The sequence below is a fragment of the Anas platyrhynchos genome, chromosome 12 (assembly GCF_047663525.1).
Source record: "Anas platyrhynchos isolate ZD024472 breed Pekin duck chromosome 12, IASCAAS_PekinDuck_T2T, whole genome shotgun sequence".
In the NCBI taxonomy this organism is placed as follows: domain Eukaryota; kingdom Metazoa; phylum Chordata; class Aves; order Anseriformes; family Anatidae; genus Anas; species Anas platyrhynchos.
Genome location: NC_092598.1, coordinates 3,555,060 through 3,623,235, shown reverse-complemented (window position 1 = coordinate 3,623,235; position 68,176 = coordinate 3,555,060). Strand labels below are relative to the sequence as shown.

General features: G+C 44.9%; 2 protein-coding genes and 1 long non-coding RNA gene across 6 annotated transcripts; 1 reads left to right on the top strand and 2 right to left on the bottom strand.

The window, feature by feature from the left end:
* Positions 1-23,704: 23,704 nt before the first annotated feature.
* COTL1 (coactosin like F-actin binding protein 1) lies at positions 23,705-44,969 on the bottom strand. Its single transcript, XM_027466911.3, has 4 exons — positions 44,654-44,969; positions 44,187-44,269; positions 34,735-34,892; positions 23,705-25,047 (listed from the first exon to the last, which is right to left on the bottom strand). The coding sequence occupies exons 1-4, from the start codon at positions 44,728-44,730 to the stop codon at positions 24,937-24,939; spliced, it is 429 nt and encodes a 142-aa protein (XP_027322712.1). The 5' UTR covers positions 44,731-44,969; the 3' UTR covers positions 23,705-24,936.
* A 1,135-nt stretch (positions 44,970-46,104) lies between these two features.
* LOC140003530 (uncharacterized) lies at positions 46,105-48,018 on the bottom strand. The gene is made up of 2 exons (XR_011812355.1): positions 46,739-48,018; positions 46,105-46,451 (listed from the first exon to the last, which is right to left on the bottom strand). It is a non-coding gene; the product is annotated as an uncharacterized lncRNA (long non-coding RNA).
* A 111-nt stretch (positions 48,019-48,129) lies between these two features.
* On the top strand, positions 48,130-65,275 carry KLHL36 (kelch like family member 36). Of its 4 annotated transcripts, none has more exons than XM_027466869.3 (5): positions 48,130-48,382; positions 49,146-49,224; positions 53,555-54,628; positions 55,488-55,645; positions 61,868-65,275. In XM_027466869.3, exons 1-5 carry the CDS (start codon positions 48,285-48,287, stop codon positions 62,421-62,423), a joined length of 1,965 nt encoding a protein of 654 aa, XP_027322670.2. In that variant the 5' UTR covers positions 48,130-48,284; the 3' UTR covers positions 62,424-65,275. The 4 variants fall into 4 exon arrangements, with proteins under 4 accessions (XP_027322670.2, XP_038041203.1, XP_071900081.1 ...); XM_038185275.2 differs by having other exon boundaries at positions 48,240-48,382; positions 49,143-49,224; XM_072043980.1 differs by lacking the exon at positions 48,130-48,382 and adding an exon at positions 48,455-48,706.
* The last annotated feature ends 2,901 nt before the right edge of the window (positions 65,276-68,176 follow it).

Genomic DNA, 68,176 nt, shown 5'->3' with positions numbered 1-68,176 from the left:
AAACATCTTGTGTTACCCACAAAGAGCTCCTTTTGCACCAGAGGGAATATTTTCCTCCCACTCGCTGCTTTCCCACTGATAAAGCCAGTGAGTGAAAAGAGACTGCTCAGGTCTGCTGAGCTCCAAAGCTGTCATCTGAAATTGGGAATTTTAATTCCATTTCTTCCACATCTTCTTGTCTTTTGTGTGTTAATGCAGTGAACTCAACGTATGTTGGAGTTCATGTAGAAGATATGAGTATGTCTCGTGCGATGGTAAAAGCAGTGAGCAATGCGTGTAGTGAGTGCCCTGTTATGCAGTTACCATAGAGACAGAAAATTAAAAGAACTGCGTTCCTTATCCCTTATCACTGGTCTAGAATTAAAACCAACACCTTTTCTACTCTTGTTGGCTTCTTTTTGTTTACATTGCATGAGAAAGGTGCTGATTTTCTGTCCGTATCCTCGAATTTAAGGTCTGTGAACCATCTGCTCCATGCGTATTCCTCTGAACTGCTCAAACCAGCAGTGCAGACTCAGCCCCGCCGTGCCTGGGGTTGGGCAGAGATCAGATCTCAGAGCTCCCTGTTTGGTTCCTTAATTTGTGCTCACACAATTTCCTGCTTAGAAGCAAAAAGGGACAAAGGAAGTCTTGGTGTTTCTTGTTCTAGGCTCAGCACAGTTGTTCCTTCCACAGCAGCAGCTGACTGTCCGGATATTGCTCTGACAGGCACTCGAGTTAATTTTTCACATCAATTCATCAATTCAGAAGGCTCGTTTGTAAGAGCAGTTTCAAAGTGTAATTTCAAGTGGCGAAAAATAATCAGATTGAAGAGGTTCTTTGAATTGTAAAAGCATTAGTTGACCTGATTTTGTGGCAGAAGCACGAAGCACTCCCGAGAGATCTAATTCTCTAGAAAAGCTCTTTACAAAGAAGGTGCAGGACGTCCGAATCAAAGCTCTGCACATGGTGCTGTTCCTTTGCTGTACTCTCGAAGGTTTGTAAAAGGATCCTGATAATTGTGAGTTTCTACAACTTCAAATTATGTTGTTAGACTGAGTTCAGGGATGAAGTGATGCGCTGTGGATGCTGTTGCGATGTGGTTTGGGGGCTGTAGCTTGGCCGCAGCCCGGCTGCACCCTCACTGCACAGTGCTGGAGAGCTCAGCGGAGGCCCTTTGGTTGTTAATTTCTCCTTGCAGTTTGGGGAAATTAGTGTCACAGTGACCAGTGCTAATAGATTCACTGAAAGGTCAGCAAGACGTATCATATGAGCAATGAAAATCAGTTCTAATCGAGGCTTCTCTATTGTTCTGGTTGGTTTGACTGAAATCTTGCCCAGATGGCAAGGGTCACCAAAGTGACTCGGGACATTCAGTGACTGGGGAGGAACCTTTCCCAAAATAGATTATATCCAGGAGATAAAAGTACATAAACCATGTGCCAGCATGACATGCCCTTTCCCTACCTTCAACACCTCCTCCCCAATTTTGACATCTACCCCGAATCTATTTTCTGCTCTATATTATCTTGCCACTAATTGCACAATAATTCTTCAATTACTCCAGACTGGAGAACAGGGAAATCCATCTGCTGGGTGTTCGTTATGACTCTTCCTGACCCAAATTTGTAAAAGCTCCTCGTTGTGCCTCCTTCCCATTCCTTTGGGGTGTTAACTCCTCAGTACCGACAGACCAACCTGAAGCACTGAGCGGCAGCAGTCTGCCTGGCTACCTCACAGCAATCAGTCGGCTTGTAGGAGGGACAGCATGTGAAGCAGCATCCTGAATCATGCTGTAATTTGCAGGCCATGATATTCGAGTTGTGAAATCAGAGAGATTTACTTACATATGCAAAGCCAGAAAGTGGTGATTCAGGAGCTGAGAGGAGTGTGAAGCTGATGGCTGGGGAAAGGAGAAGGGAAAGAAGAAATCAGCTGCCTGCAGAGAAACATAACCCCATGTAGTCCTGCATTAGACTTCTTGCCCACTTTGAGGGTATACAGGATCACCAGTTAGGTGCCATTCGTCATCAAGCAATGTCATTAAATACATCTTACAGTGATGGAGAGAAGACACTTCTTGGTGTCATAGCTTATAGATCAGGGCATACCTTTCCTTTTCCAGAAACTTGCATCAAGTCAGACTGGTGGGAGGGACATGCATGTGTTTGAGTTGTAGGAAGAGGCTTCTTCAAGCACCCTTACTGCTTTGGGGAGGAGAGCTTTCTATCCCAGAGGATGACTTCATCTGGGAATGAGCTGAGATCTCACACTAGAGGCTGCCTCTTTTTGTCCTGTCGGTGATAACCACAGCAAAATCAGGCTCAGGAGGACCCAGCTTCCAGTGGTAAAGGAGGGCAGGAGGGGGTGTCTATTTTTTAGTATTTGTACTCAACTTTATGAGTCTGCTGCCTTTCAGAATATAGTAATAAGCGCTTTTACATCTTCAAAGGGCTTTACAGATACAATCTCACTTCATCTCCTAGGGAGGGAAAAGAAGAAAATTATCAGGAACAGATAACTAAGTGATTTAATTTCATGGAAGAACTCAAAGCTTAAGGGGAATTAAAGACTTGATGTTAAGCTAAATCAAAACAATGGAAATGAGCTGTATCTTGGGTCTGTCCGAGGTTTGTAGCAAGGCAAAGTGAATTTCGCCACTCTGTAAATAAGGTCCAGGCGAGGATGCTCTTGTCAGGTAAAGGGGCAGAAGAGGGATGGGACAGAAAAACTAATCCTTCCATTGTGGCAGTGAGCTCATGGTTGTTTTGTCCTACTCTCACCCCTCCTGGATTCTTGTCTCCCTTATAATTACCCAGTCCTGGCCAGAGCCAGCCCTGGTGCAGCCCTTTGTGACTTGCCAATGCCACCATGCTGGGAATAAATGTCACATGAGGGACTAAATCAGAGCTAGGAGCTCCCAGATCCCAGAAAAATGCCCAGCTTACCAGTCAGCACTGTACATCTCACAAAGATCTTGGCTTATTTTGTTACATGGGATGCCAGTTGGATGAAAATATTTCTTTTTGGATGGTGGTTATAGAAGAACAGGAGGACATGAGGTCATAGAAAGCTAAAAACTTTGCAAGAGCCAAGAGCTGGTTTGAATGCACCCCTTTCTTTCAAGATCTTCAGCTATTCTCTGCATGCTTCGAAACGCTTTCTCAAGAGCTGGTTTTGAAGTGGCACAGCACAAGAAAACCATTCCTTCTTCAGTGTGCTGAATGCTGATTTACTGCTGGCAGGTTGTGGATTAAAACCACTCATTGTGGCCCCCTTTCACTAGGATGCTTTTCCTTGTCCTTTTTGAGTTTAATAACGTGTCAAATTAGGGTTAAATGCTGTTTCCTCAATTCTACTCTGGCTTTGATGCTATAGGAGACCTACCCAACACTGCCTTGCTGTGGTGCTGCCCAGATAGAGGAATGTCCCCGAGGCATTTTGTAAAGCTGATAATTAGGCAGAGTTAAAGCTGAGACAAGTGGAGGGAGAATGTAAACATCACAGGCATTATAGCCACTGCAGTACCCTGAACTGGCACCAGTTAAGGCATGGACGGGTTTGTATCTGCCTGGCCAGGACACCCCAGCTAGACTCCAGATAGGCTTTGAAAACCCAATTCAGGCAGTAGCGTGTGGATAAATTTTTAGTAGGTCAACTCCCAGATGCTAAACATCCGAGCAGTGTTTGGGTGAGAAACCTGCTTGAAGTCAGAGTCCGTATATGCTTGCTTTTTGTTCCTGTTCAAAATTCCTTTTGAATTAACTGGCTCTTAAAAATATTTTCTTCTATCTCAAAGCTCCATCCATCCTCATGGGATATGTCAGGGTCCTTTTAGAAAGAAACTTATATTTCACAGTCCCTGAGGCAAATAAAAGCCCTCTCAGCATGCATTAGTGCAGAGCACAGGCCTGGCCTTCCACCAGAGAGGTCTCACCTCGTTGCCCCAAGCCTGGACCCATTTATCTCCTTGCTGATACAGACACAAGGGAAGTCTAGACTCAGGTGCAAACTGGCAATAATTTCTGAGCCAAGCGAAGATTTATGTTGTAATGATGGTTCATTAGACAAAATTATGCCTCTAATGACATCTTTGAATAATTTTATTGTTTTCAGAGAATTAATTATGACTACATTCCTGGCTTGCGAAGCTTAAATAGGCAAATGCATCCACAGATCTTCTCCATTTCTTGAATTATAGGATTATATATTAATATTTTACCTCCATAAAGACATGTGGAAATTAACGTTCAATGGGTCTCTTAGAGGTGGTCATTGCAAAATACAGGACAACCCAAATGTGTAAACTGCACGCAGCTTGGGAAGGTTTTGAAAGTGTTGTGTCTGTGTAGTGATTAAACCACAAACTATTTAGTGATTCCCTGTAAAAAGACAAATAAAATAAAAATAAAAAATCCACTTCATTCCTAGACCTCTGTAAATCTCCAGGTATTTATTTGAATGTTTTCCTTTTTTACTTATGATCAGAAGAGTCGCTTAGAAAAGGGCTGGCTGGGAGGCAGAGAATTCGGGAATGCCCAGACCTGCCACACAGCCCATAAAAGTGATGTACTGTGAAACGCGGGGACCTAAATCTGCTTTTATGTGAGATGCTGAAATGAGTCTAAAAAGCTGTCATTACCACCATTTGTCTGACCTAGAGCTAAAGGCACATTCAGAAATGGATCAAACCATACTGAGCTTTGGAGGAATGTCAGACGGGAAGCGTTGCTTGGTTTGTATGCTATTCATTTCCCAAATGCTGGATAAATGAAAGGTTGAATGAGGAAAGAACAATAAGAGCGAAGAGCAGGCACCCAGCTAGCACATAATATCCACTGCTTTTGATAACATAATTATAACTGTGATGTTATAATTTTCTATCCTGTACAAGCAATGTCAGGAAACACAGATGACAACCTGGCATTCATTATACTGATATGAATTCATGTAAGAATTTTTAGATCCTAAAGCTTTTTTAGGCAGATTTTACACTGAAGTTTAACGGAATGACCCTGAAAATGATTGGACTCTTTGTAGGCATTTACTACACACACGTTTATGGAAAAGGTGCCTTTTTTCTTTTCCTTTTCCAGGTGAATTCCTTTAGTGATCCTGAGTTTTGGGGCCTGAGAAGTTAGGCCTGGGTGTGCTTCCCATCTCTGAATGGTCCCGTACCGGAACAAGTGGCTCTAATCTGCAAAAAGACTTTGCCAGATGTCCTATCAAAGAGGCTTTGTTGGATTGAAGTGGGACCAGAAGATTTTGGTGAGAATTTCTGCTGGGCCTCTCCCTGGTCTTTGCAATGACACACACGTGTTTATGCCCATAAGCACGTGTAATTGATGTAATTAATTGTATCCAGCATAAATTTACGTACATAATGCATATCCACATGTGTAATCTGGAAGAGATCAACACAGAGGCAGAATTATATCAGCCTAGTGTTTAAAGCTATTTTTGGAAATTATATGTTCTGCATGTAGATATTCTAAGTTGAAAGCACGACTCAGCCCGGTCTGCTCAGGCTGTGGCTTTGATTTTTCCTTGCTCCCAAGCACAATTACAAGGGAGTCTGTGGTAGCTGCGTAGAAATTGTTTGGATCCAGAACTTCCTCTTCTTGGCATGAGAGCCCTGCTGCAACTGTGCAGAAATTCCCTTAAAGCAGCAGAGGATTGGACAGAGCACAAGCCACTTCTGTCTTCTTTCTTCTTCCATCTGCCACCATTACCACAATCTCCCCTGGACACTTTTAAATGATACAGAAAAAAAATACCCAATCTGTCCTTTAGACTTCTAATTTTATTTAATGTGTTTTTCTTCTTTTTCTCCCAGTTCCTTTACATTCTTGTTTTCTCTTTTCCTTCTTCATTTCATTAAAATTCTGTTTTATGTTGAATAAAGTACCAACCTCTGTAACAGGCAATTTTGTTTAAAAAGAGATAGCACTTTTTTTTTTTTTTCCAGCTTCTTTCATGTAGGCAAAGGTTTTTTGAATTGTATTTGGTAATTATCTTGTCTTTGAGTCAATCAGTGCACTCTACTAATACAAATCATTTTCTAGCTAGGATAATTTATTGGTCAAAAGAAAATGCATGTTGGAACCAAATTAACATTAAAAAGTAACTCAGCTGGCCTAGTGGTTCTGAAAAGTTGGCAATAGAGAATTTGCTAGGAATGTCAATACTTGTTTTGTTATAATCCGAAGTTGTTTAAAATTTGAAATGAAAATCATACCTGCTTGAATTTGCAGCATAAGTAGAAAAGAAGTCCTGTTACAGTCCTTGTTAGTTCTGTTAAATCTCAGTGGGGTGTGTGAAAAGCTCTTTATTCTGCTGAATGGCCCAAGTCATGAAGTGCTGTGCAGGGCTTCGGACCCAGGGGTTTATCTGCGGGTATTTAGAGAGAGGGAGCAACCAGAAACTGGTATGTAAACCAAATTAAATGCTTGGCTGTATCTTAGTGGGGCTGCTTTTTGCTTCCTGTAGTTGTATATCAGACACATTACATTTCCTCTTCCAAAATATTTTCATTCCACAATGGAATGAATCTTGAGACCTTCAAATGTTTAGGAAAAGAATCTGAGGGAGAGACGGGAGAAATGGCTCTGGGTGAGTGCTCTTCTCCTTCAAGGTTCAGACCAGAAATGTAAGCCACACTGAACCTGCTCCACATCTTCCTGCAGGAAGTTCACATTTCAGCAATCATCTCTTTTCTTCCAAAACAGAATAGAGTTTTGCTGTTGACTTCAGTATGGCCAAGATTTCACTTCTAAATTGCCTTTAAATCTTTGGCACTTGGCAGCAGCTCACTTCTCTCGCAAATCCCTGAGGACAGGATTCAACAGTCCAATAAATCCAGCTTAAGGGCTCCTCGTGTCGGATCAGAAAAGTCATGACACAGAGCACTGATCCAAAGTAAGCAAACCCTCCTATTCAAATGTATTAAAAAATAATGACAAGCTTATGTTGGGCCAGAAGTCTCACTCCTAGATGAAGCATCTTCTGCCACAACTGCTCTAAGTGTTTTACTGTATCAGAATCTTCCTGACCTCGTCTAGGCTGTGGAAAATTAGCGTAAACATCGTGTTCTGACTGTAGCTAATTCAACAGAAATACAGCCATGTGCCGATGTCTGATCCACATCAAATGTGTAATCCTGGCAGATCAGCAGTGCCGAGGACTGGCATTAATGATCACTGAACCAGGGCGTCCATCCAGAAGCGTGGGAAGATGCCTGAAAAGGAAATGGTGCTTTTTTAGGGGCACTCAGCATAGTCACTTCTCCTGGACCTTGCAGCAGGGAACTGGGCATGGCTGCACAGGTGAATCCTTGTGAATAATTATTCGTTAAAGCACTGGAAGGATTGAAGAGTCTAACAAGATATCACCAGCCAAGAAAGTGGTTGTGAAACATCAGCTTAGTGGCTGGAGAGGAGAGCTATTTGTCTTCACTCCACCACGTGATGATTTCCTAAAATGGCCCCATGCTAACATTTGCTGGTAGCATAAAAGTCTACACAAATGACTGAAGCAGTCAGGCCTGAAATAGTTTAAATGCTTTCTCACAGCAAGGAGAAGCTTAGAAAATTGATGTGATCAATTTAATAAATTCCTGACCATTAGCATCTGATTTTAAGGAAGTAAATTATACTTTTATGTAAAGCACATAGCAGTTCTAATCTGAGTTCCTAGTGAGAAAAAGAATTGACCCCTAATTGTGAATTTGCTTGAGATTTTCTGGAGTTGTTTCGTGGCTCAGAGCCACAAAGGAAAACTTTTCTCTGTGAGATGTGTTACTGAACTTTTATTACCCGTTTTCATTAGGGCAGTTAGACTCAAGGAGTAACTTCATTGTGTGACACAGGAGCCAGGTGAACAGTTCCCACTAACTGGGGACGCGTCCTCGTGGTCCCTAGCCCATGCTGCTACACCCTCATGATGCCAAAAATGATAATGAAGACATTTCAGATCACATTCCCAATAGCCAGGACAATTCTGCAGCCTCTTCCAAAAGGCAGTGGATTGCTGTAAACAAGGGAGAGGCTTCCCAGAAGAAGGATTTTCACAGTGAGCTCAGTACATCACGGGCCGTGGATGACTTAGGCAGCTAATTGCAGTACTCCTGCAGGTCATTCCCAACAGAGGTAGCATAGGAGTTTGCAGGGTTTACAAAGCTGAAGGCTTTGATTGACATGTTTAGGGAGAGAGTCCTCTTTCTGAACTACTGTGTTATTTGTTTTTAACATATAATTTATTTATTTATTTATTTCAAGGAAAAATTATCTTCCCAGCAAACAGAATGAAAGTGTCTAAGGAAATCACTAGTTCAATTTCTTGGAGTCTGTAAAATTCACAGAGCTCCTGGAAGGGATGGGTTCCTGGCGCTAAAGTGAAATCAGAGAGGCAGAAGACAAGAGAACGATACCTGAGCATATAAAATGATCACAATCAAATGTTTTTTGTTTTGTTTTGTTTTTAAGGAAGTGACAACTGTGTATAAGCAATACAAATAGATGGGATTATGAGGGCAGAAAGATTACAGAAATGTTCTGCTATTAATATTCTAATCAGAAGGGAGGCTCTGCTGTGCTCAGTCATATAAACGCATAATAGAATCATAAAATCATAGAATAGGATGCAGCCCCTATCCTGGAGAAATTATATTGTAAAAAAAAAAAAAAAAAGAAAGACTTGGAAAGGCTGGGGAGGGACAGAGGAAGGGAGAAGGAGAGTAATGTGCCCCAAGCCAGACAATAGCTACGTGGCAGAGCCAAAAATAGAGTTGGAGCCTGCTTCTTCCCACACTGGTATGACGGGATCTCACTCCCTCCTTGCTTGATTGCTGTGAAATAAATCATTTGCAAAAATGAGACATGATACTCTCATACTTAGCTGCGAATCTATTCCATGGCAGAGGTTTTCAGTCATTTTTGAACCGTAGGTTTTCTATTAGATGTGTGGTCCCTATGTAGCGCATTTAAGCCCAATACCATCAGTTGGTATTGATTTTCTTAGTAGTGTTTCATGGATCCCTTAGAAGTAGTCCTTGAAATCCTGGTTGCTTGCAAATCGCAATATGAAAGCCTATCTCTTATAAGACTTTATACATTCTTGGTCTTCTTTCTGCATTCTTGGTCTTCTTGGATATTTACACTAAATACTAACAGCTGCATAAATACTGAGCCACTCCATTCCTTGTCAACTTCTTTTACCTAGAGTAAATGGAATAATTCAAACTTTAATGGTGAATGAAAACTGTGCAAGTGAATTAAAATAAACTTTTTGGAGTTCCAAACTCAGAAATGTAGAACCAAAATTGCATCCAAGCTGGTTCTAATTCCTTTGAAACCCAGAGCCACCAAGGCACACATATTACCAACAGATTTAGGGATCTCCAGACAAGTCTGTTCAACAGCAAAAACATTTACAGTTGTACCCAGGAATCAATATTTTAGAAATCTCCATGGAGATAATTGCTATGGCAATTCAACAATGCCTAGTATGGGAAACACAGTCATATTAATACCCCTAATGTGTTCAAAATGCCCCTTTTCCATTCTTGCAATGTGCTAGAAAAAAGAAAAAATATCGCGTGTGGGATTAGATTTCCAATTGCTAGCAGAATGCTCAGATGTTGACAGATGTTTCTTCCTGTTGGAAAGAAATGTAAACCAGAGTAGGAAATCTGAACTGATCAAAATTGAGCTCTTTTCAAAGTGAAAAATAGAACAATTACCGGATGCAAGGAGATAAATTTTCCTATGGGACAAAAATTCCCTGGAACGTGCTGTTCCTACAAAACCAAGCATGATCCCCAACCCTTCCCAGAATGTGTCAATTCAATTTAGCATTGAAGAAAACAAACAAACAAAAGAGATAAGATGAATTGATTGTATTTATTTCATATTATTTCTTGAAGAATTAACAATGAAATAAATGTCACTGTTTAAACAAAACAAAACAAAATTTCTACATCTCTTTATACACATACAAACATAATATTGAAATCAGCATGAAATGGTTTGATTGTGTTAAAAAAAATATTCTGCTTTGCTAGAAGCATCACAACTTTGTGTCTGTGTTTTCTTCCATTTTGGAACAAAGCAAGTTTGGAATTGCAGCTTTATAGAAATTGTGAGACGGGGAGGAAGCTCTGGAGGCCACGTGGTGCAGCCTTCTGTTTCGAGCAGAGCTAATTTCAGAGTTAGATCAGGTCTTTGAGGACTTTGCCCACTTGGATTTTGAAATTCTTCAAGAATGGAGATTCCACAGCCTCTCTGCATCCCTGTTACAATGCCTAACCACTCTCTTTGTGCGTATATATATATATATATACATATATATATATGTATACATATATATATATGTATATATGTATATTTTATTTTTTTTTCTTAGATTTTATCAGAACTTCCCTTTTTGTGACTTGTAGCTGTCTCCTCTCAAACCACACGCAGCATAGCATCGTTCTGGGAAGCTGAGCTGCAGAAGGATAAGCACGGTGGGTTTCTCCTGTCCAGGCCTCCTGCAATTCAGCTCCGTGCTTATGCCCCTGAGGCCAGCAAGACATAACTGCAGGGCTGGGCAATGCAGGATGTTGTGGTGATGAGGAAGCAAACTGTGTTGGTTTGCTTTTTGTCTGCTTTTGTCAAGTATCATCTGAAAAGGAACTGGCTAACATTTACCACACTGAAAAGACAAAAGGGCAGGGTGACAGAGAGACCAGCTCTGGCAGTTTCTCACTTGCCACATCCACGGTTTTGGGTTGCTGCCTGAATTCTCCCTGCCCAACACTTCTTCACTATCTTTACACCCGCTTGCACCAACATCTTTCGGGGTGTCAATCTTTATCTCAGCAGCAGTCTATATAGAGACACTGAAAACATCTTTTGGCTTCTGTAAAATTCAGAAAACTCTAAGCTAAGAAAGCACACCTACCCTCCTGCCAAGCCACCAGGTCGTTTTTGTGTGAGTGCAAAATGTTAGGCTCTGGGTTTCCTGCTCATCTGCAGCACTCTTTGCGCTGCTTTTTTAGCACTGGGTGGAACTGTAAAACACCGAAAAGCAGGGAATCCCCCAGTGTCTGAAGACAAAGGCACAGCTAAGGTGGTTTCCTGACTGCACCGGGAAAGGCGACTGCCTTACCCAGCAGCAGCCAGAGAAGGACCAAGCTCCCAGATTGTTCTTTTGCCAGTTGAAATGGGAGACAAAAGCACGTCATAAAGGGCAGGTGCAAGGTTTTGAAGCAAACTGCAGTTGCTGTAGTCACACTTGCAAGGAGAATTAAATATATATATATTTATATGTTGCTTGTCATGTCCTATGACACAAAACAATTTTCATTAAACTCAGTAAATGTGTGAGCTGCAGGGCTGGGAAACAGCAGTTGGAAGGGGCTTGCTTTATGGTGTGTAAGGCAGGACACCTGAGGAAGTATCCTGTAAACACTGATGTGTGTACACTAAGCAGCTTGCCTAATCTAAGCTTTCACCTTGCTGTGCACTTTTTAACACTAGTGATAATTTCACTAAACAAAAAAATAAGTTTTCTGAAGCCATGGCAGTGTTTAAAACTTCTCATCATTTGAAATATAGTTGAAATGAAATAGAATATCTGTCCTATTATCCTGTTATCTTGTGGGTGTATGGAGGCAGAAGATTAATGAATAAGCTGAAAAGACTTTTGGTTCCTGGTTTCTGGCAATTCAGGCTGTTGGACGGTACATGAGACCTGGCACATTTTTACTTTGTTGATTTTCCTGCTTGTGAAGTGACATGCAAAGCCTGAAGGTTTCCTCTCTAAAAGCCAGATTTCTCGTCTGCCAGGAGAGTGATGTTTCTCTTTGATATAAGTCACAGATGAAGAAAGAACAGAAGAACCAAGTCTCAGGAGAGCCCAGCGTGTGTGGCTGTCCACAGGTACACAGGCACAGAGGTGGGATGCTGATACCACTCATCGCCAGAAATACCTGAACAGAAAAACCTGTTGAAAGAGGTAATCAAAATGTTTCTCTCTGTCTTTTATGAAAATAAATTCTGAAGTCTGGAGGGAATGTGCTCAGCAATTAAAAGATGAAGGTAGTAAATAAATAAACAACCACCATCATGCCTTACACAAATAATTCTCCAAAGTACAGAACAAAAGCAAGTCCGTACCCATACAGACAGTCCAAACTGTGCGATGCACACACAGTTCAAGTGCTGGTTCAGTTAAAAATGGGATATGGAGCCAGAAAACACTAACCAGATCAACTGGAGAACTTGAGCAGGATTACCACTGCCCATGGCTGAGTGAAATGAAACCATCTGACTCTGCCAGCACAAGCCACAGCCTGCAGCCTGGGGACTTTTTTAGGATGCAGAAAGAAACTGAACTCTTGTGTCAGGTTGGCAGATTATGGTACAGACAGGCTCAGTCAAGAGGTAAGTATGTCTGGACACATGGGGGTACACCAGTAGAGAGGATTTTCTTTTAAATTGGAGCAGACAAAGCAGGTTCCTCTGTTACTTACCCATGCTGTTCCCTTCCAGACTAAGGAAGGCAGACAGTAGCTGTAGCACAAGCCCCAGACAAAATAAGATAAAAACACCCTCAGACAGATGTGAGTAAGTGCAAGGACATGCCAAGGTCAGTGGCAAGGATGTGGAATGGAATTATGGAAATCAGGATCCCCAGATGAGCCCCAGTGATTGCCATAATCACACATCACACACCACAGCCGCACCTCGGTCACTTGTGTTCTGGGCAGATAGTCTGGAGCCCTGTATCCTGCAGAAATGAGAAAGGGACTAGGATGATCAAAAAGGGTTTTTCCACATCAAACTTCTCTGATGCTGTTTCTTTTGAAAAGGACCATAGGATATTGCTTTATTTTCACCTTTGTAGAAATGAAAGGGTCTTAAAGAAATTCTTGTTAAATAGCCTCCTGCTGGGATTGAGTCACGGAGTTGGGTTATCTGAGCACTCCAGAGTGCTGAAAATAGAAGATAGAAAATGCTTCAACAAGGGAGAACATGCATGCCTGTTAATAAATGTTAATGTGAATTTTCCTGGCGTGTTGGACACACAGAGAACTGTGCCTAGGGAATTAATTTTCTCACTAGAAAATTTCTAGATAACTCCAGATAGTCCCTCTCAAGGCCTTTGGAAGATCTCTTCAAAACCAACCTTCCTGTCGTCCTCTTCTTCATCACCTTTGGTGATGCCTTTTGGGGTCAGTTATTTTTTTCTGAACCCATTTCTTTCCTGTCAGGCTGGCTTACAGGTAGCCATTGCTGTGTCTCCATTGTCTAAAACACTGAAGTCAGAGAAAAAATAATGTGTTAAGGTTCTGAATGTGTCCTCCGAGTTCAGCTACCCCTCTCTGTCAATCCAGGGGTAATCTGAAGGAAATAAAAAATAAACAGGAAAGTGATCCAGGCTGCAGACCTCTGGCACACTGTGATGTCTGGGTGGGAAGGAAGTAGGAGAATTCTGGATGTCTTCTCCTTTATCGTCAGGTAGCAAGGGAGTATGGAAAATACTGCTCTCCTGGAACTGCATCAAAATGTTGATTACAGCTATGAGGGAAATCACATTAGTGGAAATGAACCATTGTCAATCTGAAGTTGCTCCTCAAGTCAACATGAAGCCATTGCAGTGAGAGGAAGGCATAGACATGTAACCTCGGTGCAGTGATGAAGCTGTCTGAGTCGGAGCACTGCAACACATTCCTTTCAGTGATCGTTTCTTCCTGAGCTCATCAAGTAGAACATCTTGGCTCAGTGATCTTGCTGAGAAACACCATTTCCATTTAATAGATACCCAGCGTGGTGCCCAACCTCCAACCTTCTTTTTTTGTAGCACTCTCTGCTTGAAACCTGGTTCAGGACACCTGGCCTTGTGCTCTAGATTAATCTGATCTTGGGTTTAGCCAGCGTAGAGGGGAAGCTCTGAGCACCACAGATATAAGCTCGATGCACTGTGCGATTGATTTATTATGGCGAACCAAATGTACCTTCTGGTGTGAGTGGAGGTAGAAGAGAGATAATCTTACTTCTGAATCAAATTATCTTTCCTTTTCATACTTAATTAAGAACACAGTCTTGCTAGAGGCAGAAAAGCTTTGGCTTCAGTTTACTCAGACGCATTTTATCTGTCTGCCTGCCTGTCCAAACTTTTTACCCTTACAAGTTACAGAGTTATCTCTGTGTCTGATCCTATAAAAATTGGTGTCAAAATGCCTATTGATTTCAGCTGAGCTGGAGCCAGGAGATGCTGATCTTACCTGGACAGTGTTCCTTAACACATGTAGCTCCATAATAATTCATGTAGTTGAATCCAACATAAAATGGTAAATGAACAATAAAAAAAAAATCACATTTCTAAGTCTGTTTTTATCTTTTCCACTTAATCAAAAAGAACAGAAAAAAAAAGAACCAGACGAGCTGTAACAAAAGGTCTTTATTATTTCTTCTGTACTTTGCTGCTGAAATGAAGAGCATCATCTTTATCTCAGAAAGAGTGAGGGGGTAACACAGAACCCTGATACTTTTTATAAGACACTTTCTTTGGTGATGCTTTTACCACAGCACATTTGTAACTATTGGAGTACAATATGGATGAGAAGGCCTCATAAACTGAAAAAAGCTTCTTGTTCTTTTGAAGAGGATTGTAAGGTACAATCTCAGTGACAGGGGAACAAACAGAGCTTGTATCAGACGACACAAGGATAGGAGACATTGAGACAACTTTCTTGGGTGTAGGAATTGTGGAAGCATGTTAGTTACTCCCTGCAGTAACCTGTGGAGTACCTGTGGAGTAGCCTGACAGCACTGATAAGAGTTTGCCAGTTCTGGTCCTGGAAAATCCTGGAGGTCCCTGGATGGGTCTGAGTACTCTCAGCTCTCTCAGGTCTCTTCAGGGCTTCATGGAGGGGTTTCCTGAATCCATCTCCTACACCAGTTTAAGACCTGAACCAGGAACTCTCCGGTTCTTTCTGAACTGTTCAGTGATTTCTGAACTATGTCTGAATGTAAACCATGGATGCATCCTTGCCCTTGTCTTGAAATAGGTCAAATCTGGCTGTGGATTCACACACTGAATTTTGGGCCTATCTGTGATTTATACTGGTCTGTCGTGTTTGCAACATGAAAAGTAGTCTGTTTAATGAGAAAGTGGACTCTGTTCTTATTCCAGCTCCCATATGCCTGATTCAATCTAAACCACATTTCCCTCACAAAGAACCTTTCAAAAGCAAAGAATTTCAAAAATTACCGCTATGAATGGTCCAAGAACCTACATTGTAAAGGAGTCCCCAAATGATCTATTGCCATTGCGGGTTTGTTTGTTAGCTTGGGTTTCTTGGTCCAGCCATGGGTCAATTTTCACACACATACAAAAAGATCTTTTGTTGTCCTCGGTATGTGTGAGTCTTATGGAATCCTTTTGGAAAAGAAACCTCTTTAGTTTCAACGTGTAACATGCCAGAATCAGTTGCTTTGAAAACATCCTTGTCTCTAACATGTTTCTTATTAGGAAAATGTATTCCCAAACTAAAATTAGTGCCAGTTTTCAGGAAGGACTCAACTGTGTTCTTGCCTCGACATCTGTTGGTATAAATAACGTAGTAAAATGTGAATTCAGAGGAATATTTGTGTGTATTTGCAAAGATAACTCGTAACTGGGGAGCAGTTTTGAGAACCTTCTTGTAAATGGAGAGCTGTGTTCAGTTCAAAAACTAAACCCTTCATAGAGGAACAACATAATTGTTACTGGATCACAATAGCAGATCAATTTTACAAGCTGCAACCAAATAAAAGAGAGAAATTGCAGACTGGCCTGGCAGTGTCACCAGGGAGCAATCTTGGGAACAGTTAGGCTTGGAAAAGAAGTTTATGGAGAAAACTGGTTTGTTGTTGTGATTTACATTTCCAGTAAAACTTAACGCCGGGAGAACTTTGGCCTGTGTGGGGTGTTTGCAAGCTGGTGGATGCAGAATGTGGATGTTCTCTGCTAACCAGATTTTAAAACTCACCGAAAAATATCCTTGCGGAATGAAAGGCCGTAAGCTAAGCGTTACTGGGATATTAGGGATGGCTGCATTAATAGATCATTAATTAATCATCTTTGCCCTAACAGGTCTCTTTGGACGTTAGTGTTAGTTCTAATTGTTGTAATTTTGCACAGGATTTGCTATGCTAAATAGCTAATGAGCAGCCTCCTCCCCTCTCCTTGCATGCGCCTTAAGTGATCGGCAAGCAGCACTCGCGCTTCCTGCCAGTGGTGAGATTGACTTGTGGGGAGCAGTTTAAACGCTTCAATGGAAAAGACAGCCACTTAAACACACATTTCACTGCTTTTGCTTCAATTTTTAGAGCTTTGTGCCCTTCTGCCTTGTGTGAAGGGTCCTACTTTGTGGTGTCTGTAGCAGGAATAGAACCAGGGCCTCCCTCCTGGCTCCACAACCACTGTTTGGGGTTGCCTCTCTGTTTCATGTTCATGCTTTTCTCTGTTTCATGCTTTGTGTGTTCTTGATGTTTATTCAAGAGACTTTCAGTTTCTCTTCGTCTGCTGGGAGGAAAACTGGGTGATCTGCAAGCTGATCCAGAGGCAGTTGTTTGGGGTGGGAGCAATTGCCAGGAGGGCAGAGCAGGCAGCTGGGGGCCAGTGACCAGCTCCATCCCTCACTGTAATCCACCCGTATATTTCTGTTGGAGCTCTTTCCCAGCACATCATTCAGACTCTTTTTTTTTATATATATATTTTGGTCCAACATGCACTAAAACCAAACTTTCTTGGTGTCTTGCCTGGTTCAGATTTAAGAGGATGAACTTGTGCTGGTTTAATTTAATTCCACATCAGTTCTTAAATTCTTTTCCCCACTGGGATGCTTCAGCTTTTCTGGCTGTGCTGTAAGTAGCATTTGGCATAAGTCATAAACCCTTCTTCAGACAACTTACTCTATCAAAATGGTGCTGAAAGGAAAAAGAGCACTATTGTTAACAAAGGCTTGTGTATCTTTATCTGAGGCTGAGAACCTTACGGCTATGGGAGACAAGTTTGGTCTTTGGATCCAGCTGTGAGGCTTTAAGACACTACAGAGCTGTTTGCTCTGCCCCTTCACTCAGGCTAGAGTAAAGCTCTCTCGTTTATGCCTCTTGGCTTCAAATGTGTGAGAGTTCAGTGAAGATGCACTTTGAATCAGTTTTTGTATCACTGTACCTGAGAGAGTGAAGATGCTTGGAGTTTAAGTTCAGAATACATTATATCAATATAATACTATATGATATTAATTGATATAATATCACATGTTAATATAATACATGTCAATTATATATTATGCAGAAGTTCAGAGGACGTTATATCAAATCTAATCATCTGTACACAACAGGCAATTGTATTTGCCCTGTTTTATATCTGGTGTGTATCTGCCTATTTCGCTTTTATGTAGTTTGCTGCCCCACTACAGTGGGTTTGTTAATTGAATTAAATTGTTAGCTGAAGCTCCTCCATGGCCCAGCTTCATGAATCTTCTTGGAATATGCCTTCTCACTGCTTGCAATGAAATCACCAGCTGGGGCAAAAAATGTGCTCACTTTATGACTCACTCCTCTGTGCACTCGTGTAATAATCCTCAGATAAACTGATCAGGAGCTTGTACTGCTTAAAGACAGTGTTTATCTTTCCAAGCTCTTAAGGCATTAAGAATCAGTATGAGAGGAAAATGAAATGTTGGCAGAGAGTTTTCAGAAACAAACATGAACAGGAACATTGAGATGTTTGATGCAAGAAGGGCCAGCTAACAGATTTACGGATTCATCTGACATGTTCTAGCTTTTAAGTTAGCAAGATGAAGATAATAAATTCCCTATTATTTCTGATTTACAGCTCTGATATGAGATGTAGTACCCTGTACAGGTCATAATTGGGATTCTCTGTCAAATCACTCCACATTTTCATCAATGTTATCCCAGTAGCAGGGTGATTCTGGAAGCATAAAAATTCTCCATAAAGTTTGCCTAAGTGTGTTAGAAGGACAGTTCAGCTAGATGCAAGATGCTTCCTGGAAAACAGCTTAAAGGAAAAAGGAAGTGCTTATTTCTGTCTTTAAAGTTTTTTTGTGATTGTCTGAAAGGTTTTTCATTAACCCTGTAATTCCACCTGAACTGAAGGTGGCTGATAAAAGAAAAAAAAAAAAAATAAAGAAAAAGAGAGTCTAAACTTTTGCAAATAGAATATGGTATGACACCCAGCACAGGGATATTGAAAACAGCTGCTTTTCTGGGTAGTCAGTGAGTATTGATACATCGTCAAAAAATATCAAATCATTTAACTGCAAAATAGGGAAGTCACTGTTGATATTGAAGACTGTAGTGCTACACTTTATTCTTACTAGTTATTTTCAAACGCTTTTAGTAGTATGTGAATGACAGAATAGTTGATCACTTTATGACCAACTATTTTATGACAAATAATTGTGATTCTTTAAAACAAACCAGCATTTTTTGCTTAAATTTTTAGTTTAGCTTTGGTGGTTGTTTCTATTTTTATTCTTTTTATTTTTATTTTCATTTTTATTTTTCTTTCAGGATTTCTGCTCTCAAGAGTGATAAGAGCTTTAGTTTTCATTTTCGTTTGGAATACAGCAAAACTGAAACACCAAAATGTTGTGTTTAGTACACTTCTCATGTTCTCTGGTATGATGGCACACCCTTCATTGTCGCTTCCTACACAGAAGTGAGCTGGGAATTCAGAGCTCATCCCAGCACATTTTAAGCCTTTTCTAAGCCCTGTGTTGTGTTGCCTGACTTGGTACAACAGTTTCTTCAACAGTTTCCTCACCTTTCTTGGTGTGAGATAGCCATGACACCACTGGGGGAATGCAGCATTTGCATAGGGGCCATCTCTCCACAGCTCCTTTGCCCTCAGAGGCTCCGACTTCACCGAGGCCACCTCTGAGACCTGTTTGATTTCTGACTTTGGCAAAACGTTTCTTCCCATGAAAGCCAATGTCAGAATTAACTTCAGTGGGACGAGATCCAACCCTTATTATTTTTAAAACATGCCACTAATATACTGATTGGAGTCTTGCCCTGGGTGTTATAAAACCTTGCTTAAGCTGCTGAAGGATTCAGCTGCTGCCTTGAACAGCTGCATTGCTGTAATTTGCCAATAGGATGTATTACATCCTGATTACAGTTTCTGCTGAGTGATAGGCCAAAATTACAAGGCAGAAATGTGGCTAATCATGATAAAGGAGATAAGTCTATTCATCTACTGCCCGCATTTAATATTTGCAGAACAGATGCTGTTTGTTCCCCTTCAGCTGTATTTACATGGAAATGCGGTTTCATTCTGAAGATGTCTTAAGGTTAATGAAAAACCTTATTGGACTTTTTGATGGGGGGAGGAGGAAAGGTGAAATATCTTGGAAGGTTTCTCAGTTTCTCTTTGTTTCCCAGCACTGACAAACTCACACAAATCAATCATTCCTTGTGAGCAAAGTGAGCTGCTCCAGGCCAGGAACAGATGTCTGAAGAGACGGTGCTTTTAGCACATGGACTGCCTGCATCAGTGCAAATTACACTAGGAAAGACTGGACCCTACAAAGATTAAGATTAAGATGAGAGTGGTCACTCATTCCCACCGAGCAATACAGTTGTGTATTTATACATAAATATTTATACATATATACTTATATAAGCTGCAATTAAAGAATGTCTTTCAGTGCTTTGCTTGATTTGGCTATAAAGCTCAGCTGTAGGTTAGGATTGCAGTAGCACGTTGCCCCCATTATACACCCAAAAGTGAGGTTGTGGGGTGGAGGTCCCAAAAGCGAAATTTTGGGTGGAGATCTCACTGCATAGATCAATAGAGAGGCATTATATTCCACTCCCACGAGCCCGTGGGTCCAAACTGGGGAAATGGGGCAGGAACCCCCAGTGCCCTGCTCTCAGTGGCTGCCCGAGCATAGGGCATCTCGTGGGAGATGCAGCACCAGCAGCAAGCGGAAGAGCGGCCGCCGGGACAGGGTGAGAAAATGAGCTGCTGTCGTCACGCCTGGACAGAGCTTATAGCTCCTGTATTGACAGTGACTGAACAATGTGTCTTTCTGTGCTGTGTCGTGGGGGCCTGAACTGAGCTAGACTCATACTGTAACGCAGAAAACGTCTGGCAGCTCCCCTTCAACCCTCTGCAGCTCCTCCAGTTCCTAGATGCTAAATAACTGCGCCAATTCAAGCTGGAGAGATTAGATCGCCCCAGGGGTCCGCACAGCAGAGCCTACTTAACACCAGCCAGTAATCTGGCATTATGCACTCCTTGGGACAGCAGTCTATAAAAACACAGGCAGAGTGCACTGACAGTTTCCGCAGGCCAGTCTGTGTGGCCAGGGTTGCCTGGCTGAGCTCTTTCCTATTCTGCCCAACCTTCTCGGGGGTGAGAATGGGCTGTTTGCGTGTACAGCCAGCCGTGAGTCAGAGCAGCCTTGCTGTCACCCATGCTCAAACTTCACCCCTTTTCTACCTGATGGCTACCACGGTCTCCTAACCACCTCTGGGGGCTGCCCACTGACCCCATCCCTCTCCTCCCGCTGCCTGTGCTGCATAAAAGCCCCCCAAGCTGGGTTTGCTGAAACGAAGTCGTCTGCTGTGTCTGACCCTCTGTATTAATCGAGGAGATGCTGGAGGATATTTTGCTCGGCTCCGTTGCTCCCTCCCTGCTAAAAGTGGATGCTGCCTCGTTATCTGCTGTACTTGTAATGTGGTGGAATAGAAAATCCTTTGGCGATGCCAAATATAAAGCAGCCGTTGAACTGTTTCAATCTGTTCCTCGCCAGACACAGCCCCCAGCATGCTGTCGCTGCCGCTCATGCTCTCCCTTGCTGTGCTGGAGGCAGAGCAGAACCTCCCCGGCCCCAAGCCCTGGCATATGGCAAAGCCTGGAGCAAAAGCCCTGGCACAACACCGAGCTGCAGTGCAAGGGACACAACAGGCTCCCGTAACGTGGCTGGAAGCCTTTGTGCAGCAGTGGGTCTTTAAAGTCCAATGGCAGTGCTGATAAGGCAAAAATGGGCTTTGAATTCTAAATAGAGGCAAAACAGGATGCTTTACATTAAAAATGAAAAAGCAAATCCGTGTCTCACAGGGTCATTAGCATAACTTCCAGGATGCAGTGTTATCAGCACTGCTCTGATAAGGTGAGGAATGTATATATGACGAGGCTGACTCCCTGGGCTGTGCTGTGGGGTCCTGTAACACACAGGCTGCTATTTTTGCTTCTATTCCATAGTGAAAGGCCCTTTCCTAAACAAGGCTATTGTGCTCCAGGAACAATAGTACCGTCTGGCTTATACTAATCTTTACGAAACACTCTGAGACCTCCTGCTGAAAAGTCTTACAGAGCAAATAGGTATTATTGATTCCCGCTTTGCCTGCGCCACTCTGGGTGCAAAATGCACTCTGTAATACTGTCCCTAATACATCTGATCAGAGGATCAGCCATTTGCAGACATTCAGCAACACTAACATGCTGTGAAAGACGATATTGAAGAGGCCTGCAGTCTTAAAATAGAGACTTAAAATTTCCAGTTTATGTCGTGTTATTGTGATATGCCAAGCGTGAGATCCCAAATGCACCACAAATAATTGGTGGTAAGCTTTTACTCTTCATGTCCCAGTCTTTCTTCTGCTCAATTTTTGTCAATTGTTTCTTGCATTCTTAATCATTAACAAGGAAGGATAATGCATGCAAAGACTGTGGGGTAGATACTTTTCCAGCCAAGTGACAGCAGACCCCAGAGATAAGTTTTAGCCTGAAGAGCAGATTGTGAATGACACCAGGCGCCTACAGCCCCTGTGACTTGCTGAGCTGCTCCTATTACAAACACGAGAAGGCTTTGACTTACTACCAGTGAAGTCACTCTCTTGAGGAAAATAAAAACCATTTGGTAATGATGAAGTATAATCAACATTTAAAAAACAAAATCATTTAATTTCTAATTCAGATTATTCTTATAGGAGTCATGAGGAGAGAGAGAAGGAAATATCAAATTCTTGAAAGACATTTTTCTCCCCATACTCCAAAGCAGCCATCTGGGACATACATTCATCAGCTTGGGCTGGGGCTGGGTGTGTTTCCAAGACATTCTTTATGACAAAAGTAATCTTACTTTTGACCGAGAGTTTGATGAGCGTGGACTTGATTAACTTGGCCATTGCAGTGATGGAGGAATGGATCTGTTCAGACTTTTAGAACTGACCTCCAGTGAGGATGGAGACAGAGCAGCAGCAAATACATTTGTACATCTCACCTTGTCCCCATGAAGCTCTTCAGAGCATTTGTAAGATGGTATGGTTAGGTAGTTTACCTGAGAAGATGAAATTGAGGCTGAAAACAAAGCAAAACGAAAAATCACTAATTCTCAGTTATTGGTATCATTCATCAGGCTTGTTTTTTCCATAAGGATTTGTCCTCATGTCCTATTGAGAATGAGTAATTCCTTATCTTCCTCGTATTTCTCCTATGTATCTAATGTTGCTTATGCAATCGCTGTGCTAGCAACTGCACGCTTGACATTCCTGTGATCAAAATGGGACCACAATATGGGAAATGGAATGGCAGTACCTCACAGAGGCAATTCAAAGACAGAATATGGGATTTGTGTGGTCTGTGAACTGGACATGGGATGGTTATCTTGTACGAGTACTTTAAACACCCACTTCAAACCAGTGCAGAAGAGGAAGGCTCCCCTCCCAGCCGATCCAGCCACCAGGGGTGAGTTAGTCCTGGACATGGGCTGCAGCCGGCCCCGACAGCGGCTGTCACAGAGGGTATGGGACAGACATTTAGGAAGTCTTCAGAAAAATACTCTGTAGGAGGCTTATGCTGTCTGAGGAGAGCAAAGCAGCCAAAGCCAGGGTGAGGCCTTCACTTTTTTCATCCCTAGAGCCAGTTCACTGAAGGCAGCACAAGAGCCCCGTTTTGTCTTGCTGAGATGCCTCTGAGCGGCTGAGAGCTGTTTTGCCTCTGTGCTGAGCTCTTTCTTGAGCATTTCATCAAGCCCCAAACCAAAGCTGCTGCTGACAAATTTCTTGTGATGCTGCCACCAGGCATTGAGACCAGACCAAGGCCGGTGCCTCAGTCGCACCCCACAAGCTGTCACATGAAAGTTGATTGTGGTCACTGAACCGATAAGGCAAAGCCTCAGAGCATCTCAGGCTCTCTGCAGAGCTCTTCCCCTTTAGTTATGCCTGTCCTTACTGTCAGCCCTGTTAAAATAACCAGTATTTCACTCCTTTCAGGGCAAATTTTAATAAGGTTGGGCCCCAAATTGAAACACCCGTGTAAGTCTGTGCAGGAGACTTCCAAACTTCACTTCCGAAGTGATGCTCTTGCTCCCGAATCTGTTCCTGACCTCTCTACATTTATTTCGTGTGGGTGTGAAATTCTCTTTGACCTAATTGCAATTCCCACTTGGATTTTTGGTGCTCGAAATTTAGAGGTAGAGGTGCTGAACAAAAAGTGTGTCGGATGCACCGTGGTCACCTCTGCCTGTCAGAGCAGAGACGAGCAGACAAGGGCTGCAGGCAGCAAGATCATTTTACATTTAAGCCAGTGTTTAATTCTCCTAATAGCACCAAGATTGCAAGAGCTCAGAGCCTTACACCGAGGATTAACAGCCCTCCTAAATATAGCCTTGTTGTTGCAGGGAAGGTAAAAGAACAACAGAGTCTCTGAGAACTGTTCTTGAAAAACATTTATTTCTGTAATGGGTTTATAGCGCTGACTTCCAAGCCTCAGTACAACACAGTTTTCCCCCTATGCCTAGTTCAGGGGACAATTACCTTTGATGGAATAAAAGAAGCCCCCCAAACAACCAGTTTGGTACCGAACAAACTGTGCCCAGGTTCTCTCTGAGCCTCTGCTGTTGAATTTTCATCCCGAATGGGACAGAGCTGCTCTGCTCCATCCCTCAGTCACAGCTGCAAGGTGGTTCACTACCTGAAGGCCCCAAATAACGAAGATGTTGTGTTTTAACTGCAAAAATGGGGGTCATGGGCAGAGAAGGCTGCTAGGATTCAGCTGCTGCTATTCTTGCAGACATTTAAAAAGGAAATCTATGCGTTTCAGTTTCACCTCCTGAGCCCCAGCATTAGGAAAGTCAAATACAAACCCAGAGACCGATGTACACAAAATAGTGAACAAATGTCCAGACATTTCTAAGCCCCTCAGTTTACTGTGCCGTGACACCTCCAAAAAAACAACAAAACCCTCACATTCAGATCATGTTGGATCTTATTTTAAAAAGAGAGGGGTAGAGATGTAGCACATAGCATAGCAACTGTCAAGCAATGTTTAAGGCAATTTTATTCCCATTTATTAAGAGACGATTTTTGTTTGTTTGTTCACTTTGTGTTTTAAGCTGCTAGATAGCATCTGAGCTGGACATTTAAGCTTAGACAATTTAATCAAAGTTGGAGTGCACTCAAGTCGATCTGAGCCTAGATCAGCAAAAAATATTCTTCCCCAAAATATCAGTGAGAACAAATTAAAACAAAAAGAAAATAATGGATGTTCACAACTTCCCCAAAACTTTCTCCCCTCAGAGACCAGGTTGAGCCCAGCTAAACACACACACACATGCATGCAGACGAAGAAGGACACAATGGCAAGCTGCTACGAACACAGTGCTGAATATGGACCAAAGCAGAGTGAAACCTAAATTCCACAGATGCGAGAACATGGACAGAGTTATGAGTAAAAAAAAATGGGGGGAAAATCAGAACCCCAGAGAGGGATGTTTCATGAGATGGAATGGAAAACAGAAGTCCGCTGTATGCAAAGAAAGGGAATTCTTAGGTGCACACACAGAAAGCTGGGGATTTCAGTTGCCTCATCTCTCAGTTGTGTTAGTTTGTTGTGCCTTCCCTCTCCCTTCGAGATCCAGGTGATGGTGCCAGGAGGTTCCTGCATTTACTCAGTCTGTGCATCGTAATTTGCCCCCCCTGCTTTCTTCAGCTCATTCTTGATGTAATCCTCATCCAGCTCTTTGTGGTCACTGATCACAAATTCTTTGGCAAAGTTCTGAAAGAGATAAAGAAAAAGACTGTTTAAAAAGAGGATAGTTGTCCAAGTACTCATAGAAAGAGGACTTATCCTGGAGAAATTTCATGTCCACTATTACAGTCACCATCTGCAAGGCCTAATCCTGCCCTATGCAACAGCAATTCCTAGTGATAAATGCCCAGTCTGGGTTATGTCAAGTTTCCTAAGTAGTATGGAAATTAAAAAGCTCAAAACTGTGGACTTTCTAGAAGCCACAGACCTTCAGTATGGTTGTGGGCAAGTCACAGATCCTGTTGGTGCCCCTGTCCTTTTTCAGAGCTCTTCTAAAAAAAGCCAGTGCTACAGTACACTACAGTAGTGTACCCCACAGGCTGGTGGGAGGATGCTTTGATTAAAGACAGAGCAAGACGCAGACAGTACCAAGAGCAAATACATCTACTTCAGCAGATTTACTGACCCTTCTTTTGAGCTATCTAATTCACATCATGGCCAAAACCACAATGCTGCACTAGACAGGCTTTGTTAATGGGCTTCAGAATGCTCTGTGGTCTAATGATCGAAGTGCCCTTTAAGGACACGTTTATCAGCACACTTGTGTACTGCAGGGCAGCGATCTAGCTCTTGGAATGCTCTTTGCAACTGATGTGAGCTGGGCAAGCCCTAGGCAGCATGCTGTAATGTGAGGCTGGGGACAGAGAAAACCTTTCTTGAAACAGATTGCTGTGAATGGGATCACGCAGAGCCTTTAGGGCACTTGTCACCCCAGTGTCACTGCGGTCAAGGGTTTGCTCCTTCATGTCCCTCCCGCCTCACAGCAAGGGTGCCATGCATGCGCGTGCACACTCATTTAAGCAAACATGCACATTTGCTTCTTGCTTTAGCATTTTCCTTCACTTCCTAACCACAACTGAAACCATTTCATGCGTCTTTCCCTTCCCCCCAGCACACAGCATGAAAAACACAAGCACCCATCGCACTCTACATGGCCAGGCACCAACAGCTGATGACAAAACAAAGGGAAATCCCTGCAGCCCTGCTGTAGCATCTCAGGGAAGCAGCAGCACTGGGCTCTCTGGGCAGGGAGAGCCCTATAAGGTGGCAGAGGCTGCCTGGCAGAAGGAGGTGATGTGCTGGGAGATGCCATCATCTTGTCTGGGTCTCCCCAGAGCTGGAACAGCCCCAGCACAAACGTGGAGCAGGGATTTCTAATTGGTTTCAGACTCGGAGCCATGGAGAGCTCTTTATTTGGCAGCGTCTCAAGGGTCTCGGTTTGGGATCACAGTTGGGTAAAGGAGGGGGTGGGGAAGGATTCAGCTTGAAAGAGCCTCAGCACCTCTTTCATGCGGTGGAAAAAATGGAAGGGGGAGCAAAACGGCTCCCTCCCCCCCGCCAGTCTCCCAGGCTGCAGCTGATCCTGTTTCACACTGTAGGAAATCCTCACTACTGAAGAGTTGCTCCGGGGGAGGAAAAAAAAAAAAAGCTTATAGCAGCCAGGAGGAGCCTTGTCTGCTCTGCTTTCATCCGTGTTTGGCTCTGCTGGGGTGAGGACAGACGTTACAGGCACTCCTCCATGTCATCGCAGAGCTCAGGGAAAATGGGAAAATGTTTCTCCAAAAAAAAAAACCATATATATATATATATATATATATATATATATATATATATATATATATAGGATATATATATAAATATATATATAAAGGATATATATATATATCCTTTTTTGAAATTGGAAATAGAGGCAAACCCCTGAAAACATCAAATTTGGTCATGCTCACAAGTCTGGAGCATGTGTCTTCCTTCCAGCTCTCCCGTGTGAGATCTTTGCAAAGCTCAGCTCTTGCTGGGACTGAACCAATGACTGCCACCTATGTGGTGCTCACCGAGGTATGGGGCCCCAGGATTTTTGAGCTAAGCCTTTTCAGTTTCTTCTCTAACAGGTTTAAGAAAACTTTCACAACGCAGGAAACACAGGTTATTTGGGACTAGGTGACTTCAGTGCTAGTTTCTGACTTGGGTCAGTGACAATTGGGTCAGGCCCATAAAGTCATTTCTGAGAGGGATTCCACAAAAAATGTGCGTATTTTATAAATGCAGGGAGGGTTTCCTTCAATGCCCAGTCTGCAGAATCAAGCTGCTTCTGAAATTAAAACTGCAAGTCCAGTCACGTATTAATAGAGGGGAACTAAATTACATGTGCCACAAAGTAATTACAATTACTCAAATGTCTTCTCAACTAGACAGCTACCCAGATGCTTCCTGGGTGATGATCTGGGGGCAGCAGCCACTATTTCATGTCAACACCCCCGAGTCACCTTGCGAAGTCTGAATAATTTCCCCCTCGCAGTTGGCCAGATGGGTTACGTTCCCAGCCACTGTAAATATCCTCTTAGCTGACCGGGCCACCCCTCGGCCAGATTCGTACCCTCAGCGAGCAATCTGGGTCACTGCCATAAATAACTCCAGTTTATTCCTTTCTGGTGGCAGGTGCTGTCGGGGACTTCTTTGGTTCTTTGCACTGTTTCTCACGCACCACGATGTTTCGTCAAGCCTGGCCCCAAGGACAGGAGGTGCTTCAGGTGAGTTTGCTGCCTGGGATTCCTGATTGCAGTATCCTGCTTGACCTTTCCTCAGCCATAGCTCCTTCATCGCTCTGAACCGTCCAAGCTCTCTGGGGTTGAGCTTTGTGAAGACTTCAGGGCACAAATCATAAGATGAAGGGAGGAATATAAGTGTTTTAGAGACAGTTGAAAGCATCTGCTGCCTCCTGTGCCATCAGAGCAGGAAGGCAGGAGAGACTGTGGCTCTCAGATCAGGGGATCAAACACTTGTGATCAACAGCAGCACTTTGCAGTCAAGGGCCATCTTACCCAGAGTTCACTCTTTTCTTGTCCCTGCTGAAACTGCCAGAATATAAAACTACTCCCAGCTGATTTAATGGGGTCTGATGTTAGCTAAACCAGGCAACGGTCCGTATTTGGCATGACTGTCATCTGCAATTATAAATAACTGATCGTAGTGAAATGGCTCCTGCAAAGCACCAGGCAAGATCGGTGCTTCAAGTGGCTAACAGCGATGCCAACAGGCATCCGACTTCAGTCAGATTTCTGCTCTACCATCAGATTTTACTTATGACTTTTCTTTTTGGGGTGGGGAAAGTCCCCAGTTCCTCTTCTCTCACACACAGCATTATCTAGTGCCTTTCAAGTGAATTGCAGAAGCCTTACAGCTGCCTAAGGCACGGTGCATAACTGATGCTTGAGCCCTTACTTTGCTGACAAGCATCTTCATTTTACCTCCTCCACTTCCTTTTCTATTCTCCTCCCCCAACCCCCAAGCTTTTTACAACCACTGCAAGCCCTGCAAGTGAATTCTGCCCTTTGTATTCATACCAGAGCCACCAGCAGCCTACAGATAACAAAAACAATGATGCCATTTATCACTCCCATTTATCACACAACAGTAACTGGAGTCTTTGCTTTGCCTCTTCAGTCATTGAATGCGACGTAAAAAGTAAGGTTTACACATGGCTCTTCAATACACCTATCTAGCACACGCTTCACCCTGTGCCTGAGTAGAAAAGGGTCATAACTTTGTGATCCAGCCCTCTGTGTCAGCCCCCATCTGACACTATGGAGACAAAGGGCTCCAACCATGCAGGACAGGTCACAAAAACAGAGCCCGCATCTCTCCCTGGGAGGCATGAAATTTGTGCAGCCTTTCTCTTCCAGACAAGTTTATGGAGGAAAAGAAAAGGGTGGAGTAGATTTTCTGCCTATTCCAGGCTCTGAATGTTTAGCATATGGGGCCATAAAATTTCCCTAAGCTGGCCAAGGGAAAATCTGCCTGGTGCAGATACTGTACCAAAAAGGTCTACAGAGGCCCTTATAAATCCCAGCATGTGCAGGCCTCAAGCCAGAAGGAAAATCCTTATATCGTCTACAAGCACATGGGTTCTTAGCAGCTAGGGATGGGGCCAGGCAGTCGAGCAGCTTCTTGCTGTTTTTATTTATACTAGGCCTTGCAAGGGCCTCCACTGGTGTTCAAACAGATCCACTGTGCTTTTGGTCCCTACTCCCATCCACTGCAGACGAGATGACATCTCCCATTTTTCTTTTCCAGCATGATGTGAGTCCTAGAGCTGGGGCCACAGGGAAGAAAGGACACGTGCTCTGGCTGCAGCAAAGCTATGTACTAGCAGGGCTTCCCTAAGTGCAAGGAGAGCTCTAAAGTGACAAGTGCCTGCAGCAATACAGCACCACTGCCCTGTACTCTGGCTGCACCTAAACTGAGATCAGCTGGCAGAGTCTAAGTAAAACTCCTCTTTCCCACTAAACTCCCTGCCAATTTTTACACGCACCAGTTCCAGCCACTGGGAGAAGCCAGCCCTAACCTCTGGCAAACATATCTCACAGGAATGGGAACTGCATTTCAGCTGATCTGCAAATTCTTCCTATCTTGATGCATCCCACTGGGAAAGTCACAGGGCTGTGTTTCAGATGTGGGGTGATGGGAGGCTGCTTATCCTGGCCGAAAGATATGACTTATAAAGTTACCGCCCTCGCTAGAAAAGGAATAGGAGTTCTTAAATCAATATCCATTTGGTATGGTCATTACAGTAAACCAGAATAGGAAAAACTGTCAAAAAGTACAATTGTGTTTGCCTTCCCAGCAGAATCTCACTCCCTGTCCTGAGAAAAGCTGTCTTGAAGCCAGTATAGCCAGTAACACATGAGTTTGATTTTCTGACTGCTTCTGACAAATCTATGAAACCTCTTTCTGTTTGGGCCATTGTACTAACATGAGAAAATCAGTGTACATACATGGAGTTACATATGTTGTATCTGCCCCAAGACCAGGGACAGTAATCCCATAAATTGGTCCTTATGAAGGAGCAGCACCAGTGCAGTGTGGAATCCAAGGGGAAAGAGAAAGATCAACAAAAAAATCTGACCATGAGCTCCAAAGCACGAACTCAGTAAACTTGTTGACATCACTAAAGTCAGGCAAATTCCTCACCAAAAATAATAATGAATAAAATGCCACAAATATTTGCCTACAGTAACGGAGCTGTTTTACCCTGAATAAGATTTGGCAAATAATAGAGCACATGATTTTGTGGGGGCAGGAGTGCTGAAGAAAACAGAGAAGAGCCAAAATTCATGGAAAATAAGACAAATGGGCAAGGGTTGGTTAGTTCCTTTGCTGAGACAGCTCTGCAGGGGAATTCAGTCCATCAAGAACTGAATTCCTCTACACAGCCTAATGAGGGGTTAAAGTCTCCTGGTAGGAAATGCTGTCATGAAGGAAACAAGTTCTCAGATGGGAAGCAGCAATCGGAGGGAAACAAAGTCCTGCTTTCAGTTCTTCAGCATTTACATCAACAACAGACCCTGGTAGCACTGATTGCCTCCCCCTGGGAGTGCCTGCGTTTGTCCTTCATCAAAGAAAAGCACCATAACCTCATCCTCCTGCCTCTCCTCAAAGCGAATGGGGCTGCTTAGTGTGAGGCCTGACTCTCCTGTACTTAAACCCCACAGCTGCCAGGTTGGACCTCGCAGGAATTTTTATGGCTGAATTGAACCTCACGCAACCGGCTGTTGATAACCACACTGAGCAGCTTACAACAGCCTTGGTTTCTGGGCTCCGGCTGACCTATCTGTGTCTCCTGGGTTTCTGGGATAAAGGAGGTCAAAACAACAGCCCTCAGAGCTGAGAGAGTCTCCTGGATAGATTTGTACTAATGCTGAATGAGCCACAACTTGTGCATATAAAGAAGGCAAAAGGCAGAGCCATGCTTACTGCCAGGGGCATAAAAGAGGAGTTTAAGACCAGCTTTGGATGATTTCTTTTACAGCCAAGTGAAAAATATGCCCAAAGCCTTTCTATTCAGCTGGTATCTACTGGCAGCTGCGTCGGGCCTTGGCATGACAGCAAGTGGCTCACAGAGATCAAATCACAGCTGTGCAGAGGGCACAAGGGCTGTGGGGTTGGCTGCACGTGTGGTTTACTGCAAGCCTCCACCAGCTCACCCCTGTGCGCAAGACAGGACCTGCTACTGCCAATGGCAAAACTGATGAAGCCTAAGTCATCCTTGACTTACGGTTTCATAAAATAAGTTCCTCAGCTGTAAGTGTAGACAATTTTAGATCTAGGTTTAGACTGTACCCCAGAAATGACCTCCGAAACATCTTAAACCATGGGCTGTAAAGCATGGGATGTTGTATGCTTCTGCTCCCAGCACTAGGCCTGTACTTGGCCTAGGCAGAAACTCAGTGGAGAAAAGATACTGCATCACCTTACTCCATGGTTCCGCTTACACAGGAAAGCCTCCACACATCAATACCTAGCAATACCCTTAAGAAGTTATAGATAAATACTTTTCTCCATCCTGCCCTTACTTTCAACCTGCTCTCAGCTGAACTGCTTGGGCCAAGTCTCGGGCTTGTCCCAAGACTTCCAGCTGAGGTGAAGAGGAAAGGATGGAAAATAAAAAGCTGTGAAAAAAGGTTGCTGAATGTTCCTTAAATGCAAAATGCATTTTTTTTCTCTGCATTCCAAAATAAATGCAGTAAATGAATAACCCACTTTCCAACAACATTAAAGAGGTAATAAGGATAGTCCCAAATAAGAAAGACCTGATTCTCAACTAGTACAGAACAGGGGAACTGTACCTGATGAGATGTGTCCCTATAATTTTACAGTCATTACAGCTAAAAATCAATTGTCCTTTCTTCCTGAGAGGTTTGCTGTCCCCCTCCTCCAATGACTAGCTGCATTGCTTCCCAGCCACCTCCCCATAGATTTCACAGCATTCCCCCTCCAAGGGATGAAGACAAAAGCAAGGGCAACCCAGTTCTTCTCCATGCTTTATAACATTTCATCCTTTTGTTCAAAAGCCCATAATCTACTCTTCAATAGTTAATATCCCTTACATTTTCCTTACGGCAGGTGCTTCTGGGGGAAAGTTAATAATCACCATGTGTGAACGCTCTGTATTGTACAGATGCAACATGGTGGGTTTTGCTTGCTAGGCAGTATTGAAGTGTCTCAGTGGAAGAACAATGTCTGTTGGCATTTGTTCAGGTTTCAGCAGAGCTCAACCGTAGCTCATCAATGCGTCTACAACGTATCAGAGAATATAAAGCAGATCTCCTCTCACACAGGAGCTTTGGTCTTGTATAGGGAGCCACAGTTGGCTTCTGCAAATATTACAAGATAGTGAGCATCCTTCAAGTTTCATGGAGGGCTTCTCAGTCTGAAGAACTGTTGTTCTATAATCCCAACCAATCTCTTCCATAGATCATGAAAATCAAAGTCATTACCACTGTATAAATAAGTTTCTTTGTACCACACTTCCTTTGAAAGACAGCCATGTTGCACAGAGTAAGTGCACCTACGGGTCATGCACATAGCTGAAACTGCAGAGAGCCAAATTGTGTGCAAAATCTAGTTTCTCTTCAAGATTTAAAAACAAACAAACACAAATCTTACTTTAGGGTACTGCTTATTCCAAAAGATGAACAAGCACTGAGTCAGACTGGTAGTTTATCATCACAGCAAACAAACTATTTTTCTTTGTATAACCCACATCTCAAATAATCCCTGTAAAAATCAGAAACAAGGATGACTGGAAATATACTTTGGAAGATGAAGGTCAAGTGAACTAGTAAGAGAGAAATAGCTCTGGGATAAATTCCCTCAACTAAACTGCAGGACTTTCCTGTCTTCCTTTATTTTGGCTACCTGTAAGGTCACATGCATTAGAAAAAAGACAGTAGTACTACTTTTATCCCACTCCACTGCAAGGGTTCCGTTGTTGCATGTATGGATAGCTATCTTAGTCACTATGTACTAGGATTACGTCATACATCCTTTTCCCCCTTTACATTGGTTTTAAACAGCCAGCCACTAACTTAATTTGCATGAAAAGACTGCCAAAGAAATACAAGTTACTATCTAGCCTCTCTTTGTCCACAGCATCTTGGCAATAGTACGTTTGTCCTACTATACATCTCTACAGTGATAAAAAGTGAATTAAAAATGTCTTCAAAGTAGAACTGGCTCTACCTGTGTCACAGGCTGATCTGTGGAGTTTCTGCATGGCTATCCAACAATATCCAAACAAGATATGCTATATTCTTTCATGGTCTTATAAGATGCTCACAAAGACATCTGTATAAATAGCCTTAATTTCTCTATAACGAAGAAACTTTCCTATGGAGAGGTCACTGTTGACCTTACATTCAGAAACACTTTAGAATGGGTTATAGACACGGTTGCTGAATAAGAGTGTACAACCACATATTGTTTTTATATTTTAGATTAATTGGAATATGAAAGCTTTTAAGTAACAGCCAGGAATGGTTAATGTTCCACCAGATTATTAACTTGCACAGGCTACTAATCAAACATGAAACAAGTGGAATTGCAAATAATATGTAGCAGACCTAAGAGACAGATCTTAGAACAGCAGTTGGGAATGCTATTCAGCTCCACAGGAATAAACTGTCTAAACATATTTTAAAAAATCTTGGTCTTAGTGACTCTTACATGAGTCATTCATTAGTACCCTATAATTTCATCCCCAGTTGCAATAACACAGTTTCATCTGCCTCACATGAACAGAGACTTGCTTTTCTGTCTCTCAGGTATCATCATGGGAGTCTCTGTTCAGAATGGCCCCCGCAGCATAGTTGCCATTTTGAAAGACTTTTGTTATATTCCTTATGCTTCTTACCTAAAATATCTTCTGTATCATACAAACTATCAGTGTGTGTGTGGGGGGAGGCCTTCATTCTCATCCTCCATATTGTCCTGTTGCAAGATTCCCAACACAGCAAAAGACCATTTCTCACGCATTGAAAAGCTGGCCCTAGGTTTCACCGGAAGAGCTAACCTTGTTCTAAAAACATCTCCAGAGTAAACATGTTAAACATTAGCATCTTCTCTGTCTTGTCAGCAATTCTTTGTACCCTTCCACAATTCGTGTCTCTCATGGCAGTTGTTTGTTTTCCCTTGCTTTGACCAAGCTTGGAGCCCAACAGAGCGAGGACAGCTCAGCAAGCCCTAGGAGGGCTCAGCAGAGTTAAATGACGTGCTTGGGACAGACAAATTCGGGGGAAGCTCTTCCAAGGTGTGCACTAAGCACATTTATCTTTTTTGCTGATACGCCCAAGGCCAAACAGAAGACCATTCAAATCTAGTTAGCTATTAAAAGCTGTTAGTTAATTGGTACTGATAAGGACTTCAGACTCCATTTGATTTTCTCCATGAATACATTGTGCAGAGACAAAAGGCATCGAGAGAAAAGTTCACACATGGGCGTGGATTTTTCTATTTAATTTTACCTGCTTAATTTAATAGTGCCTTGTTCCCTACCACTCAATGTTATATTATTCTCATATCAAGGAAGCAGATTGGAAACATCTTAATGATGACATGGAGCAGAGTTCATATTCTCTTCTCATGAAATAGTTAAGGAAACCTTAAGCTCAAAGGTGCTTCTTTATGTTTGAGTGCTCAAAAGGCAGATATTACGTCCTCCTAGTAAGAAGACAGGCACTAGGAAACTGTCTTCTTTTTAAAAGATTAACCACTAAGATGAGGAATGATCCAGTCCTTCTTCCTCTCTCACCTTCTACCGACATTCATAGAGCTAAAAGCAATGAGAATTGGTGTTTAGAAGCAGAAGGAAATGGTTACCTGTACTACTTCTTTGACCAGAGTCTTGTCGGTTCCAGTTTTGGCTCTCTGCAGGCCACTGACATCCTCTCCAATCCAAGTGATGAGGGCAAACTTGACTCGCTTGCTCATGGCATCGCCAGTGGTGAATCGGACAAAGCCAAACAATCGAACGTCATCTGGAGGGACAGAGCAATAGGGGTAAAGTGATTAACAACAGAAACATCCCTGCCACACCGTTTTCTGGGGTAAGACTGTTGCTCCCAAATTAAAGACCAAGTCAAGGCACTAATACTTCATTACGACAGCATTATTTTAGACTAACAGGGCAATACAGAGGCTCTGCTTAATTGTCCTTTACTGGCAAGGTACATGTTGCTAGTCTTAGGTCTTCATGAGGTGCTCTGAGGGACTGGGAGAATGCTGGTTCTGCCAGCAGGCCCATGCCACTCTAGTGCACTGCTAGAAAGTCTGGAAATGGCTCAAATACAATCAACAGGCAGTTCAGGAGCACAGAGCTAACCCCAGTTACACATTCAGCCCAGGATTAAGCCAAGTTACACATTCAGCCAGATTACCGATCTGCATTCAGGTCACTGGTCAAGGGAAGAAAGTGATTTCCCAGCCTTCCTCCTACTGGATAGCAGGTTTAGGATCACATTTTGTAAAATATACCCAGAAACTGGCCATGGTGCAGATCTGACCCTTTCCCACCTTCCCTTCAGCAATATTTCTTCCTCACTTGTAGCATGAGCTTACATGAAGGAGAGGAGGAGAGAAGAAGGAGTGAAAGGAAATCTGCAACTGTTCCCCCAGATGTGCTTTTCTACTCCTTCCTAAGCCCCATAGAGAAAGACCTTGGATTTTAAAACTGTTCTGATCTTAGCTTCAAAGCTGGTTTCTGCTATATCAGGCCAGACTAGGCTTATTTAGTCTGGCCATATGTGTAAAAACCTTGTAAACTCCTTGTCTCGGGGACTTTGTTCTTTCACTGCAGGGTGACTCATCATCCGAGGCAGTCGGACGCCTTCATGATCACTGGCACTTGGAAATTGTGTGATACCATCCTCTCATATCCCCAGCCCCGGTGGCAAGCAGGATGCTGGAGCCTTCAACCAGGATTGTGCAAAAACAGCAGAACAGATGGACAGTTGTGCAATAGTGGAATATACCTAATCATCTGTTATAGGCCGCTCAAGACCTTTTTAATGAAATGAGATGACTCAAAATAGAAGAGCAAGCTTGCTGATTGGAAAGAATCATGTTAATTTTGGTTATGCTTGTTGTGACCAGTTCAGCATGTTGCCTGGCTCCTCGCTGTCTTGACTACTGCTGGGTGAGAACACAGTCTCCAGGTGTAGCAATGTCTGCCAACATCCCTTGCCTTGGGTCCAGCCCCTGGAGCTACAGAGAATGAGGAAAAGCAGCTCTAAATTGTGGATCCCTAGAAAATATGCTGCTAGAAATCAATACCAAAAAAAAAAATAAAATAAAAAAGGCCAAAAATGAAATGTTCTTATGTTCTTTAAAAGCTCATATGTCTCTGAGATTCTTAAACACTGTGTTTTGCCAAGGTTTCAGTAAAGACAACTTCCTTTAATGAAAGATGTCAAGGTTTAATGTTTAAAAATAAACCAAACCACCTGTGTTCTTCCTATTTTGCTCTCTAGATATTTTTTGCTACTGACAGGGGACTACTGGGGAAAACTGAAAAATGTATGTAGGGGTCTGTAAGCCTGGAAGAATGTTTAAAACAAACTCCTCTAAAGATTTCAGATTTGAAAGAAAGAAAGAGATCTTATTCAAAAGATAAAAATCCACATGGATTTTCTGAAGGAGAATAAGAGCCAGGTGTATTGACAGCACAGGCAAACAAAACTTCTCGCTCGTACCCTATTACCGGCAAGTAGAAGAAACCCACGGTGAGACTCCCGTTCCTGACAGTAAATCCTCTTGCTAAGATTGATTAGAACAATAAATGAACCGACAGCCAGGAAATACCAAGGTGAAGAGAGACAGTAAATCCCCAAACGTTACTATTAACAGTTCTGTGGAAAAAAACCTTGCTTTCCCAGATCTGATGCTAAAGGAGGCCACGTTTTGCTAAGAATTGTACTGGGGTTCCTATGGGAACCCAGTGCTGGAAGGCACTTTAAGGTCATCAAGTCCTGGCCCCTACAATGCTGTAACTGTGTCACAGCCCTTTTCATGGACTGATCACCTTCCACCTTGACGATGTAGGGTCTTGATCCCTGCTCCTTCTTCCAAAGACTATCACAAATTCTGAGGGCTGCTTTGAAGGATGCCCCTTTGTAGTAAACATAATGCAAAAATATAATGAATGTGAAGAATCCCAAGCTTTTCTGCAGTGTTTTCTCAAATCAACACATAAAGGAGTTTGAAAGGATTTATCTGCCAGCATGAACTTCACTTTGAGGTGAGCCCACAGATGGCTGGAAGCAGGTTTCTCTTCCCAGCAGAACCATTTGAGTGCTTTCCCGTCCTGCCTGAAAGCAGCCTGATCTACAGCAGCTCTGAGAGCCAAGCCCAGCAATTCCCATGGGCTTTTGCCCATTAGATCACCTAGTGCCCGGTGACTGAGCAACTCTTACCTCATCTTATGAAGTCCCACAAAGTTTAATGAGCAACTGAAGGTTAGATATGGGGCTGAGTCACCGTCTTTGGCAGAATCTACCTGGGGCAGGTCTACCTGGAGGGGTTTCAGAATGAGTCCAAAGCTTGCTCAGAGTGGTAGCAGAATCAAAACGCCAGTTCTTTTATACCGCCAGCTTTCCTCTTTCAAAGCTGATCAGCTCTGCCCTGCCACATCACCTCACTATGCTGCAAGTCCTTGATGCGATCAGTGCCAACTCTGCAGGAAACCCCAAGGCGTCAATATTCTTCCTTCTGCCCCCAACCCTTTCAGAAAGAAAACCCATCACTTACACTGGTTTGGGGAATTTGCTTGGCGTGGGGGGGTTGTCCAACAAATCATAGGGAGACAGCAGATTTCCTCTGCAAGAGGAAATCCTGCCTCGCTCTACACAACCAGCTTCCTTGTCACTAAGCCATGGGTTTCAGGGCAGAGAGAATCAATTAATAATATTAATAGAGCTGGGAAACAGCAGCTTTATTTGAGAAGATCTCACAAGTTACAAACAGCAGAAATTAACCTTAATTCCTACTAATATCACTATTCCCTTAAGTGTTGTAGAGCAAGGCAATAGGGCTATGCAAACAATGAAAAGTACAATGAATGCCTTAATGAACATCGCTTAGTATTTTTCTCCAAAGCTCTTACTTATCAGTAGGCAGGATTTCCCAAATATACTGATTAAGCTGCCCGTGGCTGTCAACAAAGCTTGATGCTGAGCTGCAGAGATTTCCTTGATGGAATTTCTTATTTTTTTCATCCACTCAAACCCTTTGTTTCAGCTGTGCTAAAAAATTTCCCATCGGATTAAAATGCACTGACTCATCAGTAAAAGAAATTAGCTGCGAGAAAGAAACACACCATCAAATTTTCACGGTTCTTTGTCTTTGGGCTCTGAACAACCAAGCCAGAGACGTGCCAAGATAAGGCCACTGCTCTCAGCATCACCTGCCTGCTAAGTCAAGGTCAGATACAGCAAGGTAGCTCATAGCAAGGTCTGCTTTTGTGGTCTCCCCAGCACTGAATTACCGATAGCGTATGACAGCTTTCGTGAAGGATTTATTGTGTTTGTTTCAATTGTATTCATTTTAGATTCATTTGCCAGTTTTCCACCTCTTCAGTCACCCGTTCAGCCACGTGGCTAAAAGCACAGACAAAACCATCCCTACCTCTCAGCACGCTGTTATTTCCTTCTCTGATGCTGTAGGGAAGCCTGTGCACCTCTGATGATGCCCTGCACCATGCAGACATGTCATTAAGGCATCTAGGACAAAGATGTAACCTTTGACCACAGGACCGTAACCACGGGGGCTGTAGCTGGGGCAGTCACCCATCTCCCTCTCTGCCATTTCAGCGCAGAATTGACCCGATGAGTTGCTCCCACCAAAAATAATGAGAATACTCCCTAAAACCAACTCCCGTTCATTGCTAGGGACATCCCCAGCCCCAGCTGGCGGCCAGGAGCTGGCTGGCAGACACGTGCCATGCAGGCTCACGATGTGCAGAGAGCACAGGGAGGGCAGCATGGCAGGGACACGCTGCAGACAAAGCCAGTTTCAACTTCCCACAGCCACCACCGGCCCCAGGTCTTCCTTTAAATAGATATTAAGGGAAAGCAGGCAAGGCGAACATTAAGGAGGAAAAACAAACCCAGTAGGAGACTGACTTACAAAGCCCATTTTAGCAACTTAAGATGCTGCCAAGTACAGATAAGCACCTATCTCATTATATGGCCTTGCGCATTTTTACAAATCTTTCCTACAACCTAAGGTGCCAAAGTAATCTTGGTGATCTGTCTCTCAAGTCTTAGCTCCTAAATTTTATATACAGGTCTGGGTTTACTGGGCAATTTCCATGAGCCCCAAAGATCTTACATTTGTATTAGAAGCTCATTCTTTTCAGTTTTCTTCCCAATATTTTATGTCAAGTAGGAATGATTTTATAGGGTATTTATTTCAGACCAAAGATGTTCAGCTCTTCCTCATGCTGAATGCACTGGGTGTTTTTGGTCTGATCCTTGCAGACACATGAATAACTATCCCGTTTCATGCTGTCACTGCAATTATTTATCTGGACTGAGGCTTTCCCAATAGAAGGCTCATTATTTCTTTTGTCAGAGATGCGTTGAGAAACAACTGTTCACATGCAGCATGGGGAGGAAGCAGTCTTCCAGCCTCTCTGCTACGTCTTGACAGCACGTGCATGGAAAAATAAATAAATAAATAAATAAAAATAAAATGAACTACAGCCAGAGACAATGCAATGCTCTGCTGCTTTGTAATCTGGAAACTGAACCCAGCTGTCCAGTGCAGTCAGGTATTACGGATACACACGAAAGTTTAGGCGGATGTTTTTGACTGCTGAGTTACTCTGATATCTCAGTCGAATGTACTCTTCTCAGCAGCAGCATCACCAGCCCAATTATGAGACTTAGAAAACAACAACAAAACCCAAGAGCCTTGACATCCTTCCGTACAATAACCTTCAACTCTTATCTGTGTTTCTGGCTTCAAATCCACCAGCTCAGCTTTTTGCTTAAGAGCATGCTCACGGCATGTACCACCAAACACCAAATTAAAGCTACGCCTGGAGCCGGGCCATCCGCAGAGGCAAGAGCTGTAACCATGAAGTCAAATGGATCAAAAGCCTTGAATTAAGCCCTTGTTTAAGGCAGAGGTAATCTGCGCTGTTAAGCCCAACCAAAACAGTCCTTAGCCAGAAGACACAGGGGGTGTCTACTCTGTGTTTAATGACCCTGACACAGTTAAAATGTCCTCAACTTACGGTCTCCAGTCTCTCTGGGTCAGACAAAGGCCAGAGCAGTCACGCAGGGTGGTCATTACATGGGGCTGGAAGGGGAAGTGACATCGGCGGCCTCCTTCTAATCTCCTAACAAGGACTTCACTATGTCAGTGGTTTAAACCAACCTGATGACTTTGTTTTGGAATAGGCTGGAGAAGAGGTGTTCAAACATCTGGGATGGCCTTTGGAAGGCAGAGAAGAGTGCTGCCTGAGGGTATAGCAGTGCTGCAGCCTCCCAGCCCAAATATCTCTGTGCTGAGGCTGGGCACAGCCCTTGGCATGACACTGATGTGCCAAAGTCCAGGGTTCAGGCTGTGTTTGCAGCACAGGTATAGTCCCAGGACCCTGAACAGAAGGGCACTGAAAATGCTTCCCTTACCACACGCAGTCACAGTCTCCAAACAATGGAATAAGGAAGGGAGACTTTAATTACCCAGTTCCTTAAGCTCTTCTGCTCATACACAAAGCTGGCCAAAAAGATTAGGAAGAAAAAGCCCTGAGCCCAGGATGCGTGACGTGGTTCTGATGCATGACACACACCTGGGAATGGAGCAGGATGGGCAAGGAAACCTGCACAGGACAGACCAGGTATGGCAGCAGTTCCCAGCTCAGGGCATGCACCTTACTGCATCTCGCCCTGTCCTGTGCTCGTTGGGCTGCAGCCCATGGAGCCTTGCTGCAGGTTCACAGAGTTGGCTTCTAACGTGGTCTTTTCAAACTGCTACTTCCATTAAAAGAAGCAATTTTAGGTAATTTCTTACTTCACCCTTTGTCCTCAACCACTTTTGCTCCCTGAGAAGGTTTACAGAATTGGTAATGGGCTGGGCCACAGACTGCATGAAAAGGGTTATGTACGGGGGAAATCAAACTCAAAACACACCTCTGCTACCAACAGCCCCCTGCAGCCCGTCCCAGCCTCTGTCACTGCACAAGATGGATATCCACCACAGGCAAATGCCTTCCCAGCTGGTACAAAAGCCCTTCTTGGTCTCCGAGCCACAACAATTAGCACACGCTGACACCGCCTGCTCTGTAATTTAATGCCCCAGAGGGAAGCAATATGTACAGCACGCCAAAGGTGCTTTTAATAAGAATGCTTATTAGAGAAAGCAGGGGACACAGCTGTTTGCCACTCAGAACAGCCCCGAAATGGATGGTGCAGTGAGTGGAGCAGAGCAAGCCCTGGCTGAGGGGCTCGGTGCCGCTCTGCACGCTGAGGTTTTCCATTCCAGCTTGCGCTCTCACCTTCAACCACCAAATTATGCTCAGCTTCTACCAGAGGCAGCTGCAGCACACTGTGGCTTTCAGGGCAGTGTTTTTCACAAAACAGGAATTTGAAACAAGGAAGGAAGTTTATTCTGACGTCGTTTTTTTTTTTCTTTAACCTTTAATCACATTTTCTGAAGCTGTTTGCATTGATAGCAGCCCTTGTTCCCTCCAGCAAAATGTAGAAGGAGATGAGATAGGACCAGGAGGGAAGTGATGTAGCAATAGGGAGGAATAATATTTAGTAGCTCTTCCCATCTCTTCCTACTCCTTTTACTGACTCTGTTTCAGCAGAAATATTCCAAGCAGCTCTACTTCATTTGGCACCTTTCTTCCAGATGGGAAGCAAAGCTGCAACTGCTGGCATGAGCCTTGGGTTTTGACCATGGCTAGTGGTCCAAGTGAAGGGCAGCTGCACGGATGGAGGCACCAAAACTTGTGTCTCCTCCTTCCTCAACCACTGCCCTTAATTCGTGGGTGGGGTAAGATCCTTTCTGGCACTCAACCGGGAGCCTGATACCTGAATTTCCCTGCTCCTCCAAGCCTCAAGCAGCCGGGCTCCAGAGGAAGGTTTGGATATAACCTCTTGCCTCTGGTCTGCCAAGGAGCAGCCCGTGCCAGGTGCATGAGGAAAGAGAGAAAGGAAGAGAACCAAGCAGCTATGAGGGACTTGGCTCCACATCAAAGGCTAATAGGTTACTTCTACCCCACTGATGCCCCTTATTTAACTCTTCCCTTTCCACGCTTATGCCTCAAACATGCGGAATTTCCTTTTTTGCTGTAAAAATGCTTCAGTACTCAGGCCAGCTTGCCCCTCTGTTGATATAAAAAAAGTTTCCTTAAACTCTTGTCTGCTTTAATACCCTATTTTATTAGGGTTTGACACATGCAAGCATTGGCAAGAAAACAAAACTGGCCATATTCCAAAGTGCAATATGTGCCTTCAAATAGCTGTTAGACGCATCCTACCCAACCCAACCAGTGACTGCTCTCTGCTCCTTATCCACTCGACAGAAGTATTCCATCTGCTGCAGAAGGGACAGGAACTGTTCCTGAAGAGGGTACTGCTCCAGAACAAACATTAAATATCAGTTCAGACAGAATAAGAGATGTGCTCCTTAAAAACAAGGAGAAAAAGTAAACAGGGAAGGTTCCTCTGCAAGCCTCAGATGTCTGGACACAGTGGAGATGTTATCCCAGCCACAGAAAGAGACAGAGAACAGGGCACTGATGCTGAAGCTGTTGACCTCCTGGAAAAACTACTAACCCTCAAGATAATGTGGGCAGGAACTTCAGAAGTGCTGGTACCCAGGTTTCCCAGCGTGCTGGGTAATTGTTGTTTGCCTCAGGTTGCACATGGAGAAGAGATGGGTGGGAAGGAGTTTTTGGGGTACAGGTATCAGCACTTCTGACATCACCTCTAGGAGGATTACTTTCAGTTTTGAGGTCCCAAGAGCAGCTAGAATTGAGTAGCTGTCTTAATCCTGGCAAATGTCAATTTAACCCACTTTTAACCCAAATTAACCCACTGCAAATGTCAGAGCAGAGCAGCCTCAGCCCTTTTGATTTAGCGACTCCTTTCCAAAGACTACAACGTATTTCTCTCCTGTGATATTTATTGACTGCTCAGCCCAGCCCTGCCCTCATTAAGTTACTGGAAGTCCTCCTCTACACTTCGTAAAATAGAGCTGAACCCTAGCACTGGAAAGACCAACTGGGACAGGCACCAGCATCTCCACGGATGTGGGGCTCTGACTGCAGCGCCTCCGGGGCTCACCACACCTTGAGAAGGGAGAATTGCTCAACACACAGTTCCTTTACAGTGCAGACACATCACTCAAGAATTACAGATTAACCATAACACTTGGCTGTAGAATAGCTGGATGAGGGAGGCAGGCTTTGTCAGTTATAGGGCAGTACGAGTTACAAACGCTTTATACCTCATATCACTTTGCGATATCGTTAAGCAGCCGCCAAGACGGGGAGAACCACACAACCCCCCCCCAGAAGTTATTCTGCGAGAAATCAAAGCGCGCTTTTGTGTAAGACACATCAAAAGTCAAGATCGGATGATGTTAAATATTTGCCCGCTTATTTTCGTTCTCCCCAGGCTTTGTTTCTGCTGTTAATCAGCCACATCCGACAGTTAAACAATCAGCTGCCACGTTTAAGGCGAGGGCTGCAACTGGTGCGGTTGTGCAATGCACGGCGGCGATTGTTCCTGGGCTGTATTGTTCCAGCCAGCCTCTGCCTACCGGCTCTCACGTTTCACGTTCTTAAAAAATCTGAGCAACCTTCTGTCCGCGGTTACTTGAGCACGAGGAGCAGGGTTTACAGAAGGATTTTATTGCGGAATATTCTGTGCGGCTGCGTTTTTCCAGCCCCCGAAACGGAGCGTTTCGCTGCTCTCCAGTGAGAGGCTGTGCCTTCGAACTGCAGTGCCGAACAATGGGAGCCTTGCTAAGCCAGCCTCGGCTCTTGTTTATAGCTGGGAAGGAACGGCAAATTGTGGAAAGGGGGGAAAAAAAAAGCCTGGAGGACCTTAGGGCTAGGGGTGAGACAAAGGACTGCAAGGACTTGAGCAAGTTGCTCTCTGTGACAGCAGAAGACCCAGCCATGCAGGACAGGGCACGGGGCAGCAGCGGTGGCACAAATTGCAGTTTTCTCCCCCAAGTTTTCTCCTATCTTTTCCCCCTTTGCCCTGGGCAGCGAGGAATGCCACTCGTGTCAAAGGCAGCGAGAGGGAGCTTACCTGTGCACTTCCTTTTGAAGGTTTCATAGTCTACCCCTTGGTCTCCGGGGACGATCGTGGAGCCGTTGTACTTAAATGTCACCCTTTGGGAGAGGGGAAAGAGAAGGGGGGAAGGAGATATTTAAAAGTCAGGTTTTGGGGATAGGGAAAAGAGAAAGGGGGGATGGAGATATTTAGGAGAAGATGGGAAGGAGATGTTTAAAGTCAGCCTTTGGGGATGGGGAAAGGAGAAGAGGGAAGGAGATATTTAGGAGAAGGGGGAAGGAGATATTCAGAAGTCAGCCTTTGGAGATGGGCAAGGAGAAGAAATTTAAAGGCTGCCTCTATTATATTCCAAGGAAAAACCCTTTGGAAAAGGGAAGGGGAGGACGGGGTGGCCCGGGGGCAGGGGACGAGGAGCGGGGCAGCAGCGGGGCACCGCTGCCTTTGCGGGAGAGCCAGGGGGTGCCCGCGGCTGGGCCACCTACCAGTTCACCTCGGTGGCATCGTCCCGGACGAGGTTGTACGCCTCCCTGCACGCCTCCTTGTCGATTTTGGTGGCCATGGGGACGTCTTGGAAAAGGGGGAGGGAAGGGGGGGGTTGAGGGAAAGGGGGGTGGCGGGCGGGGAGGCGAGGAGCTTGGGGCCCTCCGCCGCCGCCTCTTGCTGCTGCAGCACCGCGCAGCCCCGCAGCGCTCCGCGCAGCGCCCGGTCCCGATCCCGGTCCTAAACCCGGTCCTAACCCCGGTCCCGGCCCCGGTTGCTGCTGCTGCTGCTGCTGCCGCCCCCGGCCCGCCCCCGCCCCGCCGCCGCCTGCCAATGGCTCGGCGGCCTCAGCCCGGCCTGCCCCCGCCAGCCCCGCCCGGGCTGCCCGGAGATTGGGGGGGGGACAGGGGGAAAAAGGGGGGTTTAGGGGGATGTGGGGGGTATGGGAGGAGGGTTTAGGGAGATGTGGAGGGGTATGGGGGGAGTGGGAAGTCGTGGGGGGGTATTGGGGGGGTGTGAGGGGGGCGTGGAGGGGGTGTGGGGGGTGTATGTGAGGGTATTGGGGGTGGGAGGGGGGCGTGGAGGGGATGTAGGGGGTGTAAGGGGGGGATGAGGGGATGTGGGAGGTCGTGGGGGGGTATGGGGGTGTGAGAGGGGCGTTTGGGGGGATGTGGAGGGGTGTGGGGGGCTGTGGGGGGGTGGGAGGTGTGTATGGGGATGTGAGGGGGTGTGTGGGTGTACAGGGGTGTGTGTGGGGTGATGGGGGGGCTCTGAGGGGGGTTATGGGGGTATAGGGGTGTGTTTTGGGGGGCTGAGCGCCTGCGTTGGGCTCGCCGCGGTGATGCGCGGTCCGGCCGCCGCTATTTTGGGGGCCGCCGTGCTTGGCCAGCCCCCGGCGGCAGGAGGAGGAGGAGGAGGAGAAGGAGGAAGAGGAGGGAGGAAGGAGAAGCTCGGTGCGGGATGAAGCCGGCGGGGGGCCAGTGGCGGCCCCGGGCACAGCGCGCTGCGGTGCCGCAGGCGGCCGGGGGCTGCCGGGGGCTGCCCGGGGGTCGGGGCCAGCAGGAGCCGGGCTGCTGGAGGCGGGGGGCATCGGCCGGGAGCCGGGGGCAGCTCCGTGTCTGTCTGTGTGTCTGTGCGGCCGGGTCCCTTTCGGATGGAGCGATCTCCCCCTGCCGGGCTCCGCTCCCAGCGCTGGGGACTTAAAAAAAGAATAAATGCACCCAGGCGGCGTCAGCCCGCTGCTGGGGGATGCTGAGCTCGAGGCAAAATGATGAGCTTTGTCTGCTAAGCCTGCGCCCACAGAAGCAGAGATGGGTCCTTGGCTTAGCAGAACGCAGCTTCACAGAGATGTCACCAGATTTTGTCGTGCCCACAGATTGGATTTACAAAACAAGTACCAGGGTACACCTTAGCAGGCTTCTACCAAAACCTGGCAGGCTGGATTTTTGCGATGTTAATAAAAAAATGCATCCCGTGGTTAAAAAAATATTGCTTTTATTTCAAAGTTTGCAATGCGATGTTATTTCACAGGAAGATGTTGAATGTATGGTTTGTACATGTAAAGTTTGTAGAGTTAGGAAACCTCATTACCACAGTTACTCCGTGCTTCCAGAGACCTTGGGGAACAAGATCACCGGTGTGTGTGTTAACTGTAAGATCCATCATTTACTGCCGCACAGCACGAAGCCCTAATCCTATGGATTGTGTAAGAAGCAGGCAGCCTCTTCCAGAGTCCCGAATGACGTAAGGCTTGCTGTAGCATCAGGGCCCGGAACAGGAGCTTATTGCTGCAGTGCCTCCCTGTGATCGAGATGAGGTCACAGGAACAGAGAAATATTCCTGAAGTCAGTACAAGTGTAGGACACAGCATCTGCGTGCATCACACAGTACCTTTGCAGACTGTAGACTCTAGATGATATTATAATCACACATTAATAGGTCTGAATTTCTATTGATTTTCTTTTGGAACTGTTTTTAGGAACACTCTTTCTTTTTTAAAAGCCTTAATGCTGACCATTATCTGCCTTTTTTTTTTTTTCATAGTCTGCATTTATCATCCTTTGGCACTACCTCACTGCTATTTATACCTGTAACAACTGCTGGTTGTCCTTGTCTCTTCTAACTCGTTCCTCAGCTCCTGATGTTTCCTAGGGGAGAGGTGGGTGACTGAAATGTCATTTCCCTTAGAAGGAGAAAAGCTCAACCTCTTTCAGGCCTCTGTGACCCAGTAGCCGCAATGTTCAAATTGCATTCATTAGGAACTTTGTGGTTCATGCTTTTAAGCGACATATTCAACCCCCAGAAACACATGCCTTCCTTGTGGGACCAAACCTCTTCTCTTTGCTTTTATGTCTCTGACACATTGTCATTGACTTAAAAGAAGCACATGGACTCCCTCAAGAAAATGCCTCCAGCTAGCATGAACTGCTGGATAGGTGCACTGATGTTCAGCTGAGCAAACAGGATGGCTTTGCTCAGCTGTGGTGCCCTGGGAGGTCTGATGTTCTCCTGTTCATTCAGGAAGAGGCAGCTATGAATTTACAGATCACAGTCCGCGTTATGGTTGACACCAAGGTAGCTTTTTTACTCAATCCAGGAGCTGAGGAACTTTATCCTGGGCCTCCATGGTTACGAGGGATACAGGAGAGACCAAAGCTACCCAAAACACATCTGTTCTTCAGAATTGATGATCCATTTGACTAGTAGAAATCCATCATCACCTCTGGTTTCTCTGGGATGGATGAAGAACCAACAGAGCTGGCTGGACACAACTGCCCCAGCTCTTGGAGCAGCCACCTGCAGCAGAAGGCTGGATGACGGCTCGGTAGCTAAAGGCGCTAACATCCAAGGCAACCCTAGCACACTGCTTGTTTAAAATGCCGCAGCCCTGTGCCGTACACATCCTCTACCAGTGGGATGTGGGAAGTGTGTCCATGCTGGGCTGTCCTAGGAGCATGTGGAGCTTTGATGTGCACACAACCTTGCCAGTTTCTGTTGTCTTGATGATAACCTCTGGAAGTTACCTTGAAATTAGCAAAGGGTTTGACTTGTAGCGTTGTAATGAAGAACTGCACCCAAATGGCAGTCTGGGGGGGTGTCTAAGAAGGGTCCACTTCTTACCCCTTCTGTGAGGAAGGAGTGCCCTGCCTGCCCTGCTGTTCACCAGTGCAATTTGTTAACTTTCCATCGCCCTGGGCCCTCCTTTGCGAGAAGCAGCCTTACAGCAGCACGCTGCCAGCCGCAGGCCGGGGACTTTTGCCATCAAATCATTTCAGCCCGGGTCAGACCTGATGTTCACCTGCCCCTCTTGTCACACACACACGCTGCGTACCTTAGCACCAGCTTCCAAAATAACGCTGCCAAGCGTCCTGCACCCTCTGTAACAAATAACTATGACACAGAACTGGCACCAAAGGGACCCAGCACCACAGGGACCCGGCACCACAGGGACCCCGCCGCCATTTCCTCGCCGCTCGGGGGGCGCCTTCCCCGGCAGCCGCCTCCCGCCCGCCCTTCCCCGCCGCGGGGCTGGCGGAGCCGTGGCCCGGCCCCCGTGGCACCTCCCAGCGCCCTGCCCCGAGCCTTCCCCGCCGCCCGTTGCCTCCCTCCGGCCGGCATTTCCTCGGGCGAGCCATGGCCGCGCAGGGCGGCCGGGGGAAGGCGGCAGCCACCGCCGCCGCGGGGGGCTCTGCGGCGGGGCCGCCCGCAGCCTGTGGGGACGCGGCGCTGTGGTAACTCCCCTTCCTCCTCCTTCCCTCCTTCCTTCCCTTTCTCTCCGGGCCGCGGCGGGCGGGGAACGTTGCGGGGACAGCGGCAGGAACGGCCGCAGGGCCGCGGTTTGGGCGGGGAGGCGGCCGGGGAGGGCTGCGGGGAGCGGCCCCCTCAGGAGCGGCCCCCTCAGGAGCTGCCGCCGCCCCCTGGGGCCTGCCTCGCAGCCCCGTTATTTGCGCTCGCCTTCGTTTGGTCGGTGACTGAAACGGCGTGGAAAAAACAAACAAACAAACAAAAAGCAAAACCGCAGCGGATGCAGCTCTGGTGGCTCTGCCTGAGGCCGGGTTAGCTCCTTGCGGGGGGGAGGACCGAGGGTTGGGGGCGAGAGGGCACGGAAAGTTGTGGGTGCCCCTGGGTGCCCCTGGGTGCCCCAGGAGAAGCTGCCCTTCTGGGTCCGGAGCGTGGCACTGTTCACAAAGCAGCGATTTTTGCCTCTGGCAAAGCTGTAGGAGCTAACCCAGGTCTGCCGAGCTGCAGCATCGATATTTCACGCGCTCATGTTCGGTGATAGCCTAGCGCACCCCAACTTGTTGACACCAACAAACGTTAGTGAAGAGAGGGGTGAGCATCCCTCCGGGAAGGGAAAACACCTGGCTTTTTATGCCATAACATTTTCGAGCTGCAGTCAGTCATAATCCTTTCTGTTATTTATTCAATATGTTTTTTTAGCACCTTGCAATGATCAGTGCGCTGCTAACAACTTTCTGGCTTTTGTTCTAGAAGTACTGCGGATCAGCCCGGCATGGAGGGAACCCGGCAGACCAGGATTTGTCGCCCACACAAGATAAGTGAATCCTCAAAGGTCTGTGTGTTTTCTTGTTGCATACTGAAAAACAAGTTGCAAAAATAAACAAGAGTGGTGAAAGGTTCTCTGTTAGATGGCCAGTTTTGGAGGAAGGTGAATATTCGGAGCTTTTAAAAGCAGGTATAAAAACCCTGGTCTACCTGCAGCCGTATTTTTGAAATAAGAAGTTGCTACCTAGTGATTAAAAAAAAAAAAAAGCAGCAGCAGCAAATGGGCATCTGCTCATCATGACTCATAACTTAAAAAAGAAACCCACATCATCACAGCACAGTATTTTCTCTACACCAAAACTTCAGTCATTAAAAGAGAGGTGTTTATTTTAGGAATTTTACATATTGATACATCTCTTAAAATCAAAGCTAGTTATAGGAGCAAAGCTAGGATTGCTTTTCAGATTTAATCTATGTTTTGTAGAAAACAGGAGCCTTGATCCCATAAGCAGTAGCAATTCTGGTGAACTCAGGATATTCTCTTGGGTTTGCAAGGCTAATTTTCTTTGTAAGGGGTCTCTGTCTGAAAAATACCGTGGTCCCAATTGGGAATCCACAGAAGGCCATCGTAAGTGACCCTTCATCCAGAATTAGGGTGATGGCCTGAGCTTTATAAAATGTTAATATAAGCAGTAATTATGATGTTCACTTTATTTCATACCAGTGACACCTGCTCTTCAGCTCTAGTTTGAGCACTAGGTTACAGGTGCTGCAAAGAACGAACCTGGTGCTACCAAGAGTTGCTAGAATAGCTGAGTTTCAGTGCCAGTATCTGTCTTATCAAAGTTGAATGAGACAGATCTTCTTTTCTTCTGCTTCCCTGGGAGCAGTGGTACTGCATTAACAATCTGAAAGAAATTGGATCTTTGAATCCAAAAGAAGTTAAAATTTTAAAAGCAATAATAAATGATAAAAGGTAAACAGAACTAATTTTTAAAAGCATCCCTAGCAATATAGTCTTTCCCTGAGTGCTGGTCCTGTCTGCCATTTAAGTGGTTTATTCTGAATGTTAATAGTAATTCATCACATTAAAAATTAATTAACTTGACAGCATTGTTTTATTTTCTTGCTAAGACAACAGCTGTCACTATCTGTTAAACTTAGAGTTACTAGATAATACTAAAGCTGTTCTACGGAGTATAAATAGCTTGAGAAAGCTGTTTGTGTTTAATATAAAAATTGTCTTGGTTTTGGAATGTGCAGCTATCAGCTTATGTTATTTGCTCGCTGAACGAAGGAACGTGCTAAGTGGCTGAAATATGCTAATGTATTCCGAGTCCATCCAGTGCCATGCGTAGTCTTAAGCTTGATTTCTGAAGTAGCAGCAGTTCTGCATGGCAACAAGGATTTGAGGAGTACAAGTTGTTATATGTATTTGTGGTCAGGATTATGCTGCTGACTCCACAGCCGGTTAGGTAAACAGGGATCTCTGGCAGCTCTTCGGGCTGGTGTAATCTTGTTATGCACGATGGTGGTATCAGGGGATATTAGAGAGAGATCAGCCACTTAGAAGGACAAGAGGGAAGATGTTTTTAGTTTAATATAATGACTTTGCCCTATGAGTCAGGCTTGGAATAGGGTGCTATGAGATAGATGTCAGTTAGTGTCTGTTGTCCTCTCCTTTATCGCAGTTGCCACAAACGTATGGTTTGTCCTCTGTCATGTTTATTCATCTTCCCACCTCCTCCACCCCTTGGGCTCTGCTTCGGCTACTGTGTGGCATCTTCATTTCTCAAGCTAAGAAAAATGACGATAAAAACTTTACAATCCTCAAAACCCATACTTTTCTCTGTCACATCTCTCTGGCAAGTTTATTATTCAGTGGAGGTTACTTTGTTGTCTATGCCCTAGATGCCATTTTAATTTCAGAGCATATGATGAGGCAGACTAAAGAGTTTTGGCCCAGGAAACTTAAAATTATTGAAGCCTCTTCGGTTGTATCGGTTTAACTCTGTGTACTTGCGTGTACAGTTAGGCCAGCAGAAGGCTTTTTGGCAGCTTGGTCTCCATTGTTTAGAAAAGAGCATAAGCAAAACTAAAGAGAAGCCACTTGGATATCACAGTAAGAGCACCCATTTGGGAAGCTACATCTGATAAAACTTCCTTTCTAGTCGGCGTCTAAACAGAGAAGCAGACAGAGGCCCAGATGCATGCTGCACTTCCTCCTGACCCGAAGTGTCAACAAATACAGCGTGATTATTAAGCGGCCCTGCAGTTTTCCAGTTTGGTGGAAAATGCAAATTCCTGTATAAACGTTAAGTAGGGTTTTTGTTGTTTTTGGGGTGGGGAACAGGACTAGCTTTAAGGTGAGAAAGCATAAGCTCTCAGGGAACAATCTTGTCCCCTGCAGGTCCTTTCTGAGCCTGCCAGGTGTACAAAGGGCTGTTTTTTTTTCTACAAATTCAGAACCTGATCCTCAAAGTAAATGAACAGGCTCAGTTTTGTTATGGAAGCCTGCTTCTGTAATGCATCGTGTTGTGGAAGCTTGTCTTGCTGAATGGAAATGTTTCTGCACTGGCTGAACCTTCTCTGTTGCAGCACATTTGGTTATTAATTTGGGTCTGATCATTGGCAGACTGCCTGGCAGTATACTACCAGCTGCTAAAAGGCAAACGTGGGAGGTCAGGCTCTCAAAATTGGTATTAGCTCTGGGTGATTGGCTGCCATCATGTCTGGACAGTGGTGAGCTGTGCACGTTAATCCTGGTTATCTGGTTGTATAAAAGCACAATTACCAAATTATTAAACCCAGAGTGTGTATCTAGAGTGAGGTTGCTTGCAGGGGAAAAAAAAATTGGCTCTAGGACTTGAACTTTTCTCATCCAGGTGGGTAGAGAAGTTGTCTCACCATGATTTAACCAAGCCATTAATGGCTTAGCCAGACAGAAATCATCATGTGCTTTCTGCTCAGGAAGCTGGGAACGCCAAGGATATTTAGGACTTCTAAAGCAGTAAGGGAGGAGCAGCAGTCTGGGAAAGGAAAGGCTGAATGTCTGGGAGGCTTGAAGAGACCTCAGGCCATCTGTGTGTCTGTTTCCAGTACGGATATGGACTGAGGCCCCTTTTCGGGGTGTTACTTCTAGGAGTGCAGTCTGAAGGTATAGAACCGGGCAAGATTCAGAGTCCTACAACCAGAGCTGTTTAAAGCCACTGTTGGTACAACATAAAGGTGTGCTTCCTTTCCACCCCCTTTGGTTTCTTCTGCATGTTCTTACAGGCTCTGCAACTCTGTCTGTTTTGGATTTGGTAATTAAAGTTATGTATTTGCATTTAACTTAACCTGGCTTTTAGTAAGAGAGATCACAAGGTAACTGACTGTACCATAGAGCATTCCATTCCCTCTGTAGGATGGTCCTAAAAACGGTGTCACTTGACATGCTGGAGCGAACAGCCCCTTCAGTAAATGCTGTGCAGGACATTCAAGGGGTAACAAGACATCTTCCTTTTGGTGGTTCTTAAGGCTGGTAACATGAGTCTGTGAGAAAGGAGGGACCACTGGCTGCCTCAGAAGCTCCATGGCACGTACAGAGCTAGGGGGAAGAATGCCTGGACCAGAACGGTCCCAGAAGGGCACTCAACAGACGCATTCCGAAGGCATTTTCCCTTGTCTTTAAAATAAAAATTTTTGCATTTGTTGCAAAGTTGCATTTGTTAAAACAAAAAACTACCTTGGCTTCTGGAAGCGTGTAGTAGTCTTACGGGGATAAGTCATCCACATGTGTGGCTCTGCACATAAATAAACAGCTATTATTTCTGAATGCAGTGTGTGTGTCTGGAATAATATGGAAAGAAAGAGGACTTTTACCCTAACGAGCTCACCAATGCACAGTTCTGACAAGATTTAGGAGGGGGTAGCTGTCAAGAAAGCACTAACGTGGGCTGAATGAAAACTTGGCGTGTTGCTCTGCGTGTGTCTCCCACTCCAGATACTTAGCAAGCAGCTTAGTTGTGAAGAAGTCATTTGAGGGACAAGAAAGAAAGGAAATGTCAGCAAGATGTCTGGAAGACAATGAGTGGAAGAGTTTCAGAAATCTCAGCCTGTATAAATCATCAGGGAGGAGGTTTGGATTCAGTGTGGTGGAGGAAGTAGGAGTGAATTATATCAAAAATGGGTAGTAGGAAGTGGGAAGATTCTGCTTAGGCCATTCAAAGTAAAGGTGAGGAGTTTGGGCTGGTAATATGTTGTGTTCCAATTGCTTCAAATCATAATTTGTTATTTGTGTACAACATAAATAACTTTTTCTTCTGTTTGAATATATCAAAGGGGAAAATGCTTTGCAAACACTGATTTTTATCTTGGTGAAGACAACGTGTGGTACTCCTGTGTGTTTATTCCAGGTGTACAGATGGGACGACCACTCTAGTCTGGTCCTTCAGAGTCTGAACGAGCAGAGGCACCGAGGCCTCTTCTGCGATATTGTCCTTGTGGTGGATGAGCAGAGGGTCCCTGCCCATCGGAACCTCCTCGCTGTTTGCAGTGACTACTTCAACTCCATGTTCACCATTGGCATGCGAGAAGCCCACCAAAAAGAAGTTGAGCTCTTTGGAGCCTCTTACATCGGTCTGAAGGCGGTGGTGGACTTCCTTTACGGCAGCGAGCTCTCTTTAGACGGAGGCAACATCGATTATGTACTGGAAACAGCTCACCTGCTGCAGATCTGGAAGGTGGTTGACTTCTGCTGTGAGTACCTTGAGAATGAAGTCAGCGAGGAGAACTACCTGTACCTGCAGGAGCTCGCCTCTATCTACAACCTGAAGCGCCTTGACTCCTACATTGATTCCTTCATCCTGCAGAACTTTGGCACGCTGTCCTTCACCCCGGACTTCCTGCAGAACATTTCCCTGCAGAAATTGTGCCAGTACCTGGATAGCAGCAACGTGCAGCAGGAGTGTGAGCATGACTTGCTGCAGGCTGCCTTGCAGTGGCTTACCCAGTACCCAGAAAGGGAGAACGAGGCTTACCAGGTTCTGGATAACATCCACTTCCCCCTGATACCTAAAAGCGATCTCCTCCACCGCGTCAAGCCCGCTGTGTGCTCTCTCCTTCCCAAAGAAGCAAACTGCGAGGGGTTTATAGAAGAGGCAGTGAACTACCACAACAACGTCACCGCTCAGCCAGTGCTGCAAAACAAGCGGACAGCTCTGCGGACCTGCGAGGAGAGGCTGCTTTTTGTGGGTGGGGAGGTTTCCGAGCGGTGCCTGGAACTGAGTGACGATACCTGCTTCCTGGACGTGCGAAAGGGGCAGTGGGTAGCAGAGACCCCTCTCCCAGCCAGGAGAAGTCACCACTGCGTTGCAGTCCTGGGAGGCTTCATCTTCATAGCCGGGGGCAGCTTTTCAAGGGACAACGGAGGGGATGCAGCTTCAAATCTCCTTTATAGGTATGATCCCCGCTGTAACCAGTGGATAAAGGTGAGACTTAAGCTGTATTATTTCTCTGCCTAAAGTTGTTGATGTTTAGGGTGTTTTCTTCCTTTTTGATGGAAGGGCTGGCATGTAGGTATAGCTAATGGGCAGCGACACTTGCAAACAGAAAATTGAGTTACCGAAGTGGAGAAGCAGCTACTTGAATGTCTAGTGGGGATGCTTAAGTCATGCACGCAGCATGAGAGTTTGGGAGAGGTTTTCAGCATCACTTGGGAAGTGGGCGTCTGAATTATAAAACTCCTGGCCAACCTCCACCTGCAACCCTTTAAATTACTTCTGGGAATAGTGCTAACATGAACCTGGAGGTGATCGTTTAGTTCATCTTTCCCAAGCAGTAGCTTACATAATTAAATCAAAAATGGGTCTAATGCAAAAAGAAAATGTCTCTGACATTTGTGAAGCGTCTCTGTGCTCTGTCTTAGAACAGGTTATTCACTTACCACTTACAGTCCTGCTGTAAAACCCTGCAGCCCGTGCAGGACCTGTAAAATGTTATATTGTTCCTATGTTTCCAGCCAATCATCCTGTGCAATTCAGTTGTGGTTTTGATTGCTTCCAATGTACATTACTTGCCAAGTTTTGGAAGATGGTCTGTGTAACACTGAGGCATTTATAGAGTGTCCTGGCTCTCAGATGCTTTCTCTTGTCCCCTTTTTTGACAAGGGGTGCTATGAAACATGCTTCTGCAGGAAAAACAACAGTATTTTGTGAATATGATGGATAAAAACGAGTAGCTCAAATAATAAACATGAAGAAGCAACTATCCTATCCTCAGACATGAATATACGTCAAGTTGGCTTGCTTTCCAGATGCTTGAAGATGTCAACATGTTGTTTTTTGACAGGTTGCCTCCATGAGACAGCGTCGTGTAGATTTCTACCTGGGAGCCATTGGCGACATGCTGGTAGCCGTTGGTGGCAGGAACGAAAATGGGGCGCTTTCTTCTGTGGAGACCTACAGCCCCCAGAAGGATTCGTGGTCCTATATAGCAGGCTTGCCGAGGTAACGGGGGCATTTGGAAAGGTGTTTGAGAACTGGCAGTGGCGGGAGCTCAGTGACTTAGCTGATGAATGGGTATCCCTCGGAGGGAAGCAAGGAGAAATGTTGTCAGCATCGTGTTATCAGCAAGTAACAAACCGTATCAGCAGGGGTTATTTGAGCAGCCATCTCTTCCAGGCAGTGCTCTTCGTGTCAGCTTGACTGGGTTTAATTTCTGTCCCGAGGTACATCTGAAGGATGGAAGGGAGAGACCTTGAAATTTTTGCATGCTGTTCTCAAAATATTTTCCCTGAGGTCACTCGAAGTTGTGTCTTTTCAGAGGCACTGTTGAGTTGAGATCAGAGGCTTTTATAATTTGTTTGGTCTTGCGTTGTCACCTCTTGATTCTTGAATCAACATCTGAGTGGTAAAAATTGTGTGACAGAGTTCCATTTGCAAACAGCTCTTCAGATTCTGTAATATTTTAATCTTGAAAATGACAGGGGCATTGGCTATACGGATGGTATTTGCATCGTGCCTGCAACTTCAGCAGCACTGCTTGCTTCCTTGTCAGAACTGCTGACGAGATGCTTGCAGTGTGATTTTGGAGTTCGGGGCTTTTTCCCTCATTCCCTTAGCTGCAGAGCCACAGGCAGCCAGTGAGGGCACAGAAGCCTGCTGCCCAGTTCTATTTTGGGCAGGTGCTGCAATGCGAGGCTGAGCCAGGCTAACAGCTGGGCTCGAGTGCTCTTAAGAAGCAGGATGCTTTTTCTTTCTGCTCACACAGGCAAATCTAACAGTCGAGGCTAAACGCCACGCTCTTTCCTGGGAAGCTGTGTATGACAGAATCTTTTGTTCCTAAGCCCTTCTGTTAATTGGGATGGGCTGCGAGAGCCTGGTAACAACTCACAGAAATTGTAGCACAGCTTTTTTGGTAGCATTTTCAAAGAAATGTGGATGTGACCTGACTGATTTCTATGTTGCTAGAAAAAACACTCACTTTAGAACAGGTAAGGATATCTTTTTCCCAGTGTATAAATGGTCCTGGGGAAGCTCGTGTGGCTGGCCCAAGCTGGCCAGGCTGCTGGCTGTCTGAAAAGGGGCAGTCTCACCTCTGTGTTCCTTCCAAAATCTTGGTGTTGGCTTTGGGAATTTTGCAGCTGCAGCAGTTATAAATGAACTTTGCTTTCTCGGGGTGTGAATTTTTCATGAAATTGCCCAGCTGATCCACTCAGATTAGCAAAAGTTCCCCTGCATAGACCCCACTTACGTTGGATCACCTGATTTAAACTGCAGAGTTAGGCTGTAGTACAGCAACTATTTTTAATTACTGCTGCATCCCAAAGAAACGGTTTTGTGTCCTCTCTTCCTGCCTGCTCTGTCTGGGTCCTGCGCTCAGTCCTCCGTGCCAGCTCAGGTGTTTGTGCAGCTGCACAGGGAACTGGTTCGTTTCCCAATTTCCCATGTAGCTGCTCTCTTGCATGTTAATATGGCTTAAGTTAGATTTTAATGGACACTTAGAGAGGGCTGAAAATCTAAATGTACTCTCCTGTTTGAGAGCTTTTCTGTCAGGCAATACAATGTTAGCAACCACTGCTCTTCTACACAGCAGGAATAAAGTGGCAAGAACTTCATGCAGGTTGCAAAAGGCAAAAATCAGCATAAAGGCGAGCAACAAAGAAGAAGTGTTTCGAAACAGAAAGACAAGCAAATGCTGCTGGAGCTCGGAGAGGTGTGGCTGGCTGCTGGAAGGGGTCTGGGCAGTCCTTTGCTGATGTACTTCAGCTGTATTTGCTGAGAGCAGTGGAAGGATGAGAGAGAATTCTGTGCTCTGCTCAAGATTGGAGAAAACACGCTGGTTTTGCTTCTGGGTGCTCCTGTCTTCCCTTCAGCACGTTCTCGATATGATTTCTCTTTTCCTTCCCATCATATGATTTTGTTCCTCATTTTTTTTTTTAACCCAAAGGACATCTTGGTGAGGGACTTTTAATAAGGGCATGTAGTGATAGGACAGGGGGTAATGACTTTAAGCTGAAAGAGGGTAGATTTAGGTTAGGTATTAGGAAGAAACTCTTTACTCTGAGGGTGGTGAGGCTCAGGCTGCCCAGAAGCAGTGGCTGCCTCAGCCCTGGCAGCGCCCAAGGCCAGGCTGGATGAAGTTTGGGCAGCCTGGACTGGGGCAGGGATCCCTGCCCATGATAAAGGGGTGGAACTGAGGATCTTTAAGGTCCCTTCCAACCCAAACCATTCTGTGATCTTCCCCAGCTGAGATCTAAGTGAGTCTTTTCTCCTCACATAGAGGAACTTAGAGGTTCCAGTCCTCTGCATCCCAGCTGTCTGATCAGACAACACGTCTTTGTACAGCCTTTTGGTTTCCTGCATTCTTCTGTCATCTTCCCTCTGAAGAGAACATGTGCAGCTTTTTGTCCTCCTAGGTGCATGGCCACCAGAAGCAGGCACTCTGCCCATGGCTCTGGATTTTTTTTCTCTGGCTGTACTAAGCCAAGGAATAGTTTTCCAGGCAGTTGCTGGAGCAAAAGGCTCCTGTTAAGTCATTCTAGGGAGTTGTCTTACATAGTTTGGTTTGAGTTGCGTGGTGTTGGACTCTCAGAGGTTACGTTTGTTAAAGATTCTACTCTGAGCATGCAGAAAAGGTTTAATGATTTTTTTCCAAGGTTTATAGCTTGCCTTGGGTGGGAAGATTCTCAGGGGAACAGCGATGGTTGCAGCCTTGACACAGAGCCCTCCTGTCCACTGCCTGATTCTGCATCCACGGAGCTGTACGCAGGAACAGGAATGCTCATCTGAGGAAGAGCTTTTCAGGCTCTTTTTTTCCCTCTTTTCTTCCTCCTTGCCCTGACAGGGCCAAAATACCACGTTGTTTCCCTGACCAAATTCTTGGAAGGAGCTGAGCTGTTAGGACTGAAGCGGTGCTGTCTTACCGGAGAGGAAAGCACAGCATCTTGGGGCAGATGCTTAACGTGGAAAACTTTAGCTAAGCCAACTCAGCGAAACACACAGTCCAAGTCTGCTACAAGTGAGACCTGGTCAAAGTCTGCTAAAAGCGTTTTGCTCATTAGGGCCTTGGCTGTGCAATACTTTTCCCATTCTTAGGAGACGTCCTCTCTTTTAGGCACTTTCCCAGGCTCGTTGGGAGCAGTTGCTGCCGTAGTTTCTAGCCCAGAAGGGAACAGCAGTGAGTCCAGGCTTGGCTGAGCAGAAGTTTGTGCAACGTATTCTTGAGCAGACCTTGAAAAAGCCTGCTGCAGACATCAGTGAAATTAATGGAGTGGCCCTAGGTGAAAGTTTGGCAGAACAACTGACGGCAGCTGTGTAAGGAAATGTGTTGCAGCAGGTTAACAAATGATGGTATCTGCTCTGCTAGTCGTGTCACGAATAATCTCGCTGGGTTGCAACAGGTGGACATTGGGATTCTGAGCAAGCCCAGCTTGCCAGGACTTTGCTTGGAACTGGGGATTCCCAAAGCTTTATCAGGCTGGGCCACGTGTGTGGCGTTTCTTCTGCTTAAGAAAATAAATCCCAGATACTCTGGGGCTCACTGAATGGTGTCCCTGTGACAGAAGCTGTAATTTTTGCAGCATTATGTCTGGGAAAGTAATTCAAAATTGGCAGTTGACTCTAATAGTTATTCTGAACTGAAACTTCATTCTCCTTAATGCCTTTATCTATTATTTTTTTTGGCCACTCCTGTAGCTGCTGCTGCCAAAATGCTCTTTGCTTTCTGTCAGTGGGTTTCTGGACCCGTGGTATTGACACATCCTGTTCTGTTGCAGATTTGGAAATGCTGGTGTTCAAACCACAGGGCTTATCTAGAGGGTTCTTACTGATTTTTTTTCAATTTGCACACTATATTTTGTGCAGTTTTCTGTTAACGTGAAGCCAGGTATGTGCAGTCGTGGATGGGCTTTTCAGAAAAGAGGCTGAGTGAAACACCTCTCGCCTGTTTCACCAGATGATCTCCCTGTATTGGAAAACAACAACTTGATGGGCAATTTTGTGCTTCAGATATGATTGCCTCTTTCCAATTGCTGTCGGAGCTATTGCTGTTTGCTGGACGTACCCATTGATTGAGGGGATAAAGAAAAGCATCGGGGCTTTTTCTGAGGCTGTTTATGCTACACTGCTTGTGCTTGAGAGGGAGTGCCTATTGCTTGCTTATGTGGAGAGAATTATCTTTCCTGGTAGCGGAGGAAAATATTTAGTCTGCTTCTCTAAATGTCACTGGAGTTTTTCATAACTTATGCTTTATGTTGGTGGTGGGGGTGTTTTTTGTTGTTATTTTTGCTTGTTTTCAAGCGTTGTCCATCCTTACTTCCCAGATAAGTACTCTACCTTTTAAGACCCCTTCCTGTGTACATAAAGAAGCAAAGACAACCTGCCTGTGTGCCTCTGGAGGTTTATGCTCCCAGTTCTTGTTCCTAAGAGACCACAAACAAGGTAGAGCAGCATCTCTCTATGCTACACCTGCCACAGCATTTCTGGCAGGTGCCAAAACAGGCAGGCACGTGATCAGGGAATTTCACATCAAACAGGCGCACCAGGCACGAGTTACATTCTTCCACGGGTAGGCAGATTGCGAGCTGTGGAATTTCTGAGTTGCCTTTTTGGTTAAGATCTCATAACTATGCCTTAGTCCTTTTAGTTTTTTTTTCATTTTTCTGAGTGGCTAAGAAGCAGGGTGAGTTGTCTCTTCAAGGTCTCCAGGGATGGTGCTCAGCCCCCATAGCTGCAATGCCTGTCCTGGCCGCTCAGCATTCTTAGGCCAAGTGTGTCAAGGTTTTTTTCTGTTTCTTGTAGCAGGAGCTTGTTAAAATATCTGATTCAGACACTGGTCAGGGATCAGAAGCCTTGGTAGGCATACAGGATAATAACCATCTTAGCTTTTCTCAGAAGTATCATGCTTTCAGGGTAAATGTGGGTTTTCTTTCTATTCCACCTTTTCTCCTGGCACAGAAGCGCTTGGCACTTCTTTGTTGAAGCAGCTATGATACAGTTTGTGTAGCTGAGATGAACTATTACAGTACAAAATGAAAACAGCTTAAGGTTCTATCCACATCGAGTTTTGAGCGTGTTCAGGCACAGTTCAAAAGCATTCCAGGCTCAAGTAATGCTAACGTAGGTTTGTCTGCCATAGAGGTTGAGTTGTTGAGTCCTTGACTACAAAGGATGGTAGCAGAGGCTCAGGAGTGCAGCATGAAGTGTATGTTGCTCTGCAGCCCTGTGGGTATTAAATTGTTTGGGCTCTTTGTGTCAATGTGTGAGCCAGTTTGCTGTGGCTGGTGCTATTTCTTTTAAAAAGGAGAAAAAAAGGCATGTGCAGGAAGGGTATCTTCAAGGAGGCCGAGGTTGTTCCTTCCCTTAGTGTTCCAAGAGCTCAAAAGGTCTCAGTCAGAAATATCCTAGTGTGAAGTTAACAGCCGCAACAATTAGGTTTGCAGTGCCTTTATTATACATCGAAGAGGTTTTCTCTCTGCCCTGTGGAAACGGCGTGTGTGAAGTTGGCTTCTGCCATCTCATTTTGTCTTATTTGAAATGTGATCTCTGCTTAAAGTCTGTTCCCTTGTCGTGGGGTGACCAGAGAAGTTATCACCTGTGTAGCAGAAGTGGTAGAGCAGGTGGATGGCACATAAAAAGGACACCGTGTGTGTCATGACCATGAATACATGGTGCTGTGAACACTGGTGGGCAAGAAACACCATTCGTGACCCTTGAAGCTGTGAAAGGGAACAGCAACAGTGGTTTTGTTGTTGTTTTTTCTTGGCTAATCGCTACTGGTAAGTCTGAGAGGTGTCATGATTATTTCTTCTTTCTGTCATAGAACCCCTTGCTGAGATGTGGATTTTTTCCTCTCTGACACTCTCACACTGATCCAACCCAAGCACTGGAGCAGGAAAATGGGAGTGGAGGGCATGGCACCTCTGGGTTACCTCTGTTCTGTGACACTGCAGAGGATGCCTTAAAAAGTGGTTGTCTTACCTTGGTGCTCTGTAGCAACCAGGTATGAAGAGGATGCCTTAAAAAGTGGTTGTCAAACCTTCACACTCTGCAGAGCAGCGTGAAGCAGTGTGAATAAGAGTAGTTACTGGGTAACTAAGCAGCTTAGGAATTCTTCCGTCTGTAGTTACTGTTTATTTCTCTTCTTTAGTACCAGTCCTTGTTGAATGCTCGTGTATTTGGATGAAATCCACCAGCACTAAGTCAGATTGTTTCTGTTGCCTGTCCCAGGTTTACCTACGGCCACGCCGGCACAGTCTACAAGGAATTTGTGTACATTTCGGGAGGCCATGACTACCAGATTGGCCCCTACAGAAAAAATCTGCTGTGTTACGATTACCGCACGGATGTTTGGGAGGAGAAGAGGCCGATGATCACCGCCCGGGGCTGGCACAGCATGTGCACCTTGCAGGACAGCATCTACTCCATCGGCGGCAGTGACGACAACATAGAAACCATGGCCCGTTTTGACATCTTGAGCGTGGAGTCCTACAGCCCACAGTGTAACCAGTGGACCAGAGTTGCTCCTCTGCTGCAAGCTAACAGTGAGTCAGGGGTGGCTGTTTGGGAAGGCAAAATTTATATACTTGGAGGCTACAGCTGGGAAGAAACGGTCTTCTCCAAGACGGTCCAGGTTTATGATAAGGAGAAAAATAAGTGGTACAAAGGAACTGATCTACCCAAAGCGATCGCTGGTGTGTCCGCGTGTGTCTGTGCGTTGAAACCCAAAACAGAGGACAAAAAGAAAAAGACAAAAACAAAAAAGCATCAAGATCGAGGAAGATGACTACTTCTGGATAACCACCCTTTGGTGGTGGCCCCCGAAAGAACCTTGTATTTATCATTTCTTTCTAACCTTGATTCTTTATTCTTCTTTTTAAATGGGGGGGTGGGAGGGGAAGACATCTTCTGAAGCCTCAGAAATGTACAGTTGAATGTGCTTTTTGGATTAAGCTCATATTTAAGGCAAAAAACAAGAAAAACCAAAAAGTCCCTCCTACTGTATAAGGGATGGCGTGGCAAAAGAGGTTATGCTGATCTCCTGAATGTTAAGGATTAGGCTTTTACATCTGTGGTTCATGGCATTTCCACACACGTCATATTATCTTGACATTTTTAAAATAAGGTTGAATCTTTGGCTGAGATGATAATGTCAAGGGTGAGGAGGGGCAGAGTAGTAAGCGATTGGTTGGAAGTTACAGAGCGTTTCAAAGGAACTTGGAAGGAACTGCTCTGAAAAAATGAAACATCTTCGATGTTGTAAGTCTTGAATTTTTGTAACATTAAAGTCCATTTCCAATACGTCCTTGAGTTGTTAGTATCAGATTTCTGGAACATGTGAGTGTTCAAAGGAAATATTCTTCAGGTGAATGCAGGTCAGATCAGCTCAGAGCACAAGAAACTCCACTGTGCTCTTAAGATCAAGAGGGTCTTATTTATTGTGTGGCCAGAGAATAGCTGGGGCTGGTTTGGGCTCGGACAGATAGCTTGGTGAGCTTTGAAATCTAGGGGGCAATGTGACTTTTGTATCCCTCATTGCAACACTTTCCGTATCTAGACACAATAGCGAGAATTTTTTAGGCTTTAAAACGTGCCCTGGAAAGAGGGAGAGGAACCCCTTTAAAGAAGTTGAAACAAGATTTGAGGATGTGGATGGAAACAGCACGGTTTGCTTTGAGCTTCAAAGCAGACGGAACCGATAGAGCTCGCTATGAGTTTGGGGTTTGCTTTTAATGGGGTACAGAGGGTAGGGAAATGGCAGGAGGATTCTTTAGCTAAGTGTGAAGCAAGAGTATGTCCTTCCCCAGCCCTGCCCAGCTGTACAAGCTGGGATTTGCTTCATTTAACTTGGACCTCGCAGAGGTCACAGCTGCTAGCCAGTGGGAGCAGGGGCCCGTACTGGACTTGTCCGCTGTCAAGCAGCAGATTAACCAGGATGATTAATTGGGGCTCAGCAATCCTGAGGAAGAGCAACTCACTTTCTGCCTGAGCTAGTCGCTCCTACTTTCCTCCTTTTTCAAATTCAGATTGGCTTCTCATGAGAGTAGCCTTTTCTAATGGGTTTTGTGGGGACCCCACGCCATCAGGTGTGCAACAGAGCCTTTCCCTAGTGGGTTCTGAAGGAAGAAACCTAAAATATGCTCGGGACCATACTTGGGATCCAGACAGCAGGACCAAACTAAAATCTGCTAGATCCTGTGTCACACTATCTTCTGCATACCAAGTAAAGAGATTTCTGCCCCAAGTGTTGGTTCACCCTCTACAAACACAGCTGATTCTGCTGCAGATATTAAAATTCCCCGACTGTCTGGCCAGCTTGCAGGCATTCACCCTGGGGCGTTTTACAAATGTACCTCTTGTTCACAAGGAGTCGATCACCAGCAATCTGATACAACCACTTCAGTTACTGTAATAATGCCAGGCCACAGAGTTAAGATTCCCCCTTCCCCAAAATAAGTTTTTAGAAAGTTTTTAAAAACTTTTATACTTTTTTATAACGCATTTTGCTAACTCCAGTCTCTTGTTTGCCATATATTATATTATTTACTACGGAGGCTACCGCTCCGTTCTTGTGGCCCTGTTGTTGCTGTCAGGAACTCCTAATTTGATGGATCTTTTAGTCTTTGTGTAGTTGGTTGGGATGTGCTGCAGCTGTTAGAGCAGCATTTGCATTCCCAGCATTGTCAGGCAGTCAGCTATAATTGTAACTAGCGGACGGCCTCTGCACTGACAGCCCAGCTCGCCAGACACGCTAATAAACACGGTTTATTTTCAGCTATTGGGGATCTGTTGAGTGGTTTGATTTAAAGTTCTGCCGGGGAACAATTGATTGTAGTTATTTTTTATTTTCTCAGTCCTTCCTGCACCTCTCTCCTGAGCGCCATAGCCCCATATTTCACATTTGCCCCTTTTTCCACCTGGTGTACATATGGCTGATACCTTGCTAATATCCTGCTACCCTCCCAATTTTATTTTTTTTAAGGTTGTATTTTTTTTTTTATTTTCGTAACTATTTACCTCATTAATTGGAAAACACTAAGAGAACATTTTTGCACTTACCATCATTTGAACCTCTTGTAATGCAGAGAAGTCTCACGTTGCAAGAACCTATTTGTGTTGGAAGAGGTACCTCTGAACAAACTTCAAGTGCAAGGAAGTCACAGGTGTCTTCTTCAGTGCTAAGAAAAAAAAATGAGTTGAAATGAATTTTGGAAAACTCCTTAAGTTTTTTTTTTTAAAAAAAAAAAGCTGAAGGAATTGGTCTCATTTGCATTAATGGATTTGTTTTAAAGCTTTTGTACACTGCATGAGGTAATTAATATTCATTTTTTTAATTCTAAAAACTAAAATTAAAAAAAAAAATTTGGTTATGACAAACTCGTTAACGAGTTGTTTTTTGTTTTGTTTTGTTTTTTTTTATATCTGAAATCCTTGCTATGTTGACTGACAGCTACTTAACTTTTGGGGACATTTTCATGTGTAAGTATAAAACAAATTTCAAAGACTCGCTTTGTTTTTATTAATGGGTTACTTGTTACTATATTTCCTCCTTCCCTCCCTACCCCCTTTTCATTAAATGTGTTTATGTATTACATTAATGCCTGGAACAAATAAATCCAGTTTAGAATATTGTATTCATCACTGCCTGATTTGTGTATTAATTTAACTGATGTCTTCCTTATTGAGAAATTGGAAAGAAGTAATTTTATAATTATTTTAGGTGGCATTGATCATGATGGAAATGTTACAACAGGCAGAAGCTAAACATAGCAATTTTCAAGAGTTTAATGGGGAGTAGGTAAACACAGTTAGGACTTCATAATATGAAACTTAACTGCACAGGCAAAATGTAACCCCAGTTCTCAACAAAGTAAGCTTCGTTTTTCACAGCCCAGTTATCATCCTTCCAAAACCAAAGGCTATGTGAGTGTGTGACATCTCTGCCATTACTAGAGGCCACCAGGGTAACATACCTGTTGTTGCTGTAAGCTTTTTTCCATTATTTAAGCAACAGATGATTGCCATTTGCACCTCCGAGTCCCGGGGCAGCAAGCACTGCCAAAAGCCCCCTCTGGGTGCCCCGGCCGTGGCTCAGCATCGATCGCAGGGCAGCGGCGTGTTAGGCAGCAGCAGGTCCAAAACGGCTTCATGAAATCAGGGTGCTGCAATTTAGCAAAAACAAAAGGGAGGATAGGTGTGAGGGGATGTCTGCTTCGGTTCTCGCAGCCCAGACAGGCCTGTCTGGGAGCAATGAGGGTGAAGGGAACAGGGAGCAGGCGCCTCCCTCCACTCTCTGCACTTACAGGGTCAGCCCAGCACCTGTGCATTCCTCAGCCTTCATCCCCACGCTTCATACAGCGCTTTGCTTCTTGTCAGGAAGCGCAGCTCTCTTCCTGCCCTGGGGAGAAATAGCTGCCGCTCTACCTCATTTCCAAAAAGGCTCCTGCTGCCAAATTCTGCAGAAAGCTCGTTTTACCTGACGCAGCTACCGATAACTGCAGCTCTTCTCGTCCTACACTCGCACCGTGCGTGCGCCTCGGCATCGGCTCGTCGGGGAGCTGCGCCTCTACCGCTAGCGTTAGATAACCCAAATCCCTTGAGACGCCCCGAGGAAAAATTACACCACAGCATGAGATGCGGTTGTTTTGAAGGCTTGAGAAAGAAGCAGGAAATATTTTTGTTTTCAGGTTGAAGTCTTAAATTAAGAATAATGGGCCTGAGTGTCTGCCTTTTCTCTGTGAGAGATCAGACCGCTTTCTTCCAGACACTGGTGGTTTCTGTGTGCTCCTCAGGATTCAGTATTCTTGAGTGATAGCAAAGCAGGGTCTCACCTCTAGAGAATTTAGAGGAAGAAATTAGCCTTTAGTACTGTTTCAGAGAAGTGCTTTAACTGGCAGAAAAAAATCTGGATTCCAATTGTGATTCTTAACTTGCTGATACATCCTAAAGATCTCAGCAGTAAGTTTCAATGGAAAAAGAGGTGGCACAACCAATCTTGCATGTTATTTTGTTTCAGAGCTGATTATGGCTTCATGAACTTACAGCTTCCGGTTGTCTTTGGACCCTGTGGTCAGTGCAGGTGCGCCCCCAGCCCTGGTGGCAATGCAAGTTCAAGTGTACACAAGCTCCAGCTCCTCACGGTTCCTTCTCCCTTCTGGCAACTCCCCGACTGATGAGAGACGCAGCCCAGTAGCAGGTTTGCTGATACCAAATGTTTTATTTAGCATTGCATGGCCTTTCTCTGAAGCTCTGGATAGCTTTGGGAGAAAAATACCAAAATACACTTTTGTTTTTTATCATGACGAGTTAGTTCAGTTACAACAGAATGTGAACGGAAGGTGAGAGAGACTTGCAGGTTCTTTTCAGATCGCAGCCCTGAAATGTACAGTTGCATGAGAGATGGCTCATGTTTGAGATAAGGTTGGAAAAGGCACAGATAATTCAGCCAAAGGGTCTGCGTAGATAATTGAAACGCAAAGTATGTGGAGTCAAGCATCCACATGATCTATTAGAGACCTGTCCAGGCTTGAAATTTGTTGCAGGCTAACTTGAACTAGTTCACACTAAAGTGCCTTCCGTCAACAAATTAAACGTATTTTTCACAGCTTTTCAGAAAGTTTAGGAATAGAGAGTCGGGTTTTTGTTAATCTATTTTGGAATAAAATACCTCCTATCAGTGTCCTGTGCTGCTCCACCTGTACAACCGTTCCAGCTGCTCCCTTGACTTCCTTTGGTAAATCCAGGATGCCTGGTACTGGCCTGTGCAGTTTAGGTCATGGAAAGTTCAGAGCTTACGATTGTTCAGCACAGGTTTCAGCACTGAAAGTCTGAGGCTTTGGGAAAAGCCCCGGGAGCAACTATCCAGTAGAACACTGTCTGCTGTGCAAGCAGCTGTCCAGGAGAGATTTCACAATGAGGACCTAAGCAAGTCTTAGACACGACTGCTTCTTTTAAGTGCGTTATGGCGTGCGTCTGGATAGATGGAACTAAAAGAGCTTCCTTCCCAATGCTGTTTCTGTGCCACCGCAGGCACGAGGCTGGTACCAGTATGGTCCCTTAGACTCCTGATGCTTTAATATTTCTGATTTTTCTTTAAACACACAGCAGCCACCCCAGCTTTGTGTCTTAGTCCCCTCAACACATTGTGACGATTTTTTTTTTTTTTAATTTCCAGTTGAATCCTATTACCAGAATAACTGGAGGAATAGCAAAGCCTTTATTGTACCTAGAAACTACTGGGATGAAAGCTCTCGATCTCCAAAGGAAAGTCTCTAGAACTTCTAAAGCTCTTAACACTACAGGGGAGCTTTACATGGACATCAGTCAACCTTCCACAGCGATCAACCAGCTCGTGCAGCACTCCAGGAAGATGTTCAGTCCCTGAAAGAATGGATGTGCGGGTCCCATCAGGTGCTTCAGTGTGGAGAAGTCAGATGTGCAAATCCTTCACCTCCTGGGCACTGTCATGCGCACAGGTCTTTTGATCTTGTGAAGTCATGAGGAGTAAGGAATGGGAGGATAAGCCATTCCCGAGCATTT

What these genes read in the sequence shown, in the direction of transcription:
- COTL1 (XM_027466911.3), bottom strand. Translation starts at nt 44,730, where the DNA reads ATGGCCACCAAAATCGACAAGGAGGCGTGCAGGGAGGCGTACAACCTC. An exon ending in GATGCCACCGAGGTGAACTG is followed by an intron (nt 44,270 to 44,653) that starts GTAGGTGGCCCA and finishes CCTCTCCCAAAG; the next exon opens with GGTGACATTTAAGTACAACG. An exon ending in CTTCAAAAGGAAGTGCACAG is followed by an intron (nt 34,893 to 44,186) that starts GTAAGCTCCCTC and finishes CTGTCCCTCCAG; the next exon opens with ATGACGTTCGATTGTTTGGC.
- KLHL36 (XM_027466869.3), top strand. Translation starts at nt 48,285, where the DNA reads ATGGCCGCGCAGGGCGGCCGGGGGAAGGCGGCAGCCACCGCCGCCGCG. An exon ending in TGTGGGGACGCGGCGCTGTG is followed by an intron (nt 48,383 to 49,145) that starts GTAACTCCCCTT and finishes TTGTTCTAGAAG; the next exon opens with TACTGCGGATCAGCCCGGCA. An exon ending in AGATAAGTGAATCCTCAAAG is followed by an intron (nt 49,225 to 53,554) that starts GTCTGTGTGTTT and finishes TGTTTATTCCAG; the next exon opens with GTGTACAGATGGGACGACCA.